We start from the raw sequence: 72,089 nt of genomic DNA on the forward strand, positions 1-72,089 counted from the left end.
ATTCCTGTTTTCATGTATGAGCTTCTACATATTATGGGTATCAAAACATAATAACCTGTGTTCTGTTGTGTAGATTATTCACATAGTATGTAATCCTAGACATAGTCACACGGAAAATGCTGTGAATGAGATGTATATTCCAGTAAGCATGCTCAGGACTGTAGCCTAGCGTTTTTATTCCACATGGGCCTGACAGAAAGTGAAATCAGAAGAGGTAATTATCTTTTCTGGAGCTAAATTGAGCAGAATGATTGGCTGATGGGTTTCTTTTAGTGGAACAAAATTCTCCAGAGGGAAAATACAATCAAATCAATTTTATTGGCACTGTTATAAATGATATGACTACTTAATAGGGATAAATGCCAAGAGACAGATTAAGTCAAATGTTTTTCAGACACTTTTAAACACTAGATACATAGTATTATTTAGTACATTCTCTGTTTAATTTGGAATGATCTGGCTTCCAGAGATATAAATGGCTATTACAGATCATTGATACATTAAATAATATAGTCATTATGCTACCTTTTGTTTTCAGTCTGGAAAAGAATGATTAAATGATATCCAGAAAGGAATAAAATTCATCCATTGAAAATCTTGTTCTCTTGAAAACTTTTTTTCAACTGGAGATTCAAGCACATGATTGCACTACCATTTTGGAAACAAAACAGAATTAAAGCTGATGAATTTTAATAATAATAATAATAATAATAATAATAATAATAATAATAATAATAATAATAATTGGAAGAATATCTGAAGAACAATGATGAAGATGCACTGAAATTAGTATATCAGGAAGGCTTACTGACTACTGGAGAGACCAAACTGGCCTACAAGAAAGACCAAATGAAGAACAGAATAGAGGCATGGGAAGACAAAGCACTACATGGCCAATACATGAAAAAAATAGCTGGGAAAGCAGATAATAATAAAACCTGGCAATGGATAAGAGCAGGAAAATTGAAGAAAGAGACCGAGGGACTAATTCTGGCTGCACAAGACCAAGCCTTAAGGACAAATGCATACAAAGTCAAAATTGAGAAGACAGCAACAGACAGTAAGTGCCGCCTATGCAAGAAGCTGAAGAAACAGTGGACCACTTGGTAAGCTGTTGCAAGAAGATTGCACAGACTGACTACAAGCAGCGGCATGACAAAGTAGCAACAATGGTGCATTGGAAGATCTGCAAAAAATATCATTTGCCTGTAAGCAAAAACTGGTGGGATCATAAAATAGAGAAAGTCATAGAAAATGATAAAATTAAACTGCTCTGGGACTTCAGAATTCAAACAGACAAGCACCTGCAACATAACACCCCAGACTTAACAATTGTCGATAAGAAAGACAAAAAAGTCTGGATAGTGGACGTGGCAGTGCCTGGAGATAGCAGAATAGAAGAGAAAGAACTGGAGAAGATAAAAAATACAAAGACCTACAAATAGAAATAGAAAGACTGTGGCAAAAGCAAGCAAGGGTAGTACCAATAGTAATAGGCTCCTTGGGTGCAATCCCAAAACAACTGGAGCACCACTTGAACACCATTGGCATTGACAAATTCGCTATTAGTCAATTGCAAAAGGCGGCCTTATTAGGAACTGCTTCCATCCTGCGACGATATCTGTAATACCATCAAACATCCACATCTGCCTATCCCAGGTCCTGGGTAAGGACTCGATAGGTAGGCAAAATGCCAAATCCAGTCTGAACATCTGGCTGACTGTGCGATGATCCATAATAATAATAATAATAATAATAATAATAATAATAATAGTAATAATAAAGTTGGAAGGGACCTTGGAGGTCATCAAGTCCAATCCCCTGCTCAGGCAGGTAACCCTATACCATTTCAGAGAAATGTCTGTCCAGTTTCTTCTTAAAAACTTCCAGTATTGGAGCCTTCACCGCTTCTGGAGGCAGGTTGTTCCACTGGTTAATTGTTCTAACTGTCAGGAAGTTTCTCCTTAGTTCTAGGTTGCTTCTCTCCTTGATTAGTTTCCATCCGTTGCTTCTTATCCTGCCTTCAGGCGCTTTCTTGGGTTGTGTCCAATAAACAGACTTTCCACTAGTTCTGAGCAAGCTGAGTTTCTAAACTAAGGTCCACTCAGTTTGTTGAAGTAATGGAACATGTGCATAAACGCGGGAACCAGGGGAAGAGATGCTGCTTAGGAAACAATCAGACAAGAGAGGCAGGAGCCCTCAGTGGCTTAAAGGGCAGAGAAAGAAACTTAGGAAGGACTCACCGTAATGGATCAAGCAATTAAAAGTGGCAGCAGAAGTTTGTACTTTCAGATTTGCAAGATTTTGTTATTGTAGCCTTACAATAAAGCAGAATTAGCTCATTTAATTGCAATTCTGATCTGGTTTACCTGGGAGGGCTGACACTCAGCAAGACTACAGTGGATGGGACATTCACACAAGGTGTGTAGGTCATGTCATGCATATTGCAAAGCTGGAATTGTGTAGGTAGTTGTGGATACTCACGGATTGTATTATTATTATGTTCCTAACACCTTTTAAATAGAAGTAACTTCTTGTTTATTGCCTAACATTAGTTAATGGTATATTGTATACGTCAACTGTCACTAGGAGTTGGATGACAATAAATGAACAAATAATTAAATCAGGTTGGTGCTCTCAGACAGCTAATGAGGCGCAGTGTCCTCAGCCAGGTACACTTCCCCTGATCTCTGTTGAAAAGAAGACATCCTATCTTTTCCATAAGGCCCCACATCAGAGAGGTGTTGCAGGTATTTGTAGAGAAGTCTTTTAAAACAGTCCTGCCATTTTGTCCGATACAGTGAAATGAGGTCATTGTGCTTCTCAACACCCAATGAGCTAATTCTTATCTCATTGGGCTGCAAGTATAATAACTGCTCTTGAACTGCAATCAGGTTAAACTGCCAATCAGGTTAAACTGCCAATCAGGTTAAACTGCCAGTCAGGTTGTTTAAATGCATTGTTTACAAACTGAGTAGTATTTTAGAACTGCCTAAATGAAATGGTACACATCTACCTATTTTCAGCCCATATCTTTTTCATGCTGTTCAGTCCAATTTTCATCCTGAAAAAAATACTTAAACATGGCACTATATGTTATACTATTTTTCTTAGCAAACATATTTTGTACACAAATTTCTCTAATGTATACATTTTTCCTATTCAATATTTTCCTAATATACATTTAGCTGCTACAGTGGCATCAAACTGTACTTTTCTAGCATATAAACTGCAAAGCAGTGTTGTGATAGGCAAAGGGGCTAGTGAAAATGCATCATCAATATCCAAAAGACACATGTCCAAAAGAGAATTTTGCAAGGTCTCTGTTAAATTATCCCCTCCCCATCGTGTGTGGAAATCTCTACTTTCCAGTATTCTATTTTAACATGACATGTTTCATGCATCATTAGCTGATATATATTGTCTTTATTTTAATCTGCTTCAGGTATGATTTGGAACAGAGAAAACTTTGAAATCAGATTATTGTTCATTTTCAGTCTAAAAGCTCACCATTCCCAGATTTTAAAATAGTCACTTTAGCTCAAAATGTTTGAAAAGGTCCTTTCAAAAATCTGCATTTCGTCCTTGGCATTTGAAATAAGAGAAGCATCACTGTGAAGGAATATCATAATATTCATATAATAGTTAGAGAAACACATACTGAGCAATTAAAATTTCAGAATAATGCCTTAAATCCCCACTTTTAAGTCAAATCACCTGACAGTAGTGGGTTTTTTTTAAAAATCAAACTTTCTAAGTTATCTTGGAGACCTCTAAGAATAAGCTATTTACTATATATACACAATCCTGATTGTACCCTGGAAATGGAATAAAACACATAATCTCTTTCACACCACACATATCTTCATTTGCGATAGGAAATGGTAGATATATATGTAGTAAATGAAATTGGAAAAATGGGGAATTTTGCTACTGGAAGAAATTCCAGTATATCAACCAAAAGCTGCACACACCACAATGTATTTATGATGTGCAAACAAATTCTACTTTCCATGACTTACTTCCACCCAAACATCCTGTCTTTGCAGTTGGCAATTGTCAGTCATGAATGTAATAATTCCTTCTGATGTGCCTGGACTCAGATTTAGCAAAGATTTCTTGTCTAATTGCATTTACAATTTTTCTTGAGAGGGAGAAGATTGTATAATTATCTGATTCTTAAACTTTAAAATCTGTCAGCTGCTGGTTGAAAGTTATGATTGAAATACAATACATTGTGCTTGCTTGGAATAATGCATTTGTGCTAAGCCTTTTAGCATTTGGCCTTTTGAGCATCTTAAAAAGTATTTTGACATTATTTGGATTCAACCTTTGTGACTACTCAAGTTGCTGCGGTGAGCTAGGACAGGGGTGGCGAACCTATGGCATGGGTGCCAGAGGTGGCACTCAGAGCCCTCTCTGTGGGCATGCACACTGTTGCCCCAGCCCCCTGTGGCCCCCTCCTCACCAGCAGCCCCCACAGAGGAGGCGCAGCCTGGGCGGAGCAGCACAGCCAAGGACATGGCAGCTGGGCAGTGGGGACAAGACTCCGCCCTCCTGCCCCATCGCGTACAGATGATGCTGTGGGGCACGGACAGAAGGTGTGGCTGCCATGACACTGCTGGGCCTCCATGACACTGCTGGGCCGCCTGGGCCGTGGAGGTGATGGGTGGCCCTGCGGGCAGGAGAGGTGGCCCTGCGGGGCAGGGGTGAGGCGGTTTTTGAGCACTCAGTCTCTAAAAGGTTCGCCATCACGGAGCTAGGATCATCTACTGACAAAAGTATTGAATGTGCTTGAATCTGTTTATCAATGGGGGAAGGAATTTCCTGAAGATCTCTTTGAAAAAGGAAAGGAAATTAATATAATAATTTTAGTTATAGTCTGAAACATAGCCTATTGGACAACTTGAAAGAAACATAAAATTCTTTTTAAAAGCAACAAATAAAAGACAGCATCAAATAATTTTAGCTTAAACTGTACAAGCCAGTAATTAACAGAATTTCTTGATGGCTCCCATAGGCAAGTTAGATAGAAATAAATAATGTGATCCTCCCTGTCCTTCCAGGGTAGATGCAGAAAAATAAGTGACCAGACCAATAAAAATATACAAAGTCTGAATTGGATTTCCTACTACTCACAATGATTCAGGTTTGGGATGTCTGTGCATTTGACAGAAGATTCAGTCAGATCTCATTCAATGGAAAGTGCAACATGTGGGCTCAAGCAAAAATTCCACCCCTCCAATTGCTTGTGTTTTAGGGCTCAATTTAACTCTACATCTCTGTCAATCTTATGCCTCTTGTAAAACATTCACTGGGTACTTTCTCCTTCATTCTGAGAGTTTTTTCGTTTGGCTGGAATTAGTAGTCCAGAGTTCTTCTGTAGAAATTAGGAGGTAATAGTAATAGTAGTAAAGTTGGAAGGGACCTTGGAGGTCATCTAGTCCAACCCCCTGCTCAGTCAGGAAACCCTACACCATTTCGGACAAATGGCTGTCCAGTCTCTTCTTAAAAACTTCCAGTGTTGGAGCATTTACTGCTTCTGGAGGCAGGCTGTTCCACTGATTAATTGTTCTCACTGTCAGGAAGTCTGACACTACACAAGTTCTGCTGAAAGTCAATAGCTGTAAAACCAGGTGCATAGATTGGTTATATTTTAAGAAAATTTAGGACTACGGGGTTAGTGGTCATATGATAAATTTTTTTTTTGCAACTCAGGAGTTTTAACCTCTATATGTTTATAGAAATCACAGCAATCTGGCACTACTCATCACTGGAGTGTCATACCTTTTTTTCTTTTTAGTTTTGTCAAAGTTCTTATTAATATTTGTGATCCCAGTTTGACTGGGAGCTAGTTTTGCTTCTCCCTAGTAATCAGTGACTTGGTCACCCATTGAAAAGATCAATGCAACATCTAAAAGTCTATATATAGATATATAAGGGCTTTCCATATACAATGAAATTTTAAATGACAGTGTCAATAAAGAAGGAATATATTTTGTTATAATCGTCCATGCACGATCTACTTCTATAAGTACGTTCCAAGAATCATTTTGAATCGAGGACAAACCATCTCAGGTAATTTGTCCTCCTTTCTTGTATCCCTTTTCTACCAAAGTGTTTAATATAAATAAAGTTTTCTTTAAAAGATAATAAATGAAAACATATTTAATAAAAATGTCAATAAAAATAACAGAAACCCCCTCCATTCCACCAAATTATTCAAGAATCATTATGAAAGGAGAGCAAGTGTATTTGTTTGGGGATTCTTGATAGATTACTTTTCTACCAGTGACATACATAAATTAACTATTTACTCTGTTTACAGATTGCTAAATGGCTTTGCAATATTACGATTCCCAATACATTATCTTTGATTAAGATCAAATGAAGAGAATGAAAAGAAGGGGGAAATGTCCAATCAATTAGTTGGAACGGGGAAAAGTAATGGTAAGTAGTACACAATAAAATAGTATCAAACAGTGACAAAACACAAAACAGACACAAGCAGTCACATTGTAAAGGAGAATATTTGTAACTCAGGGTTGAAAGGAGGGCTCTTTGGTGCTCTCTGAGCTTGGTTGTTTTCTTGCAGATGCTTGAGTCCAGGGGTAGGCAACCTTGGCTCTTTTATGACTCGTGGACTTCAACTCCCAGAATTTCTGAGCCAGCCTGGCTGGCTCAGGAATTCTGGGAGTTGAAGTCCATGATTCATAAAAGAGCCAAGGTTGCCTACCCCTGTGCTAGACTGATGATATTATTTAGTTTGGGTAACGAAATGTCTGCAAGAAAACAACCAAGCTCAGAGGATCCCTCACAAAAGATTTTAAATAATGTTTTGGGGAGGAATTGCCACTGTGTTTGATTACTCCTATATTGTAAAACTAGTTCCAGCTTCGTATGTATAAAGTTAGTTGTTTATGATAATTACTATTACCTCGAAAATATACAAATATCTCAGACTGCAACAAATTATCTACAAAAGCTTACTTTCTTATATCAGGCATTTGTATTTTTTTTAAAATTTTTATTAACAATAACATTATTGCTTAAATTAATAATGAACAATACGTTATTTGGAAAAGTGCCTTATAAGGTTGAGCAGTGCAATAAACTTTGTCAGGAGACATTATATAAATGTGTATTTAACAAAAATCTCTTTGAGTAAAATTGGTTCATTGCAAAGTCAGTCAGATGTTTAGTCTAGGTTTGGTGGATAAAAATGCCAAATCTGGTCTAAACATTGGGTTGACTGTGTGAAAAGCATAAAAAAAAATAGCAGGCAAAACAGATACAGGACCTGGCAATGGCTAAGAGCAGAGAAGTAGAAAGAAAGAGATAGAAGGACTAATTCTGGCTGCACAAGACCAAGCCTTAAGAGCAAATGCCTACAAAGTCAAAATTGAGAAGACAGCAAAAGAGAGCAAGTGCCTCTTCTGTAAAGAAGCTGAAGAAAACAATGGACCACCCTATTTGGCTATTGCAAGAAGATCACACAGACTGACTACAAACAACGGCATGACAAAAGTAGTAACAATGATGCATTGGAATATCTGCAAGAAATACCATTTCCTCACAAGCAAGAACTGGTGGGACCGCAAAATAGATAAAAAAGAAAACAAAGAAGCTAAAGTGCTCTGGGACTTTAGAATTCAACAGACAAGCACCGGCCACATAATACCTCAGTTCTAGCAGTTGTAAATAAGAAAGACAAAAATGTGGACAGTGGACATGGCAGTATCTGGAGACAGCTGAACAGAAAAGAACTGGAGAAATATAAAGACTTGCAAATAGAAATAGAATGACTGTGGCAAAAGAAAGTAAAGATAGGAGGTGCCTTGGGTGCCATCCATTCAAACACCATTTGAATATCATTGGCATTTGACAAAATAACCTTCAGTTGCAACTTGGAACATTTTACATCCTATAATGATACTTTTAACACCATTACACAATATCTGCCTATTACAGGCCCTTGGGAAGGACTCGGTGCTAGATAAAAATGCCAAATCTGGTCTAAACATCTGGATGTCTATTTCAATGACCGGTAATGATAACCCTCTTCACGAATACCTTCTTGTCAGGGCAGAAGGACTTGTGATGCTCCAATGAAGTTGAGAGCTATCCTTCTGGTAATGTACTCCACCAAAATGATCACCCATGCCAGATAGGTCTTAGTGGAAGAGTTAGACCAAGTGTCCATCATCCCATTTAACCAACATCCCATTTAACCTGCTGAGAAAACAGAAAAAGAATTCTATACCAGTTCAGTCATTACCTGGGTCAACAAGAACCATGTCAGATGTTAGAGTTCCTGAGCATCTGTTGAAAAAATGGGCAATGGGACTCAGGAGCTATGGCTGTACAACTGGGGCTTAACTAGGATTACTAGAAGAAGAACAACCCCAGAGAAGATAAAAGTATACTATATTTAAAAATTACACCATGCAAACATGGAAGATTCAAAAAACAATAGTAGAACAGTAGAAGAAACTCATTAAAAAAATTGGAGGCTATATAGAGAAAATAGCTTATATGAACTACAGAAATGATCACTTAGAACCAGAACCAGTACAGGCCAGCATTGAAACAACCTATGAACTGGGTTTCTACCAGTTTCAATGTGAAGAATTAAAAGATAAAATTATGGCATACACAGAATTACCAGTAGAGAGTCCGAGACTGTCCGTGCTGAAAATAGTGGCCCCAAAAGATATGGCACCTATAATAAAAGATGTGAATAAGGTGCGCACAAGGATTAAAATAACATCTATCAAGCAGATAGATTGCCTACAGCATAGTAGTAGTGGTTGCAGAAAAACTGGGTATCAAAATTAGGAAACTAAAACCAAAATCATATTCAATTCCAAAGTGGAAGATCAGACTGGAGGCCAAGATAAAGAAATTAAGATCAAATGCAAGTTATTTAAAGAACATGAAAGAACAAACATTGAAAAATGTAAAGATCATGACAAGTATAATAAAACAAGTATTGGCTTAGCACCAGAAACACTGAAGAAGCTTCAGAAATTGTAAAGCAACAAATAATAGCAATAGCTGGATAAAGTGAACACTATGAGCTACAAATCATCCAATAAGCTATTTCAATCAGACCAGAGGTGATTCTACCCAAGTATAAATGATAATAGAAATCTGGAAAATGGAAAACCAACCAACCAACCAAAAAAACAATCCACGTTTGGAAAGAACTATGTGAAATGACTTACAACTGGAACATTAAAAAAAGAAACTGAAGGCTTAATTTTGGTTGCTCAAGAGCAAACTACTCAAAGTAATGTAGTCAAGGCCAGAACTGAAAAAATGTCAAAATGCAGATTGTGAAAAGAAGCAAAAGAAATAATAGATCATTACTCAACTTGTGGAAGAAAATTACCCAAACTGATTATAAACATAATTCATTTTAAATCTCTGTAAAAATCATCATATGCCAGTAATAAAAAATTGGTGGGAACATATAGTTGAAAAAGTAATTGAAAATAAGCAGATGAAAATATTGTGTGATTTTCAAATACAAATCAATAAAGTCTTGGCTGATAATACACCAGATTTAACTATGGTCAAAAAAAAAAAAAAAAGAAAAAGAAAATGTGGATAATTGATAGTAAAACAGAAGGCAGAGAACTGGAGAAGATCAACAAGTATCAAGATCTGAAAATCTAAGTTGAAAGAGTAGGGTGTAAACTGGCCATGATGATCTCAGTGATTATTGACATACTGGGTGACATTCCAAAAAGCCTTGAATGGCACTTAGAAAATCTGCACATTGACAAAATTTCCATCTTTCAGTTACAAAAGACCACACTGCTTGGATCTGTGCATTATGACATCCGACCTAGGTTATTGTGAAGAACTAAATGCCTATGAAGGCCAACACCAGTTAAAGAAGTGGTAGCTGGAGTTTCACATTGTTGTGTATTAATAATAATAATAAATGAGTAGTATAATGACCTTATACTACTAAAACTAATCAGAAGTGCTTTGTCCCCTGTTAATTGATCAGACTGGACTTTATCTACCCCCCCCCTTTTTAAAAACTGGTTTTCCTGCAATTTCTTTTATGTACCACTAAAGAAACAACACACCTCTTCTGAAATCTTTGGTTGCTTTAAGGCTGAGGTAGAAGGGATCATATTCTGGAACATTTCGGCTTTGTGACAAATGCATTCATTCATTTTACAGTGATATTTTCTAAGTGTGGCTGGCACACAGGGATAGAAATATGTCTTCGCAGCCCAACTTCCTCTTTAACATTCATTTAGGGGGAAAAAGCACAGTTTCTTAATATTCTGAATTGGCTTCATGGCATTGTTGTGCAAATAGAGCTGATTGAGTACATGGCATTGTGATGTTAACATGTTGGTAAAGTAATCCCCCATGAGATATTTTAAAAGCTGTCAGAAAAGAAACAACTTTGCTTTAGTCCTTGAATTTACTAAAATAATCTTTCTCTCTGATTCACTGTGATTGGTTACTTGAGCTGATGACTGATCAGACTGGTTCCAGACCAATTATCAACCTTGAGTGTTATTGTGAAGGAGGCCATTGTTATAATGCTAACAGACTTTGAAAAATGTCCACCATAAAGTTATTGAGAAATCTCATGTTCTTAACAGGAGAGTAAGCCATGTGAATTCAGAGGAAACAATAAGCAGCTATTTAACTTTTCTCTTTGAGAACATTTGAATAATTTAATGTGACTCCTCCTCCTCCTTGTCATCATCACTACCACCACTATCACCACCATCACCACCACCACCACCACCACCACCATCATCATCTGTAACTGTTTATTCCTAGTTCAGCAATTTGTTGCAAATATGAGAACATTTGAGGACCATTTTCATTGGAAATGTGTCCTATGCATTACTTAGGAGATCTGTTGTATGAACTATACGCTTACAGACTAACTCTTACTGGGGCTCTTTTATGCACAAGAACTTTGCATGAACATATAAAGTCATACAGAGTTCTGATGTGTGACTTGTTCTAGTTATCGTTACAACCATATTTCCCATTTACAAACACTTTTGAATATTAAAAGTATTATTCCAATATTTCTTGCAATTGTCCTGTGACATAAAGAAGAGTTTGCCACAAAGAAGAGTTGCTACAAAGAAGGAGTCAAGCTATTCTCAAAAGCACCTGAAGGCAGGACAAGAAGCAATGGATGGAAACTAATCAAGGAGAGAAGCAACCTAGAACTAAGGAGAAACTTCCTGACAGAACAATTAATCAGTGGAACAACCTGCCTCCAGACGTTGTAAATGTTCCAACATTGGACATTTTTAAGAAGAGATTGAACAACCATTTGTCAGAATAGGGTATCCTGCCTGACCAGGGGGTTGGATTAGAAGACCTCCAAGGTCCCTTCCAACTTTGCTATTCTATTCTATTCTGTTCTGTTCTGTTCCGTTTGGTTCCGTTCCATTCCTTTCCTTTCCGTTCCATAACTTAATAGTCTTATATCCATATTACAAGTTTGCAGAGTGGCATGAAATTCATGGAGGAAAAACAAGAGAAAATAGCTTTCCATAAAGCTTATATATCCATAGTAGAAAGCTGATTAATTTGGAGATTTCTTCTTCATAGTTCATTAAATTTGATCAATAGAGTTGCTTTATTTGTGCTGCTATATGAAGACAAAAAATACCCCCAACATGATCAAAAATTAATTTATTTTATTTATTAGATTTGTATCTCAGTTTTCCTTCAGGAGTTCAAGAGTTCATCGGGAGAATAAATCTGAACTGATTTCTTTTTTCTAATCCTTACAAATGTAGCTATGTTTGGAAGGGGCAAAGCCAGAAATGCCAGGGATTTTAAGACCATTATTAACCCAAATTCCCCATAAGGCAAACCACAACAATTAATAATAAATTTAATAAATAAATAAAAACTACAGTGTTATAGTGGCTTTCAAGTGAAATAGGGAAAGCAAAAAGAAGGGAGAAATGAATGATTGACTTCTTTTCCTTTTTCTAGCATAAGCAGAAGTAGTCTATTTTGGATCTTACCCATAAATAAATAGATACCTTTAGGCCATAAATACTTCTATAGTCTTCTATAAGGCTATTCCATCTGGACCAGTGGCAGGATTCAAATATGTGAACAACCAGTTCTCTGTGTGGATGCCGCTTCCAGAAGTCCATTCTGGGCTTGGGCAATAAAAAATTAGCTACTAGTTCTGCTGAAGTGGTGCAAACTGGTTGAATCCCACCACTCATCTGAACAGAAAAAAACTCTAGATCACCATTAAATGGTGACAGCAAAGTGACACAGAAAGCTCCAAAGCCATGGACATGTCACCAAGATGTTTGCTGCCCAAATCCCATAGTTCCATCTTCTGAGCAGCTGCTGGGGAATTTGTAATTTACATTTGACTTCCTTGCTCTCTTATCCTAATAGTGAGCTCTCCAGAGCTACCCAGCAGAAATTTTTGAACCACAGGTTTTAAGATGACACTACTTACCACCTATTTCATTAATTTTTTTAAAGGCTTGGGTTGATCCTAGGATTTCTAGCTGTCAGGTTGACCTTTTCAGTTTTTTGGATTCTTCCTTAGCTTATACATCCTCCATAGACAATCTATGGCACATTATGACTATGATTTGAGTAATAAATGCTATGAATGATACAATTTTATTGTGGATTCCTAACCAATCCTATTTTGTGATTTTATTTTCTGAATATAACCTTGACTATGAACTATGAAGTTAGTTAGTATACAATCCAATTTATTTTAAGTTGTCTTTAATACTTTTCCTAAACTGATTATAAAAACTTTGAAAGTTTATATTAGAAATGTTGTTATTGCATCTTCATTTGTAAGCCTGCATTTCACAGATGGGATTTATATTATAAATATATTATGAAAGTATTATTGACTATATTGAACAGACTGGGGTATGTGTAAAGGCAATATACACTTATCAGAATATTTATTCATTTTATTTGACATATTTGTATTTTTTACTTTACTTTTTACTTTTATTTTATTTGTTTTGATATGGTTGTAAGACTAATCAGTCAATAAACTATCTATTTCTAGGTAATGATACCACATCAGAAGTCATCCCATCTCAAATCCTTCTTACAGAAACCATAATAATTTGTACTCTTTTTCTTTGTGAAGGTTATACAGCATTCAAACTAATGATAATTTATCAGAATGCATTCATTGTGAAAATGTAATATGCACATAGTTTTAAAATTATGATTAATAGATTTATTACTATCATTTGAAAGGATAATTCAGAATTAATTTATTAATCATAGCTATGTACAAACTGATCTTTGTTGGAAATATTGTTGATCTTTGTATAGTTGTTAGTTGCTAGAGCCAACTTTGGGTCTGCCACCAAAGATGGCAAACTGGTGGCTCAAGAACTTGATCTGGCCTCATCTATATCTATTAATCAAAATATATATCTACAGGTCTGCCTGTCTGTCTAAGATTCTGTTTCTAAAAAAAAACAAAAATATTACTTATAAGGATTTTCTAAGAATCATTTATTTTCCAATGATGACCTCATACCAGTGAAGTTTCTGTAAGAACTATTGACTCCATTTACTACACTCTTGGTGGGGAGAATTAGATTGTCCAGGATTCCAGATTAATAAGTAGAGAAATGGTAGCCCCCAAGAAGACAAATGTTGGTTATCCTTGCTTATGAAAACAAATATAAAGGTGGCTGGATAAGATGAAATAAAAAGGAAAGATCAATATATTTTCCTCTTCTTTTCCTCCTTTTTTTTTTCAACCCCCTCTCTTTTCTAAACAAGCTAAGAGTTTTTATAATTCATCACCTGGCTGACAGATGAGTTCTGCTGGAGAATATTAGAAAATGTCTCAAATCTCATATATATGCTAATGGTATGCTGAAAGTGGTTGGTGGTGTGCCGGAGTTTTTAATCTGTCTCGACCACTGTGGAAAGTGGAGGAGACAAGCCATTGCACTCGACAATTTATGATCAAACAACTGAATTGTAAAGAAAGAAGGACATGCAGAATGGGAGAGTAATTTTCTGATTTAACAGCGTTGTTACTACAAATAAAGAAATCTTGATTTTGACTGCACTCGACATTAAATGAGTTTCCTGCACCCTGCTCTGAATTTTTCATTTCCAGATTTGTACAAAGCACCCTGCTTAGATACAGGTGACAGATGAGGCACTGATTGCATATGGAAATCAAATGTGTATAATAAAGCCATCTTCTGTTTATTAAATAAACACATGTAGATGACTTCAATGGAGAATGCACTGATAATTCCTCATTGTGTTCCAGTTTCTGCAAGTCACAAAGAATCTTATTTAACAACTGCAAACACTTCAATGGACGCTTTTCTGTTATTACTTTATAACAAACCAGGAGGCTTAATATATGGCATTTATAAGCATTTTATTTCGATTCTTGATTCTATGCTTTATCTATACCATTACTGTAAATCAGTACCCACATCAATATGGTTTCAGGAGGATGGCTCATTGTATTCATATTTTCACTAAAATATTACATTTTCTTTATGGAAAGGGTAAAAATTAGCCATTGAGGGACTTCAGCATTGCTCTAGGATGGGGATGTAATGGAAATCTATCCAGAATATTTCATGATCTGTGCAATTATCAATTATACAACTTCCATATTATGTAACTGGGAACACAAAAGGAATCAACCAAGCAAAATGCCACCCCCAGGATTTGGGTCAGTTGTTCCCCCCCATTGTTTAAGCTGAAAGTCAGGGTGTTTTCCATATCAATTTATATCCAAAGCATTCCAACAGACCAACTGTGAAATTCCTACACACTATGGAAAACCCACACTCTATTTACATTTGGACTGACATGAAATAGGATAGTTTTATTGAATATGGATAACTAATCAAACAGTGAATGATCTGGACAAGCAAAAGTAGCTTGATTTCCATTTGACATCAGAATTTTATTTCTTCATGACTCTGTAAGTTACTTTTGCCCTTAAGTTATTGTCATGTTTTTAAAAGGCTTGAAAACAGTGTTACCAAAGATCTTCTCCATAAAAATTCTTATAGATCTACATTTTGATACAGAAATTATATGACATAATTCATAAAATGTTGTTTTATGCTTATTAGTACTTGTTTTGATCTACCAAGAAAAGAAAAGTTACTGTTGCATAGTTTGAAGGGAAGAATTAGGAGGTGAGCCTAAAATTTATCTTGCTAAACAAGAGATTTGTTAAGTGAGTTTTCCCCATTTTACGACCTTTCTTGCTACAGTTGTTAAGTGAATCACTGCAGTTGCTAAGTTGGTTGTTAAGTGAATCTGGCTTTCCCATTGACTTTGCTTATCAGATGGATCATGTGAGCTGGGACGCTGCAACCGTCATAAATATGAATCAGTTGCCAACTGTCTGAATTTTGATCACATGACCATGGGGATTCTGCAACGGTTGTGTGAAAAATGGTCATAAGTTACTTTTTTCAACAATGTTGTAAATTTGAACGGTCACTAAATAAATTGTTGTAAATGGAGGACTACCTATAATATCTTTTTATGCACTTAACTCGAGTGGTTGTTTATACATAGTATAAAGATCAATATTCTCCAGTGGAGTTCTGTTGCATTGACTCAGAAAATAAGCTGAGCTATTTTTATTACTCATCTTAAATCTGGAAAGAAGTCATCTTCTCTTCATCTTCCAAACTATGCAGGTACTTTCCCCTACTGGTTGAACCAGCATTTACTGCTGGGAGACAAACAGATGAAGCTTTTATCTCTCACCCTGTCCTCTCTTTAGCATCAGTGGAGCTTTTGAGTGACTGGGAAGTTGGGTTCCTTTTCTGATTCAGTTTTGAAGCCACCGTGGAAAAGACATCTCTACTTCCTTTTAAAAAAATTAATTGCATTAAGAATTTTAATTAAAATAGTAAAAAATTATGCAAACTAAACTTAGAGAAAGAGACTGGAAAGAAAGAATAAAAAGTGCAGAAAAAAAGAAAAAGAAGAAAAATACAATAAAAAGCAAATAAATATATAAAGACTTGACTCGTAATCTTCTTCACAAGCATAAACAAATGTAATAACTCTTTGGTCCATAAGACTGAACAGTTATTTTTTCATCATATATGCCATCCTTTATCTGTAAGCAAATCCATAAAACATCAACTTTTCAGTCTAGTGTCAGCAAAATGTCCATAAAAGGTTGGAACATTGAAAAAAAAAAGTCTTAGTTTAACCTTGATCAAATAAACCAAATTCATATTCCTTTTTATTTCTAACAATCTTAATCTTTATTCAATCAAATATTGTTGTAGGATTTAATTTGTCTTCAATTATTCTTTATTCCACCATGCACAGTTTTTGTCAAGATTTTAACAAGTGTCTTTTGTAGATCCAATAAGAAAACATTTTCTAGGTCATTCTGTTTCCAGGAATTTCTCTTTTTGCTTTTAAAGTTTCAGCCATTTTCTTTTGCATAGTAAAGTGTCCTTTTCCATATCATTTTCTTGGCCTGTTATTTGTAGTTGTCAGATAAAATTTGTGCCACTTCTGTCATACCTTCATTATCATCGTTTAGACACTTGTCTATCCATAGAAGGAGACATTGTTACTGACAGTCTTGATATTGTATTCACTAATTCCTGTCTCCATTGTTCAAAAATCTCCTTTAATATTTCTGATGTTATAATGTTTTGTGTTATTTTGTAAGTCCCAATACTAATTAACAAACTTGTATTTTTTTTTCTTTGCTTGAAAAGTTTAGTCCTCTCTAGTGTCCAATTTCCAAAATCCCATTCCTTATCTTTTATTATGACTTGCAATAGACGGGGTAGTCAGAATAAGTATGTTTCCCATGAGCAGTTATTTATTTATTTTTATAGTTAATTAAAAAAACCCTAATATTCCAAATATATTTGGACTCTTAAGCCATTTATAACTTTCTTAGATCAAAATCTTATTTAGCTTTTCGCCATTTTTAAATTCTTTAAGTTCTTAAACTGGTAATTAATTTTTCTTTTGTTCAGATTTGAAGATAAATTCACCTGATGATTTTTCTGAAGGCCTCTAATAGCTTTAAGATGGTTAATAGGCAATTTCTGAAAGTAATTAGAAAGCAAGGTATGCAAACTTAATGTCCTTTAAAATGTTTCATTACAGTTGCAAGCTAGATGGCTGATCCCGTTTTCTCCCAGTGCACAAACATATGGAGAACGGCTAGAAAGCAAAAAAGTTCTTAGAAGAGTTAATAGTTTTGTTTTGAATATTTTAGAACATTTATTATAGCTATTTTTTTCATCACCTAATTGTAACTATTCTATCAATGTAAGGTAACCACATGTTTGAACTGAAACATACAGACTTATCTGTGGTGAAAAAGATTAACTCAGGGTGTAGCATCAGCATTTATACAGTATTTACTGTATAAAATATCCCTGCACTTATCTTAAATAGAACAGCCTTTTTACTTTACTTAAATCCAGCTCTCATCTCTAGAGCTTAAATAAGGAAGCCTATATTAGCTAAAGAGCCTAAACTGTGCGTAGAGTAGTTAAGCTTCAAAAGATTCATAAATGGGTACAGTAACTGGGGAGCTGCATAAAGCAGTACTACAAGCATTCTTTCTCACTGCTCCTCATCTGGACCTTTCCTTCCATTCGCAATCCAGCTCTTAATTCAAGCATCAAGGAGTCTTTAGTTAAACACACACTTATGTCCTATTTGGCCTACTGTACTTCTGAATACTTTCTCAAAGAGCAAACGACGATGGTAATTTATACATGAGGTTGACTATAGCTAGTAGAAAAAATCTATTATCATTTAAATAAAAATATATTTATATTAAACTTCTAGCACCAATAGTTTAAGAACATAGGGATACTTTTAGGCTGAGAAATAATAATACGAATAATAATTTATTACACTTAAAAACACTGTATTGCCTAGGACATTGCTGTCCAATAATCCAGACAGAATATATTGTGTCATATATTCTGCCCCGAGCTTGGTCAATAAAGTTATCATGTAATTATTACGAACTGATGTTCAATTATTAATTGTAGGCTGTAGGCCTCGCTCTGACTCTAAGTACAATATTATAGTTACGTTTGTCAGCTGAGAGGAGGGGAGAGGAAAAAGAGAGATAGTGTCAGCATGAATAATTGAACATTAATAATTTTAGCTGTATTTAGCAATCATTTCTCACACTCATCACTTGGCCACTGTGCCTCTAGCTCACAAGTTGATTGAACTATCCTAGTCCTTGAGAAAACTCTGGGGAATAAGTCATATATGGGATGAGTTGGATAGGAGAGAAGAGAATGATGCAATACCGCTCACATCTATTTTCTCTGTTGATTAATCTACGCTGGAATTTGCCAAGATTTTGGTATGTTGCATAATATTTCTTTGCCCCTGAACAATGGAGACACTCACTTAATAGGTCAGATTATGGAGCAGTGCTTGACTTTCTAGTCAACATCAATGGGTCTAATTAGATTAATACTGTTTTTAATAGATTTTCCTTGTTCATGAAAGAAGAGAAGAGGTAATATAAGTGTCCCAGGATAATGTTGCAGGATCCAATCTGGATCGGTAACCGAGACCAGAGGTTATGCCTCTAAGGTTTTGGACTCGTGCTGGAGCCCATCTTCAGGGAAACTGCGACCTGCTACCTCTAGAGCTACTTGCTAGGGAGAAATTCCCTGAAGATGAGCTCCAGCACGAGTCTAAAAGCTCGGAAGACAAAACCTCGGGTCCCAGTGACCGACCCAGATTGGATCCTGTAAGAGTAGAGGTAGATCATTGATGATCTTTCACAATGAAGCAGATTTTAAAATCTTCTCTTCTAATCTGTAGGCAATATGAATAGTCACTTCCTATCGCAGCCCACCTACACCTGAAGGGCCTCACTCTAACGTGAATGGTGGGCACTGTTTGCTCATCAACTTGTTTATCAGGGAGTATTTAAAATCTTCTGGAGCCTAATAAATTCACCAAAAGTTAAACATCAGAATAAACAATGAGGACTGAGAAGCCTAATAGGCTCAATGAAAGTCACTGCATTGGGCCTAATTTTTGAGACAAAATCTGCTGGACCTAATAAAGAGCAAAAACTAGATGACTTCACACAGAGTATGCTGACTAAATTATTTACATACAATATGTGTGTGTGTGTGTGTGTGTGTGTGTGTGTGCATTTCTAAATATTTCTAAACCAACTATCTCCCTCTAAAGCAGTGGTTCTCAACCTTTTTAATGCTGCGACCCCCAACCGGTCGTAATTCAAGGACTACTCAACCGGTCGTAAGTCGAGGACTACTCAACTGGTGCAGCACCATTTGCAGAATGGGATTTTTGGCGGGTTCAGCAGGGCAGAGAGAGCCTGGACAATTCCTATTGGCTTTTGAAAGCCAATAGAATTAGACTCTATTCAAGAGAGTCTATTCTATTGGCTTTCAAAAGCCAATAGAATAAAAGGGAGTAGCACAGCTAAGGAAAAGGGGAAAAAATGGCGGACTGTGTTGTTTGGCGACCTCCGTGAAATGGTTGTTCGACCCCAAATGGGGTCCCGACCCACAGGTTGAGAACCACTGCTCTGGATTAACTTGGTTGCTTTTTAACAATCACAGGGACAAACTGGGGTGACCATGTGACAATGTCACTAGGAAAAAGGATGGCATGGCAAAGAAGAAATTTTAGGGATTTGTTCCTCTATCTATCTATCTATCTATCTATCTATCTATCTATCTATCTATCTATCTATCTATCATCTATCTATCTCAGTGGTTCTCAACCTTTTTAATGCCGCGACCCCCAACCGGTCATAAGTCGAGGACTACTCAACCGGTCGTAAGTCGAGGACTACTCAACTGGTGCAGCACCGTTTGCAGAATGGGACTTTTGGCGGGCTCAGCAGGGCAGAGACAGCCTGGACAATTCCTATTGGCTTTTGAAAGCCAATAGAATTAGACTCTATTCAAGAGAGTCTATTCTATTGGCTTTCAAAAGCCAATAGAATAAAAGGGCTAAGGAAAGGGGAAAAAAATGGCAGACTGCATTGTTTGGCGACCCCTGTGAAATGGGGTCCCGACCCACAGGTTGAGAACCACTGCTCTAAAGAGAATATCCTCTGCCTTAAAGTTGTCTTGTTGGGCTTTTGCTCAAGATCGTTAGAGGCCAACCTCTGTACTTTCTTTGCTACAGGCCTACCTGAGTCTTTTTATGGAACCTGTGAGGTTTGATAAGCTGTCACCTAATTGATGAAGTCTAATAGCATCTAGCAAGCTGTAACAGAAAGGTTACATCATCTGAAGCTTAACTAAGTAAAATCTCTTTGCTTAAGATATGGTTAGGAGAGAACAAATGTAAACAGAAATGATGCAGACAAGGCTTGCAGGAAAAATTCTAACTACTGGCTAAACTAAGCAGACGTGATATTGGTACTTTCAGTTGCTCTCTATCCCGATTCCTACAGGATCTTTGGTACTTAATAGAGATCTTTCAAATGCAGGTTTTCTGTTCCCCCCAAATCCTAAATGGGGAATACAATTTAACTCTTGCCTTGCAGCCTTATGATTATTCCATCTCTGTTGTTTCAACTCCAGAGTCAATCACCTTCCAGGTCTTGTCTCAGTTGATTGACATGGGATCCCGGTGCATATGACCTGTGATAACCTAGGCTATAGTTCACTCAAGAGTGAGCCTGTAGCTGAGTCTTACTGAAGATCAGCCTTTTGTTATCACTGCCAGCTACCGTATTTAGAGTTTAATTTTTGCTCCTACAGTTATGCTTTTATCAATTTTTAAAGGCAGTAACCTTAAAGGGCCTTTCTCTATTTTTTTCTTTTTGTCCTCTCCTTTCTTCAACTATTGCCATCTTGCCTCAGAAAATGATCCAATTCACTCCACTTGTAACTTTCACACTGACAGGAAATTATTACACATCATTACACTTCGTAAAACACAATTTACCCAGCCTTCTCAAATTATTCTCCAGAAAATGTGAGGGGGTAATAGAAACTGTCCATTCTATTTACATTTGTCAGTCACTCAGACTTTTTTCTCCACAGTGATACATTTATACTCCTACCTTTTCTGCAATTCAGAAAGTGTACCTTTTAGAAGTGCAAAGTAGCATTGTTGAAGAAAGAAAGAAAGAAAGAAAGAAAGAAAGAAAAAATGCCCATGAAAAATAATCCAAATTCTTAGATTTGATCAGAATAGCTTCATTATATTTCATTTTGCATTTTAACATCTTTTAAAATCTACAGTTGGATCTTTGTGTTGTTCTTCTTTGACATTCATTTCCATATTTATTCTGTTAACATACTTTTCATTGTCATACACAAACACCTACACACAATAACAACAGCATTCCAGTATTTAAGTTCGGAACTGGGTTCACTGATATAAGGACATTTCACCAAAGTATCTCTAACAATGTGTATGGCATTGTAGTTGTAGTGAGCAAACATCTCTACAAGCTAGTTGGACACAATTCATGTACGTGACTAGTGGACTATTCTTTGTTCTGCTGAAACCTTTTTTTTTCAGGAATCCTTGGTGCTCTCAGAGCTTGGTTGTTTTCTTGCAGATGTTTCATTAAGTAAGTTCATTAAGGTAATGAAAACAACCAAGGTCAAAGAACACCAAGGACCCCTCATTTCAATCCTGAGCTACAAATATTCTCCTCTATTGGTACCCTTTTCTCTGATGTAAAAAAGGTTGCTACGGTCTTTAAAAAAAACCACTTCTGTGTTGTGAAAAACATATAAACCTTCTGTGGTACTTCTTTTAAAGTTGCTGAGCCAGTGACTAAAAGCTCTTGAGTACACTGAGGCTAGAAATCTTAAAGCTTATGGGCACAGAGGTGCTGCAGTCTGATTCTGTGTTTTTCTCATTACTACAATGCCACTTCTTGTTGCGTTTACTAACAAAAACACTAGTGTCTTGACAATCTGCTGCTTTCCAGCAAATTTACATTTATGTCATGGTTTAATTTGATGCCTCATTTATGATTATGGTATATTCAGGGTAACATTATTTTAACCTGACTTTCAGTTTGCAGATAGATATATGGATGTTTATTTAGTAACAGCAAGTGTTGCCATCTGGAAGGAAAAGGAACGAAACAAATTTCTACTATATTCTGGCACTGGAGCAGAATAATCCATACTCTAAAACCGCAGTTCCATAATGTCAAGTGTTTGCTTCTGTCTACCTGATCTAAATCCTAGCAAAATCTGCTCTAATTCATAACATTTATTCTCTAAATGTTTGCTCTCTAATCTAATTATTCTAAAATAAATACAGTCTAAAGCAGAAAGCCACCAAATAAATGGTCGATGACACTTTATGGAGTAAATGAACATTTATGGGAATAAGTGGTCATTTATTCCAAAGTATAAGCATCTTTAAAAAAAAAAACAAGAGCAGGGGAGAAATAAAAAGAGCTATGTCTACCTTTTAACCATTAGCTTTGTGATATTGTTTGGCTTTCCTGTGCTCTTCTGTCAAATTCATTTTGCCTCAATGGGAGAGGGATGATGAATTGGTCACCTCTTGGAGGTGGAGAGAGGAGATGCTAAATCTAGGTCTGGGAATTGGCTAAGTACTTCAGCGGAGCTTCAAGCTCTTAATCGCTCTCAGCAAGTTGGCTTTCTTGATTTATAAATGGGGGCGGTGATTAATGATCTTTTAAGTGGACAAGGCAGGTCCAAAGCTTCACAAATCGGGCCACTCAAACATGACAACCACTTGTAAGAGAATAACAGCTTTTTCTTGAGTCATAGGGTCTGTCCTGTGTGTATGTGTATTCTTCGTTAATATGGGTGAGCATCATTATGGGATGACAGGTTTTATATCTTGGCTCTATCAAAGGTCAAATCCAGCAATTGCCCAGGCAAAGGTCTGTGCCTCATCTAGGAACATTTAGAGCCATGCTTTCAAACTTGACAACTTTAAATGCATGGACCTCAACATGCAGAATTCCCAGCCAGAGCACTAATTTAGAGGGAGGTTGTATCAGGAAAAAAATTATAGATAATCAAGTGGTTTACATGGCACAAGAAAACAATGGCACTAAATGTTCCCTGTTTCTTCTCAGTGGGAAAACTGCTCCATTTCAAGATGCAATGGTTCCAAAAAATACATTTTGGTTTTGTTAGGAATATCTGAACCCCCAGGAGGGATGGGGGAGAAAAAGCATCTTGGAAGGGACCCTCTCTAGTTTTCAGAAGGATAAAAGTAAGGGAGGAGAGAAATATCCCTCTGACTGGATGGTGCGGAAATGGAAGGATTTATATTCCTTGCAGACAGCTGGTCATTTGCTTTCTTTTAGAGAGTTGTTGGGGCCACTTGGAGGTTTGTATATGTCCTCAGAGTCACCTGAGTAGTGTGTGGAGCCTTTCTGGACCTGCTGAAAGGACTGTTTCAGGATTCCAAGAAGGCTCCACACCCATTTGCACTACTGAGCTGAAGAAGCTCTGGAGCTCCTGGAACTGCTGAAAGGACTGTTTCAAGATTCCAAGAAGGCTTCACACCCATTTGCACTACTCAGGTGAACCTGAGTAGGTGTGGAGCCTTCCTGGAACTGCTGAAAGGACTGTTTCAAGATTCCAAGAAGGCTTCACACCCATTTGCACTGCTGAGCTGAAGAAGCTCTGGAGCTCCTGGAACTGCTGAAAGGACTGTTTCAAGATTCCAAGAAGGCTTCACACCCATTTGCACTACTCAGGTGAACCTGAGGACACAGACAAACCAGCTGTCTTCAAGGAATATAAACCCTTCCATTCCCCACCATCTAGTCAGAGCTGAAGAAGCTTCTTGGATGAGAAGCAAAATGTCTTCAGAGAAAAACAAGAAAGTCCAGTTGCCTCTTAAAAAAGCACTGTTGGGACAACCCTGACCTGGATGACTGAGAATCTCCATAGACATTTAGCAAGGAGAGAGAAAATTTCAGACGTGCAAAATGTTGTTCCTGTAACCTTGTAATAAAACTGGTGTTACTACTCATGGCTTGTGCTCTTTATGGTTAGCACTTCTTGTCTGGACTACAGACAAGAGCAGATGTCCTATACAAGGACCATCCCTGCATTACCTCTTTCAAAAGGAACTTGTAATTCAGATCCGCTCAGTGTTCTGAGAGGACAGAAAGTCAAAGGTCCTACAGTTTGCAGAGAAAGAGCTTCACTTTTTGAAGTGTTTCTTTATATTTATCCCTTATAATTTTAGCCATCTTATTGCATGTTAGCCTAACTGTGAGGCTACATGAGAATGCTGGTCTTGATCTTCTTCTGAATTCTTTGTGGCTTGATATTGATAAGCATGAGCTTGGTTATAATATAGTCGTTATACCTTGCTTCAGGTTGCAGAATAAACTTCACGAATGGGCTTTCAAAGCAACGATACCTCCTTTAATGGGGGCCTTTCAAGAAAAAGCATTCTGTGAATTTAATAATTTATAGCGCCGATGTTATTTCTTTTTAAGATAAGAACTATGACCGATTACTAGCAATGTAAGGAATTGAGCAAGGACACTTGATTGAAAAAAAACTAACTTCTGCTAAGAGAGGGGAAAACCGCTCTCTCTGGAGGCAAATTCCAAGGGGGTTTCAATTTGAATTCAGTTCATTGGAGAAGAATGGTGTATGTGAATACTGAAGAATGGTGGACTTATTTTCTAGAACTCTGTTATACAAAATTAATCTTTTTGTTGTGCTGTTTGGTAATATCTTTTGCAGAAGTATTTCCCTCTCTCTTCTCCTTGCCCATGCTAACAGAAGATTTTGATAATATCTTTTCCAGGAACTTTGCTGGTAGAAAAGAAGTGCAGCAGAAGCAATGAATTACAGCATCTGTATACATTAGTGCTCTCTGGATGACATAAAATCTTTCTTTCATAAAATGCTGTAGCCCTGGGCTTAAAATAAACCTGATTTCAATTGGAATTTATTCTGAGAAGGACAAAAAGGAGGATTAAAAAAAAACATCATTTGGGCTGAAGACAAACTTAATGGACCAGTGAAGATGCTACCTGCAGAATGTAAGTATGCAGATCATCTCTGGTTAAATGAGGTTGATGGGATTTTGATAGATAACCAATCCCCCCCTCCTAAAATTATCTGTGCTTCCCTTAAAATTGCAACACTTGTTCCTGGATTTAGATTTGTTTGATTGTTTGGGTATAGACATACACATGGGTCAAATGCATTTAACTTTTATGAATGAAATGCTCAGAATACCAGAAAATCTTCATCTAATAAATGCAGCTCTTTCAAGCTGTATCAGTTGCAATGGGCCAAAGATATTACAAATACACAGTGCCCCCTAGCAGACATAGCATGGATATCCAACTTTTCTGGCCCAAAGCCCATACTCGACTCTTCATAATTTGCCAGTACCCATATTTCCCAGAATGACCATGTGCAGGACAGAAGAGTGAACCAGGGTAAAGCTCAATTTAATTTAATTTAAATAGACATTCCGCCCTCATTCATAATTATATTAAAATATATAATAAATTATAGTTTGAGAGCAACTACTGGATGCAGTCTATGTGCACATTTTGGAAAGTGAGGAAGAGGTATTGTGTCCTCCTGGGGCCTTTATAGTGTTTGTTCAACTTCCTTATATAAAGCCCTCATTGTGAATGAATAAGTAAAACTTTAACATCATCCCTCTTCTCTTTCTTCTTCTGTTCCATTTTTTCAAAGGCTGTTGCTTTAGAACAGGGGTAGGCAACCTTGGCTCTTTTATGACTCGTGGACTTCAACTCCCAGAATTCCTGAGCATGGAATTCTGAGCTCAGGAATTCTGGGAGTTGAAGTCCACGAGTCATAAAAGAGCCAAGGTTGCCTACCCCTGCTTTAGAACTTTATCTAGAAAAGAAGGACAAAACTTACAATTTTCACAGTTTCCTTGTGGTAGCTATAAGAGACAGGTCATAATAACAAAAAGAAAACAAAAGAAACCCAAAAACATTTTTTATCTTATTCTATATGTATTTCTTATTAAACAAATTTTACACGAATACAAACAATCCAAATTCTTAAAAAAAAAAAAAAGTAAGGAAAATAAACAAAAGTGACAAGTATGTGTTTAGCTCCGTGTTTAGCTCTGTAGAAGAAACAGAATAATAATAGTCCATTGACAGTGCAGTGCAGGGAGAAAAGTTGATTTAAACTGTATGCAAGATCCACAGGTGTACCTCTTAACAAACAATTAGAATAACTTATGTGCAGATATTCTTGGAAGTGCCAGGATATTTATTCTACTGATGAGACATGCAAGCTCAGGTTTTAATTCATAGGAGGCTAAAAATATAGCCACAGCTTAAATATCTATTTTCTCATTGAGTTTAATGAAGCTTACTCCTTGGTAAACATGCATTGGATTGGAGTTAAGTGGCACAACATGTTTAATGAAATGGAAGTGTTTTGAGAGGGGGTTGGGTATGGTGGTTATGTTGGTGGGTATAGGATGATAGTCTAATGTAAGGCAATGCCTTCTGTAATATAGCTTCAATTACACAAAAAATATTTTATATCTAGTTCATAGTTGCCTCTTCTTGTGAATTGAAAGAATTCACCGGAATCATGTTTACAAAGTATAAAACAAACTTTTAAAATGTACTATGCAAAAATTAGGAAAAACAATGTAAAATACGTTAGACCTTCACAGCTGTTCTCTCTCAATCAGATGCTTTCTTATTCACACACAAGTGCACATTATTCAGAAGTCCCGTTAGAATTCTGAAATCTGAAAAAGTACAAATAGCATTAAGCAGATGTAATTTCCTTTGACTAATTATCGGATAAGATCATCAAGAACCATCTCACACTTTGGGTTACTGATCAGAGAAAGACTTTATTAAATCTGAAGAAGTAAAATAAAAAATTTCAAGTGTCTTTATCAATACTCAACAAGGCTGTGACAAATTAGCTTACTACTGAAAAACAAGTGGTAGTGATGAGACACTTCTGAAACTACAACTAAAAAGGAAATCTCAGTGATTTCCGGTCTTTGGGTTTAGTACTGGTACGTTTTCCCACTTGCATGTGATGGTACAATAGCTTTCAAGTACTCTCTCACAATTTCTGATTTAGATCGGTCAGTCCAAGAATTGTTAGTAGACTTTCTCTGTATGGAACTAGATATCTAATCTATATTTCTAGCCTGTTTGGCCCTTAGTTTTCCTAAACTATCTTCATTATAGTTAAAATAAACATTTTTTTCCAAAGCATGGCACAAATTGTCTATTGTTTAGGATTTTGAGCTGAATGTCAGTTCTTTTATCTAAGGACAAAGTTAGGAAGTGGCATTAAGTGCTCTGTGTAAGATGATTTATTTTTAAGTTTAAGATAACCCATACTATCAGTCCTTGTGCACATTATTTTGATATCACTTTATTTAGTTCTCTCAGAAATATATTGAGCTGTACATGCCAAACTACTCAACTGTGTCTCATTTTCTGTTTCACAGTACTCAGTTCTTTGGAGAGAATAACTTATACTCGTTGCTTTTCATTTTATTCTGCTTTTTTAACTCAGATCTGCAGCAGGCACAAAATGATTTCTAAAAACTAGTACAATGGTACAACAAAAGTTTATTTTGCTATGAGTTGTTTCATTTCCAACCAGTTGCAATATTGATTTCTCTCTGTAGTTTAATTATTGAAGTCAGTTTCAGTCTTCCCTGCAATGGGTAGAAGGAAAAATGATGTTTTCATTTAAAGGAAGTCTATTGACAATGGTGCACTGTCTTCCCTTGGGTTGCAAAATCAATGAAATTGGAAAATCGGTGTCGTAAAAGTAATGTGCATGAAATTATTAATGTTTTCATAGGCATAAGTAAACTGTGCTTGTTTACAGCAGTTCAGGATTTGTTACAAATCATTTCAACCTGATTACTTGCTGATGCTGATACTGTAAGTTGCTAAAACAGAAATAAACATGAGTGTCTGAATTGTTTATAATGGTAGCTGTAATGGAAAAAGGAGAAAACCTTGCTAAGACTACCTATCTGGCTTGCTAAGGACTCTGGGAACATTCTCTTCCCTTTCTTCCTTCACTAGACAATTGCTAAAAAAGACAAAAAGTCGTAAACTTGAGTCTTGGGGAGATATTCTTCTAGGTTATGGCAGATCCTCAGGGCTTTGGTCACCACTTTCTTTATTCACTGGAATTTCACCATGTGAAAGAACTTATAAGCAGCAGGAGTACTTGTGAGCATAGAAAGCATACGGATGTGTTACATCTCCCCTGATGTATCAGTGACTATGGATCTGGCTGGTTGCACTATTTAAATTAACCTCCTTTATGCTGAATCAGATCACTGGTTCATGTAACATGACACTGCATTGACTTTCCAGAATTATAGATAGGAGAGGCCAGGGATTGGCTCTACATTTTTCCTACATTTTCTCTGTTATTGCTGCAATGGCCATCTGCTGGACTGTAATACTGTTGATATGGTCAAGAAGGGAAATATCTAATGACCAGTAGAACATGCACATCTTATGGCATGTAAGAACACTCCTCAGGGTTTACTTAGTGTGGGACTAGAACAACTTGCCATGGCTAACTCATTACAGGAAAACTAATTGCACGGCAATTCAACACTGTATCAATGATTTCATTCAGTTACTTTTATCACTAGTGACCAAGTTTTCATCAAAATTACTGCAACTCTTGTATTTCTGTATTGAATTTCTTTATTTTATTATTATTGGCCAAGGTTCTGTCAATATTAATTTAACTTTTGTATTTGTTGAATTTTCCCGTGGCTAATTGTCCCACAGCAAGTTGGCTGTGGTGAATTGTCCCATTCTGCTCAGTGCCATATACAGTATTTGTAATGGTATCGGTATCAGTATTGGTATTGGTGTCAGTATCCATATCTCTATCCATATCTGTATCTGTATTTGGATCTGGATCTTATCATTCTTCCAAAGAATTCTAGTTTGTGCACCTAGCAATTTACATTTATCCTTATAGCAACCACATCAAGTAATTTAGTCCAAACGACTGTGCTAAGATCACCCACTCATGATTATCATGAATTTCTGGCCTAAATTTTCTGTTTATTAGTTTTTTGGACAAGACCTGTAATCCGAGTTGGAGCTAAACTTAGATTATCTACCCAATGGCCATGTTTGCAGTAACATACTGTTTCCTCTTGAATCCATGCATGTTGATTTGTAGTCTAATCATACAATGAACACATTGATATTTGTTTCTGTATGTCTGTTTTCCTAGTTAAATCAGGCATACAGAGATATGAAATAAATAATTTGGGTAACCTTTTGGGAAGAAAAGTGGGCCACAAGAAATATTTAACCTCTCTTCTATCTTCATCAGTTTAACACACAATCAGGTTTCTGCAGGAGAAATACATTTCATGCCAAATAAATATCCTGCTTTTTCGTAAGAGAGGAACGCTTCCTTTATAATTCCATGTTGCTGTCAGGTGAATTTTTAGAGCTCTTTAAAACACCATCAGACAATTTGTCCATCATCCTCTTAACCGTTTGATCTGTTGAGATGGTTGCAGTGCTTACTAAAATCATTTAAAAGTGTCTTTGAGTCTGGAATCCCTTTGTTCTCTGAATTAAAAATAGCAGGAATAATCCTACTTGATTTGCAAGATTCTTGTTGAGTAGCTTATAATTGTTGAACCAACAGTGACTCAGAGCACTCTCTAAAGGGATTGGTGCCATTTGTCATATTCTAGCCAACATATACGTAACAAATCCAATAAAGGTGGACAGTCTGTCTTGTCATTTGAAATTCAGATGAATGGCTGACTTTCTTAGATGTGCAAATGTGATTTCCCCAATTTAAAAAAGTGGGATGGGGATTAGTTGAAATGCTTTTTTTAAAAAAAATATTTCAAATAGATAGGCAGTAGCAGGGGAAAAAACAAAGAGCCAGCCTAAGTTTTATGGCGAATGGAAGTAAGATAGGTTTTGTTTAACATGGGAACAGCATATTGGGAGTGAGATGGAGTGGAGTGGGATGGCTGGAAGCCATTTAAGGCAATGGATCGTGAATTTTTCAGAAGCAGCTTCATTGTATGAAATATTATTTAAACCTTCAATAATGTATATGCACGTACAACCTTGACAGTTCCAGAACCATGTGATTCCTCTACTCTGTAAGCTACATTGGCTTCAAATAAGCTTCCAGGTATGATTCAAAGAGCTGTGATGATGCAGTGGTTAGAATGCAGTATTGCAGGCTAATTCAGTTTACTGCCAGGAGTTCGATCCTCGCTGGCTCAAGAATGACTCAGCCTTCTATGCTTCCGAGGTCAGTAAAATGAGGACCCAGATTGTTGAGGGCAATATGCTGACTCTGTAAATTGCTTAGAGAGTGCTGTAAATCATTGTGAAGTGGTATATAAGTCCAAGTGCTATTGCTATTGCTATTTCTAGTTACCCCTTTTAAAGCCCTACATGATATTGGGCCAGGTTACTTGCAAGACTGCCTTGTCCCAAAGAGGTTTACCCATTCCATACATTGCCATAGGGAGGGAATGCTTCAGGTTTCCTCATTTAAACATTGCCATTCTATGGGACCTAGGAGGAATGTCTTTCTGGTGGCCACTTCTTTTGCCTAGCATGATCTTGCCCCAATATACATCAGACCCTCCCTAACTCTGCTTGCTAGGTTCAGTTGAGTGGTGGCCCCCTTTGGGTTTTATTTAACCCATTTGGTCCAGCATTTTACATATTGCCTTTTTAAATGACATATGGTTATATTTTTTGTCAGTGTTTACATTTGTGAGCTGTATGTTGCCCAGAGTTACATTGGTTCAGTTGGGCGGTTTTATAAATGAGTGAAATAATTAAATGAAAGATATTGGCATCACTACAAGCCAGATGTCATGTTAATGGAACTTTCCAACCTGATGGTCGACATATAGCAATAGGAATGCATGATGGCAATGTATAGACATAGAGGATGTCTTTTATGGGGGAAGTCAAGGTTTGTCCCCACCCCTGAGATTTCTGAACAGCATTCTGTTTCCTATTAGTACCCCCATTTTAAACAAGCTTTCTCTGCAGGGTATCTGTTGATTTTGTTGGAATTAGCTTTCTAAGTAGCAGGTGTAAAAATGTGGCCTTATTTTAATTTCTAGTCTATAATTTGTGTATGCAAAAAGTGTCTTTCTTTCAAGTAACCTAGTGGTCTTCTAACAGGTGAGTTGGGATGGGATTTAGTTTGCACTCCTTTGCACCCAAACGTCTAAAGGATATTTGTCTGTGTTTTCTTTTTCTCTTTAATATGAATACTGAAAAGTGTTCCGCAAAGAAAAGTCAGTGTTTTCTGTGGATAGGAGTTACCAATAAGTGAGGTGGCTCTTGGAGACTGTTAGTTTTGCTTTCTATTGTGCTGAAACGTTTTTGATTCCACAGACAGTTTAGGATATTTCAAACAAAAATGTAGCAGCCTTCTGTGAGATAATATTCCAGGAAGCATATTTTCCAAAATGTAATGCCTATCATGTGGATTTTTGAAGGGCGTTTTTAATATTCTAATATATCTACTGTATATTTTTTTAAAAAAATAGCTTCATCAGGTAATTTTTTCATAGCTGTTTTGGAAATCTTAATTGTTTAGCTTAGCTTTTCTTCTACTGTTCATGTTCATTTCAGTGCATAGAGTTTCTTCGTATGAATTCCATACAGAAAGTCAAAAGATAACAATATATTTTAATTGATGAGAATATTATAAAAAAATATAACCCTGGTTGATGGATTCCAGTTAGGAATCAATCACTGTCTCTTAATTCGCTAATGAATCCAATGATAGAAGAAATGAAACATCACTAAAATCACCCACATAGGACATCCCAATTGATGAGAAGCCTTTTGATTTATTATACAACAGATAAGATCGGCATGATACAGCATCCTGATGGTTTATGAGCCTATGAAAATCCTTGTAATGAAGGTTATTCTCAAACTCATAAAATTTCATATTCTGGTGTGTACTCTATCATCAGCCGGTAATGTGAGACTCAGATTTATAAATGTATTAATTATAAACAGAATTTGCTGGGCTATCCAAGATGAAACATGCCATACCTGAAAGCTAAGGAAACCCAGCCCCAACAACCACAATTCAGTTCTTATGCAGTAATAGTTATTTTATGTTCAGTTATTTTACGAATGGTGTAATTTGAGAATAGGAAAAAAGTGCATCAAAATCAAGTTGCATATCACTTGGTAATTTCTGTAAATCAGCAAAAATAATAAACAGGTGTCTTAACATCCAAATTTGAAAGTCCAATTTGCGATAATTCAGGTGTAGATATGGATTTGTATACCTATGGTGCCCACTTAATGGCCACTCTTTCAGTGACTAAACTTACAACACAGGTATACTCTATGCTCAATGTAAAAAGAAGAACTTTAATCCAGACTTTCATTCTTTTCTGTTTTCTGATTTTCCAAAGTGGGAAGGATATTTCTGAAACATTATAGCTTTCCTAGTTTTAGAAGCAAGAACTAAAGGCAGTCATACTGTATATCATTTCCCATCCTTTCAGAGCTAGCTTGTTTTGGGAGGAGAGATAAATCCATAGTACAGTCAGTAGTGCATACCCCTTTTGGTTTCTTTAGGCTGGTATAGCATTGCCTTCTCCCCTCTGATCTTCTTCAGGCTGATCCTTCATTCAAAGTTAGAGATTCATCTAAATAGCAGGTAACCAGAAATAGTGGTTGGAAGGGAGAGGCTGGGAAACAAAGCACCATCTCTTTCTCTTTCTGCTGGTCCATGGAACAACCTTTCTTGAGCTTGTAATTATGGCAGAGGCTCTTTTGGAAGATGGGTTTTGTGTTCTTCTAATATGGTTTCCTGGAACAGTGCTAAACCCCATGTCCAAAAGGAGATGATACTCAGGTTGTCTTTCAACAGACCCAAATGAAACATTTTTCACCCAACATTTGCAAGTTTTGATAGGAGGCTAAATCTACCATTCTAACCTTTTTATGGAAACTCATGTTCTCTCTAGGTCAGCCTAGACTCACTTTAAGGATTTGGATGATTAGGTTTGTTGGGAGGCAAGGAAAACAAAGACCAGGAATCCTGTAAATAAGTATACAGGGCACATTAAGCATTGAACTCATAGTAGGATAGAGATTGCCAGTGGGGTCAGAAAGTTTTATGCTGGCATAGTTTTCTGTTGGTCAAAGGCTCACGTACTTTAACTCAGCCATGAAGAAAAACCCTCAGATTGTAAGAAGTATTTTCAATGCCAGTCCATAATTAATATTAGCCAGTCAGAGAATCACAAGAAACAAAACAAAAACAATTAAATTAATACTTTTTCATACTTTCAAAATTATCTACAAAAATCTAAGAAGAAAAACAGTAGGTTAAAATTTCTTTTAACCCTAAGGAAGATTTTCACAAAGCAGTCTAGGCATGTTGGATTGTGCAATTTCTACTTGTTCTTTTCAATGGATCTTGAAATAATAATACCTTTCTCTGAATTGTCCCTTAAAAATATATATATACACACAAACACACACACACACACATATATGCCAGGGTTAAATAAATGTTAGAATTTCAGACATAAGACTGGAGGAATAGATGTCAGGATTAATTATGCCCTTTAGAGCTTCTCTATATGTTGCCCATCTTCAGAGAATAAATTTCACAGGAAGAGAAAAAACACCTTCTCTGAGCAAAGGAGAATGGATGTATTGGAACCCTTACAGAAATGATGAGCTACATGAAAATCCCATCTGATGTTTAGATTGATTAGTTATTCAATATTTCTCTGTGCCAGTGTGCATGAACCTCAGGCTTCTTCCCCCTTTTCCATCGGAGAATAGGAAGAGGTTTCATATTGTAACAGACAAGGCATTGTCAATTAAGTATCACCTTCAATTTCCTTGTTTATGATTCTGTGGCTACTAAGCATCAATAATTTCTGTCCTCCAGGTGTCACAAGGAAGATTGATTGTGCATGTCATCCTTGATATGAAGACATTTAAATGAAACCACAGCCTTCTCCCTGCATCAGCCTGGCTTTCTGCAAAGCAAAAGTGCCACTTGAAGAGGCCATTTCTTTAAATGTTTTCCTCTTCTATGAAGAGGTAATCTTTTTGTTTTGGGACTGGAGGAGGAGAAGGAAGGGTTGGTGGGCAGGAGGTGGTGGTGGGCACTTGGGATGCTAAGAGAAAGCATCTTGAGCATTGGTCTGCTATTGGTGTTTCAACCTCAGACATCACTATTTAGGTTGCAGTTCTGAATCCCCTTGTAGAACTATTGTAAAGAATACTCTATAGGTAACCTTCACTTAATGACGGTAACTAGGACCAGTAACTATGTTGCTAAGTGACATGACTGTGCAATTTATACCGGCAATTGCAGCAGTTCCAGTTGCTATTGTTAAGTGAATCTCATGCGATTGTTACAGTAAGTATGATGTCGTGTGATTGCCATTTGCAATCCTCCTTCTGGATTTCCCATTGCCCTTGCTTGCTGAAAGCTGGAAGAGAAGGTTGCAAGTGGTGATCATATGACCACATTTGTGGCAGTGCATTTCATGGATGATATTTATTATTCACCAATAATGTTCCATCTACTGGGAGGCACATAGTGATTGATGGTCCTAGATGAGTCAATGTGGCTACAAATGTCTATTTGGTGGTACAGTGGTAAAATAAGTAGAGGCATTGCAGCACAGGACACATCAGCACAGGGCACATCAATCATGATCAATATTCTTGTTGGAAAATGAAGAAGTTTTGGGTATTACACATGTGGGGCATCACTATCTTCACTTTGTCCTAGCATTACCCCTAATTCAAGATCTCTTTTCTACTGATGTTGAAAGAAAGCAAAAATGAAATATTTAAACCTAAACAGCAGCTGTAATAGCTGCAAACTTTCAAAGCATTCAAGTATATGCCTAGGTCAGTCAAATAAATGATTAAAAAAGAAAGAAAAAAAAGAAAAAAAGAAAAAAAGAAAAAAAGATGAAGGAAGAGCTTCCCAAGAAGTAGAGATCTCTAGCAGCAATTATATTCCATCAGTTTTTGATGAAATCAGGCAGCTCTTCAAATAATTTTGTGCCACACTGTTTAGAATCTGAAAGACAAAATCAATAGTACTTTATTAACTGAGATGTAAAAGAAATAGGGGTTCATTTTATCTCCCATCAGCATCACTGCATTCTGTGGATTCTATCTAGAATTGGTTGAATGTCTCTGTCCTAATATGTTCATTTTTCCATCAAAATATTTCCATCTTCTTATAAGGGGACGTTAGTAACTGATGTCTTGACCTGTAACTCAGCAACTTGTAGAGAACTATAGGTACCCCTCCTCTTGGGAGATTAATACTCAAAAATTTCTGTGCATCTGATTTTGGCCTCCTACTCTTTATTGGCAATGCACATACGGTGCCATCTTTTAATTCTGAGCAGATGAAGCACTTCCGGGTGATGGCACTTCAGTATCATGAATATGACAAACTTGTGTAGCAAACCTAATAACAATGAGGGATGCTCCAGCATCTTCCTAGATGCATCTGGATAGATGACATTGGCACTGGAATGCTGCCCTAGATGCCAAAATTATGTCTGGTTCTCATGTGTTATCAACCCTGGCTAGTAATAGCTCTTGCTAGAGCCATGCTTCATCTTGTTCCTCTTTTTTTTTTTTTTTGAAAAGTCATCTCAGAGAGTGACTTTGTCATTATGCATTGTACTAATATATTCTATCACTTAATTACATTCTGTAAAATATTAACTTTTGTCCCTTGGCCTTGCTTCTAATCAATTTAATCGGGAGTTCAAATTCTTTTATTATGAAGGAGGAAAGGAATAGTTTTCTACAATATTTATCATTTTTATAAACTTAGCTTATATCTCTCCTTCAGTCCCCCCCCCCTTTGCTTCCATCTCCACCCCTGGCCTGAAGCTTTCACTGTAAGGAAATTGATCCAGTTCAATTCAACCTGCACTTTCTTTTTGGAGGAGAGATATTCTCCTCTACCTTACTCCACCCCGTCCCAGTCAATATTCTCTATTTCTCTTCCTTGCACCTCCTGAACCATCTCCCTTTTTGCGTCTCACCCACCTCCAGCAGCATAAAGGTCATCTTGGTTTTATTCAGCAAATGAATGCCTCTCGGTACAATGTAATCCCAAATCTCGAATTCTGACCCGGTTGTTCCATAAGCGCCAGGGCCTCCCTTTTTTTTCAGACCTGGATTCCTCTGACTCCTAACTCCTTTGACACGCTTCACTAGAGCTAATAGCTTCCTATTACCAGTTACAATTTAGCATCTGAGCCAGGAGCTGGAAGAAGAAGGGCGGGAGGGGGGGGGAGGAGAGTGTAAATTATACGGCATTGCAGTGAACAAAGGTTTTATTTCTCCTGAGCACAACTCTTTGATAGGAAAACGGGGGAGACAAATGTGTTGCTAATTTAATTAAGTAGTATGAGATTGCAGGGTCTGCAGATGCCATTTAGGGCTGGATTAATCAAGAGCAGGTGATGAAAATGAATAGTCACACATAATGTTAGCATTTTTAACAATCCGACACAGTCTAATGGAATCAAGTGCCAGTTAACAACAGGGCTCAGTTTTGCTTGCTAATCCAAATTTATCTCCACTTTCGCTCTTCACATCCATGCAAATCAATAACTCAGTACTGTTACTGCTATAGGAATACCTCTATCTGGGACAGACGGAGCTATTTTTAGAATTTGCGCCTCCGGGTTCCGTGCACTCCCCCTCTATCTTAGGCAGTTTAAAAAAAACACAAAGTCATTAATAGGAAATAAATTCCATAAACAGCAAATCTCAGTAGGTCAAGAAGGAAAGGAGGCCCTTTGGTTGAAGACAAATGTTCAGCTGAAAAGAACCTTATTTACATTTGCTTTCAATAACATTTAGGGCCTTTTTACAGCACAAGGATAAAGCAAAGCTTTAATATCTGGCTAGATATGTGTATTTTGAGTGAATCAGAATTCTTCCATATTAGCCATTTGTTTCATATTATCTCCATTCTTGAACCTATCATTCCTGAGACAAGGCTAATCATAAACCATTGCCTTCCATTTTTTTTTACTTGCTGCACCCTGTTCTTTCATTCTGATTTAGCATAACTTCCAAACTTCTGCAGTGAAGCACAGTTCTTTGGGGAGCAATGTAGATTGTTCTTCCACTGCTGAGTCCAGAATGGGACAACTCGCCACAGTCAACTCACCATGGCCAACGTGCCAGGGTCAACTTGCCACAGCCAATTTGCCACAGGACCAACTCGGTGTGGGACAATTCAACAATTCAATATAATTATTTAACATAGTTAAAATTATTTTAATTTTTGTCATTCACATTTCATTTTGACTCTCCTTTGGCACTGTTTCTTTAATGATTCTAATGTTTCTTCAACATTAGTATAACTCTTGTTCTGTGGCAAGTTTTCCCTTGGTGAATTGGCCATGGTGAGTTGGCCATGGCAAGTTGGCTGTGGCGAGTTGTCATAGACCCTGCAGAGTCATCCAATTGGTGGAAAATCCTACTTTTGCTTGTTCTGAATCTGACCTCTCTAGCCTAATCTCTATCAGTTTCAAAAGGGATGTTTGTCAGTTCCACCACTATTGTCTTTTGGACAGAATTATTTTGCACTCCAGTCTACAAATGATCATGAAGAAAATTATCACTTCTTCAAGTAATGGTAAATGCCAATGGATGCTATAGGAAAGACTACTGGTGATGGCTGGAGAAGTCTTCCATTCCTTCTGTTTTTTTCTCTATGCATAGATGTAGCTAATACACAGTTGCCACTGAAGAGCGCTAAGACTTAGTAAGGAACTCAAAAAGCTTGCTGGCAATTGTTATTTTCCTCAAAGCATCCATGGTTCTGTAATGCATATGGAGGGAAAGATTGGACTATTTAATTGGTTGGTTATCTTTCAAGCAAAAAGGTGCACATAATTTTCACTTATTGATTTCCCATTTAGCATCAGGTTTGTATTGCCACACAAAGGCAACCATTAAATTTGGCATTGTGACTACTACTATGGCAAAATAAGTTCCAGTGGATATGTGATTATTTCAAAAGCTGGTGGTGCCAATGAGCTGATCAGGATATTTCTGCATATAAAATTAGGAATTAGGGCATAGAACACTAATACAACTTTGTGCCTGGGAAATTCTGGCAATTAAAGTCCAGACATCTTAAAGTTGTCAAGTTTGAGAAACCTTGTCTTAGACTATAGGCACAACTGCTATAAACTAACATTATGAAGGCCAAAGATTATACATATAAATAATTTTGTCTCTTAAATCAGGAATTCAGCTACATTTTCTAAGGTCATGTGAAAGACAGTAATATAGATAAAAGTTTAATAATTCAGAATTCCCAAGACCAATGCAAACACAATGCAAAGAAGTGATATAGTGTTCTGATGAAGTTCAGTTTCAACAAACCTAATTTTGGATCTTTATCGCAACACTCATTACAATTAGTGAACTTTAGTTGGAAGTGAAATATAACAAATTATTGAGCATTCAATAAGGTTATCAGTGAAGGTTGCAAGGAGGGATAATTAAAAACAGTATACATTTAGATTGGCAAAACAAAATAACATAACATACACTGAAATAAATCTGCTAATAAATTGTAACTCCTCTATATTGTATATCCAGACAGAAACTTTCTTTTCTTTTTTTCTTTTCTTTCTTTTTTTCTTTCATAAACCTTTCATGCCTCATTTAAAAACATATCTTAATAGAAGAATTTTGAATACACTCTGGAGAAGAGGTGATTTCAATAAAATATTTTAATGAAAAGCCTGCAGAAAACTCATAATTCACCAAGTCTCTTTGCTGTAATCATGTACATTCATTTATTTATGCAATATGAAAAAAACCCTTTAGTGATTAAGTTTGACGCTGTACACAAAAATGAATTGACAATGTTGCAGGATTTCTACCAGTGAATGGTGTACTTTTTTTGTCTTTTCTTTTAAGGAAATCATATTCACATGATCGCCCTGCACGACATCACAAATCTCCCATCTCTGTTTGCTGGCCTTATATGCATGAATAATTTTCCCAGTGCTTGTTTGTAGCACAACCAGAGAAAGAGAGAATTACTTCTTCACAATCTCTTGTTGTCCTCAATCAGCATTCAGTTGGCTTGAGCTGGCTTACAACAGTGTAAAGACATTGGTGGCATGTGTTATAATATATCGAGCATTGTCCTCTTGAAGAACGCACGAAAGAAAGAACATTGTTCAACCAGGGAGCAATTCATTAGGTTTTTCCCAGAAACTCTTGGGTCAAGTTTTTATAGGCCTATTTGATTTTCAAATTCTTTTTCCTCCCCTTTTTCCTCACAGTGTGCCATAGTCTCCAAACTTGTCTACATTTACTTCTCATGTTTTGTGCATGGTAGATGTCCTTTAAAAAGAGTATCTCAAATAAGTCTTTATTCTTGTTTTGTTGGCTCTTCTTCTGTGTTTTCATGAACTCTGGCCCCGACCATGGCAACTGCGAGAAAAATGTTAACATTGATTGACACAATTGAAAAAGCCTCCATCCCTATCCGCATTTCAAACACTTGGAGAACAATGAGGTTTGGTGTGATTGAATTAATGAGATAGTGCAGACTGTCAAAAGAGCACACATACTTTACATAAACCTGATTATCTTTACATGGCAGAAAGAGAGAGAGAGAGAGAGAGAGAGAGAGAGAGAGAGAGAGAGAGAGAGAGAAAGAAGAGAGAGAGAGAGAGAGAGAGAGAAAGAAGAGAGAGAGAGAGAGAGAGAGAGAGAGAGAGAGAGAGAGAGAGAGAGAGAGAGAGAGAGAGAGAGAGAAGGTTTGGCTTTCCATCCTACCTCCAAAGGAGCCATCAAAGTGGATGCCTTAGCTTGGAGGCTGATGTGCCGACTCTGTTGTCCTTTCTCTCCCAACTGAGCCTGCTTAGCATACATCAGCCATGGTCTTTAACAAGTCTATTCAGGAAACTGTGCCTCAAACAACACTCTTTTCACTTGTCAGCATCTCTCTTGCTGATTCCCTTCTCCTCCTGGGAGCCATTGTTTAACTTGAACTAAGCATATATTCCAACAATTAGACCTGATTTGGCTCCTCCTGCCCTAACTTAACCCCCAAAGACTGAGATCACTCATGACTATAATACACATTTAAGGAGGTGAACCTCAGCCAGTCCTGCTTTTAAAGGAACTGAAGAAGGTCCAGAGTGGGAAGAGACTTGTGAAAAAATACCTATTCCCATTGCTTTCAAAATGGTGATGCTACCTCAGGCTTGTGCAACAAGGCCTGAGGTAGCATCACCATTCAGCAGGCCTATCAAGCTGAAACTAGTGCACCAAGGGCCAAGAGCACTCTTAACCACCTAGCAGACCATGAAAAAGGCTGATGAGCTATGCCTCACAAGATCAAATCTAGATTTTTGACAGCCTGCTATATGCTTTAAATTGTTCTGAAACCAAGTATAATCCTACACTCCTATCCACGAGGCTTTCATGCCTCTTCTTTTCTTCTGGGCTATAATTTTATTATTTAAGAACCAGTTAAAGAAAAGAATACGCTGAATTTTAAAATAACTTAGCCTTCTACATAATTTTAAACATCCTTTATTAAAAATGTGGGTGCCCTTCACATTCATGTTCTTTTCTCTCTCTCTTTTTTAATAAGCAGCACTATTAATTCCAATCATATAGTAAATACTGGAATTTCCTTAGAAGACTTAGGTCAAATTACACATTACTTGAATTCCCAATTCTTAATGAATTGAGCAAAAACATGTAAAAAATTTCCTTCAGAAGGCTTTTTTATTGGAAGTGGTATGAAACTTCACTGGATTAAATAGGGATCTGTATTACATTCAACCATAAACAATACTGTTTTGTGCATTTAATGAACAGTACAAGAATAACATATATAGAGGACATTCTTGTTTTTAGTTGTTATGCACAAAAATTTCCTGTAATTTTTTTTTTTTTGGTTGTTGTTCATGGAGTTTCCTCTTTGTCTTCGTATTTTGGCAAAATCTATAATCAAAATAGAAAGAGAAGAAATGTAAAACAATATGTTGGTTTAGTGTCTTAGCCATACCAAACCTTAGTTTACAAGGTTTATACTGGTTTATATTGTTTATATTATCTCTCTCTCTTACTTTTCTCTTTTTCCATTTTATCCAAAGAAGAATCCGGACTTAGAGAGAGAATGAGTTATTCTAATTATAATGATAATTTTATCTCACAGAAAGCTGCCTGTTACTTCTCTACTTAAGTATTTTTTTAATGAAATTATATTATTTAGGCAACCATTTTAACATCTTCTGAGGAAAGAGAGAAAAAGTATGTTAACCAACTTACAACATTGCCAACAACAACAACAACAACAAAAATACCTTTATCCAAATGGTTCCTCCTAGAGGGTGAATGTTTATATGTTTGATGGCTATTCCTCAACATCTCGGTACTTTATTTTTTTATTGCTGAATATTGTTTTTAATCCTATTATTATCTGGAGCTCAGTAAGCAACTTAGAGTCAGTCATGACTGAAGCAGCATATAAACCTACCTAAATAAATACATAATCCATCCAATCAGGAGTCAGGCACAGAACAATGACCCCCCCCCCAAAAGGGAAGATGGACTTTTATTTCTTTTCTTTTCTTTTAAAGTTCTTTATTCTTATAAGATTTTTTTTCAAATCAGTGTTATATTTTGGCAATAGTGACTTTTCTGAAGATGGGTATGGTTATTACAAGTTGTTTGCCCTTGAAGTCCTAAGTAAAGGTCTGTTGCAGATCTTTTCTGAGACTAGCATAAAATGGGGGAAGGCAGCAGCTGTATATTAAGACAAATTTACTTATCATTATGCTTATAACTAGAGTGGCAATATTCACCACCATCTCATCTTTCTTTCCTGGTTCTCTAGATTTTTTAATCCTTTTTAATGCCGTGAGAGAGAATCAGCCAAGGATCTAGCTATACAGTCCTCTTTCAGTATTTGGTTTGTTCTTGTGTAGCCAGAATTTGTGGCTCTGTCTCTTTCTCCAATTTTCCTGCTCTTAGCCACTGCTAAGTCTTGTTTTCTGGTTTGCCTGTTATTTTTAAAAATATCCTGGCCATGTAATACTTTGCATTTCCATATTCCTTTTGGTATCTCTAGTACTTAATAACTTTCATGGTGGAATAGTAGTAGTAGTAGTAGTAGTAGTAGTAGTAGTAGTAGTAGTAGTAGTAGTAGTAGTAGTAGTTCTTCTTCTTCTTCTTCTTCTTCTTCTTCTTCTTCTTCTTCTTCTTCTTCTTCTTCTTCTTCTTCTTCTTCTTCTTCTTCTTCTTCTTCTTCTTCTTCTTCTTCTTCTTCTTCTTCTTCTTCTTCTTCCAATCTGTGGTTGAGTCATGAAATCGTTTTTTTTTCTAATGAAAGAACTCAAGGATAGTTAGGAGTAAGGGTTGGTAATCATACTTTCATACACCCCAACATTCTTGTTTAGTCTTTTTGCTAACTGTTGCTGACTGCCTATGGCCTTTAAAATGTATTTGGACATGACTTCCTATCAAACTTGAGAACACAACATCAGCAGCAGAAGCAGCCAGATCAGAATGCTAGTGTTTAAATTACTTTATTAATACTTTATTAATTCTTGGTGTGTTCTCAACTGATCCTTTCAAAAAGGATCTTTGATTTCCCATTAATACAGATATACAAAATAAAATTAGTGGACATTATGCAGGCATATGTAAGGGCATTTAAAGGACAATTGAGTAGCTGTCAGTATAAGGTTCATTTGCAGAAATCTACAAACTGCAAATAAGCATCAATTGCTAATAATGCTAGATTTTTTCATAACTTTTAGTTTCTTTGGGAAATATTTAGTCTCTAGTTATTCTAGATATAATTATTTAATTATATAATCATTTTAATTAAAATATATTGAGTATGTTGATATTAGGTCTAACTTCAGAGGTGCTGTTTGAGGAAGTCAATACTGCTAATATTATAACTTTTTCTTTCAGACTTAATAGCATTACCTGTTCAGGTTCAGTCCCCTTGGTCATTTTACTTTTTATGCAGTACAGTCTTTGTACAATCCTGCTTAAGTAACTGGAATTCATTAAATCATTAATCGTAGCCTAAACAGCACAAAGTCAGGGAAAGTTTTGAGGCCAGTTCCTGTCCCAGCCCAAAATATTCAACTGGATGAGAAATACTTACAAAGTGAATATCTGCTGAGATTGTAGGCTGGTGGATTGGTGCAGGTTGATGGAAATACAGTATGCAACAAGAACCAACTTAGCAAAGTCTGAATACAATTAACCAATGGAACAACCTACCTCCAGAAGTGGTGAATGCTCCAACACTGGAAGTTTTTAAGAAAAGACTGGACAACCATCGGTCCAAAATGGTGTAGGGTTTCCTGCCTGAGCAGGGGGTTGGACTCGATGACTTCCAAGGTCCCTTCCAACTTTATTATTATTATTATTATCTGTTTGGTGGTCATTCAGTTGCATATATAGCTCAGAGAAAGGTCCCATTTTGTTATATCCTGCCTTTCTCATCTTGCCAACATGTTAACATCCTTTCAGTATATCCATTCCCCAGTAGCTACACACATTGCCATACCATGAAGAATGATTTTTTTTGTGGAATTTGTGGAACTGCATTTTCTTATTTGTGATTTGTGCAGTCAGGAAAAATGCAGAGGTGTCATTCTATTTGATAATTAAAGAGGCTGAAATTGAATACCTCTGATCTCAGCTGCATGCGAAGAGGGCTCTAAACCACATAGGGTTCGCAAAAGCTCATGACATTTTATTCCTTGCCTAGATCTGAGACAAGTGCATTTTATTCAGCACTAATCAGACAATCATCCTCCATTCCAAGCAATAAAATGGCCCTAATATAAGACTACAGGTCCCTAAACTACACAACAGAGACTGCAGGCCACAACTTTTAAACAGAAGTAGCCTCAAGTTCCTTGCATCTGATTGTTAGGGTAAGTTCAGGTGAATTGCTCATTCCTAAAATGATTGTTAATGATGTGATGAATTATACATTCTGTTAATTAATGTCTCCTTTTGTATTCATTTAATTTTTTAAAAGGAGATGTTAATTTATTCTAGAATTAAAAAGGAGATGTCATAGCCATAGCACAGAAAATAACCAATCCACCCCCTTTGTAGATTATTTTTACAAAAACTCATTTTTCCAGGAATGGTCCAGTGGCAAGAATCCACCCAAACAGAGGATATCTCTGCTTTATCCTGTTGGGAAAAACATGAAAAAGTTACTCCCAAAAATATCCACACAGAATTACTAGTCATAGATTGATTTCTTAGAATCATATACAAAATAATTAATTATTGTCTGTGTGTCTATTTTCTTAAACAGCTAGTGTATACATATGACTAGAATTCTGAAATATGAAAAAAATAAAGCAGGGAAGGGGTTAAACAGCTGCATTGACTGTATTTTCTCAATCAGCTTTGTGAAGCCTCAGGTCAACTTTGCTCATAAAAACTCTGCACAAATATTTCTTTTTCCATCAAAAAAGAATTCTAATCTGCTCAGACTTGTGCCACTCAGATTATTACACATTATTAAAAATTAATTTAGAAAAAAAGTCTAGTCTTTGCAATTTCATGAGGAGATGACTTGACAAAAACACTTGCCCTATACTGATATCCGTAATATCCAAAATATATTTTTAATACCTTCCCTTTTAATTTGTTTTTGTTGCCTCCTATCAAAAGCATTGCTCACCTCAACTAGGGCACAGTTATCATGTATACCTTAATTTACAGCATTTAAATCAACAACAGATGAATAACAACGATGAGAACAATGAAGAAGACAGTGTTACAGGCTAAATAAGAGTGATCTATCAGGTAACATTTATCTATCTGGTTCAGCTATCTAAAAAAAGCCTGTTGAGAATTCCATTGCTTTGAGAGGTACATGAATTGTGGGTTAGTGTGAAGGCTCCTGTGTAGTAACCTGCTGTCTCTGGCACAGTCTTCCCCTGTAGAAGCCATAGGGAATGGCCTTGAAGGACAGGGAGAAGAGCCAATACAAAGACAATGATCAGATAAGTGCAGGTTATGCCCATTCCAGGAAACTAATTTGAATAAACTTCTTAGAAAGATCTCTCCCTAAATCACAGAAAAATAAAGAATAAAGAAGAGATAGGGGAGGGAGGAAGCATATCCAGACTTACAAGATTCTGTTCCAATAAAAGTAGTTTTAGACTTACATGGTATTGATTTCTTAGTCTGGTTTACCATATAGATCTGACATCCTTGGGAAGTATGTGTGCTCCCAGTCCTTCTTGCATTTTGAAAACAAGTAGTATCTATACAATTCAAATTTACCTACGATCTTTATGAGTGTAGGTGCCCAAAAGGAAATGTTTATTGTGATAGATGCTTTTATTGGTCTTGAATTTTGCTTTTGTTAGTTTTTTTGTCTTTTGTTTGGATAGTTCAAGTATATTGTTAAACAATAAATAAACAAAAAATCCCCTTTTATCAGGCAAACTTAGCATAAAGTCAAGAAAAAGCCTCCTACAAGGCCACTCTCTACTGACTGAATATGCTCAATCAGTAGAACAGAGGGCATGTTACATGTCCCTTCTTCAATGAAATGCCACTTTCATGGACTTTATGGTTGATTCTTTCTACCAATGTCTGATACCTCCTATTCTGTGGAACTGCTAGTCCCTGGTCCTCTGGATTGTTCCACCCTATTGGATTTCCAATGGACCATAAAATCATGAGAGTCATGTTGATGTTTAGGCTTTCCTTTCCTTGAATGGGTCATCTATGTTATTGTTATTGTCCAGTTGACAAGATTCTAACCCTAATCCTAACCTTAACTCTAGCTCTAATGCCTACTATGATCTGGTCCTGCCTACTACAACTCTGGGCTCCTTTCTTGTAACCTGAAGTGCATTCCCCAACAAACTTAATTATATATTCTTAAGATATTAAGATAATTAGTTAGCAAATCTGATAGCCTGCCTCTTATGTCTGACTGCTATAGTCTTTATCAGCATGGATCCCTCTGCTATTTATGCTGCAGAGAAAGTTTGAAAAATGTTGTCAAAACTATAACTTGTGGACCACATTGGAAAAGTCTGATAAATACATGCATCCCACAGATACAAAACCAATCTAAAAGCAACAAAGAAATATCATAAAAACATGGAAAAGTATGCATTTGAAACATGAATAGTTTATATAGACAAGTAGGTGGGACAAAACTCTGATATTAAATAAATGTAAAACTCGATTCCCAGACTGATAAACTTTCATGAGATATTGTATAATTATATAATGTTGCAACTATCATGTTGTCATTGAAAGGTATGCTTCCTTGTTAGTTCATTGCTGACTGAAAGAAAATCAGAAAGTCTCTGCCCCAAAGTATGGAAAGATATATTGGTTCTAAACTGAAAATAATTTAGGTTATGATATTTGTGTAGCCCTACCCTATTTCTCTGATGAGTATTCTGGGAGATCTGGGCTGCAGAATCCCAGGTGACAAACAGAGATCAGCAAAGAGCCACAGTTAACTGTTTCATTCTTTCCTGTCCTTTATCAGTTGTCAGAGTTATTGCAGCCCAGATATTTGTATAATATTATTGGAGGAGTTAAGCAAGTTGGCCTGGAACGTACATTTCAGGAGCCAAGATGGCAAACCTAAGCCTATGTATCTCTTGTCAAATGTAAGCCTTAATAAACTAAGCAGAACTTAGTTTCGTGATTTCTGTATAATTTTGCAATGGAAAATGACATGCATTTAGTTTCATTTTTGGCTGCACATAAACAATGATCACATATAGAAAAATTAGCATAGGAAAGGTTAATCAGCAATGTGGTAGAAAGAATTATGCAGTTATATATATATATATATATATATTTCTGTGCTTTTCTCCCAGTTGTTTCTCACAAGATTTGTGTTAATGCCCTGGGTAATACTGCACTGTGACTTATCCTACCTTTGCGCATCACTGACATCTGGTAAAAATGAGGTAGCACACAACAGGATGACATCACATCAGACATTCTACTGAACTGACATTATGAAGGAGACTCTGAGTATGTAAGATGACGACTGCTCCCCATTGTTTGTAATTCCTAGTCCTGCTGCGAATGATGGTGGTTTCGAAGTTAATTCTCAGCATGGAAAAACCAAAAAGCAAGGAAACAATTTGAAAGCTAGTTTGTTTTAAAAAAAATCAGTACAAAGCCCACCAATCAGCACTGGCTGCAATAAATAAAACCATTCCTGACTTTTGCTGTTATATAGAGTAATTATAATTCACACAACCAGATCTTTTGTACCAGTGAAAGCTTCGTTTGTGGTTTGCATGAACAGATACATTAACTCTTCTAAATTCTTTTCATTAGAACATGATTACTCATTGTGGACTGATCAATATATCATCTATACAACATCTTGAGAGTGGATGTCTGGTCTCATTGTGGGCTTGCTGATAATGACTTCTTTATACAAAGCAGCTTGTACGAACAAGGAGATAAAGAAAAGAGAGGAAAATTGTAGCATATGCTCAAGGAAGTATTGTAAAAGAAATAAACAAAAAGTAATAGTAGACTTACAGAGTAGAAAAAGACAATTACAGGAAAAGAAGAGAGAACAAGGAGGAAAACATTATAAAAAAAGGTTTCTGGCCATTTCCAGGACCTATGTCATCGTCAGCAAGCCATGCTTAAAGAAATCTTTTGAAAGAGGTCATCTCCCAATGGGGTTCATAACCCTTTTGATTTTAGCATTAAAAATTATGCCTATGGTCTTCAAAGGACACAAAATGACCTCCACAGCTGCTCCTCTCTCCCTCCCTGCCCCCCACTGAAAGCACATACTCATTTCTATTCTTGATTTATCCCACTTCCATTACCTTTTCTTCTTTATGAAGCTATGGGAAAACCACTTTATCCCATGATTCATCTAGTTCAGCCCTTGGAAGCAAACTAGAGGCATCTTGTAAAAGTCTTTTCAAAACCTACATTACTTAATAATGCTAAGAACTAAATTTCAGACATTTGCACAGAAAATATGCATTCTCTAAATTATACGAAGAACATATCATGATCCTTGCTGGATCAATTTTAATGGAGCATTCTGCTTTTGTTGTCTTCTTTCAAAGTTTAAAATGCCCCAAACACTTCCAAACAAGGACTAAAACAGTTCCTTCTTTTAGTCTGTAGGTTAGCCCAAGCAATGTTAATTATATCAGTTGGCTTGAAAAGAAGAACTAAACAAAATCCTTCATTATACAAAGTATCACTGTCTGTGTAAAGATTTCAAAATATTTTTGATTACAAGACATTATTTTCCATTACTTATATTACTGAACACATCTTCCCATTATCTCAGCTTAAATCTTTTGGAATTTTCATAATCCTTTGTTTCCATCCTCATCCATTCAAAATAATAAGACTATAAAAGTCTACACACTCCCTGAGAGCATAAAGATTGGACTTCCGGTTCCGGTTGGCAACGTTAGTGGCCGTGCAAACAGAGTCGTCTCTTCACCGGCCGATTCTTCTTCGCCGGTAGACCCTGAAAAGGGTTGAAAGTCACCCTAGAGGGGTGACCACTGATGAGGAGGCTTCTCGTCGACTGTGGGAGGGTGGCAGCTCCTCCTGCAGCTCGAGTTACTCCTTAGGGCTGACGAAGCAAAGATCGCCCAGTAAGATGGCCGATCACACAGCTGCACCAGCCGAAAGTCTAAGAGTAACGAACCACCGTGGATGATCTGGGTGAGACCTTTCCCTTCCTCTCTTTATCCTATTTTTTCCTTTTTTTCCTGTAAAAAGCCTTTTTGGAATTATTTCACTGCTTTGAGAGAGCGGTGTTCGTTAATGTGGGAAGAGAAGCTTTGAACAAAATGAAAGAATAATTAATTTTATTGACTATTTTTACTTCTATTTATTTTGGGGTCCCCCAAAAATTCTTATTATTGAACTTCATTATTTGACCTAGTTCATATGTGGAGAATATTATTTTTTAATTTTTTTCTAATGTTTTGGGTGTCTGGGAAAAGATTGTATAATCTACTGAGGCCATCTTGTGGTGAAATTTAAAACTACAACTGCCTTCTTTTGTTTGATGCTGAGGTTGGTTTTGACCTTCAAATCATCACAAAAGGGAAAAGATAAAGAAGTTGAAACAGCTGCAATTGTGGGGGTGGACATTGGCTAACTGCTATCAAATATAGCCCCCACTAAAAGATAAAAGGATTGCTTCTAGCCATTATGGAAATGGAGAAACTCTATTTACAACTTAACTGTAAACTTATACTGGAAAAAATTCATGAAGCCACTGAGCAAGTATGCACTAAAATAAAAGAGATTACCACAGAAATAAAAAGCAGAAACTCTATTTTAAATTTACAAATTGAACCCCAGATTTCACCTGATCATCTTACAGACCAAAAAACAACAGAAGAGGAATCAAGCAACACCAAAGAGGATTTTAAGTCATTTTACATACAACCTATTGAGATTTTTGATGAACAAAAAGTAACTATAACTAAACTATATATAACTTCAAAAGGAATTGATGTACAAAATCAACTACTAACTACAAAATTGGACATAACTGAGTGTCTTACTCAGCAGAATCAAACATTGAGACTTGAATTTCTAAAGCAACAAGGGATTAATTACAAAGGAGTCAGCTTCTCTAAACAGAAAATGGGATGGTTTTTTTTTTGATCCAAATGATACTATGAGGAATAAAGAGAGACTTATTTCTTGATATAGAAGCTCTGTTATGGAAAACTGCTTGGCACAAAAAGAAAGCCAGAATAAAACTTAAAAATGAGTTTTAAAATTGTATGTAATGGATTAAAAAGGCTGTTTAGACACGGTCTGATCTAAGGTTTAAGACCTATAACTGAGAAGAAAAACTTTTGTTTAGTAGAATAAATATGTGAAATAGAATAAGATTGTATTTTCTGAATTAATATGTTTATTCTATGTATGATAATTATTCTGTAATATTATGTTATGAAAAGAGGGAAATTGAGGATACCCAAAGCATAAATATTAGGCCTATGTATGGTTAAATTGAAATATGGTACCTGGAATTTTGTAAAGTTTAAATACAGGATTGGGATTTATATAGTTAAATGGTTATCGATAATTTTATTGATTGATTGAATTTTATTAGAAATGTATTAATCTGAATATGGTATATGATTTGTAGGAATTAGAGAGGGATTCTTTAATGAGTTATATATAAATGTTTTGTTTTTATTGGATAATTGATTACCTGATCACCACATTGCTTCCTAAGCACTTTGTTGTAAAAATTGAAAAACGTAATAAAACTTGTTTTATAAAAAGATTGGTTGTGTAAGGAACAGAGTAGGAAATATAATCAAGCCAATCTCTCCTACTGTACTTTACAGTAAAATTGTAAATGTAAAATTACATGTGATAAATATCCAAAATATTAAAAGTGAACTCATTTCCAAATGTAGACTGTTACAAATACAAAATTGCATCTTCCATGAGCAAGGGGAACTAACTTCCAGGTAGTCTGATGAGAAATGAGCTTCATTTGATCACAGAATTTCCACACTCAACTTTATCCAGTTTTCACTGGGGAAGAAGATTCCAGTTCTCTTTGTAGGGCTGATTCATTAAAGAACTTCCCATAGGGGCCTCTAGCACAGAGACTTCTTTTCTTGTCTAAAAGAAATGTCACTGTAGAATAGTGGAGTCATTGCTGAATGAGTGACCCAAAGAGAGTTATCTCTTCTGGAGCTGCTTAAAGTAGGTAAGTCTATTGTTCTAATCAATGAACATGATGAGATAGTTTGCATTTTAACAGAAGAAGAATAACTTCTTTTTACTGTTTTTTTAAACCAACTGTTGCTTGACATGATGGGGTGTGTTAGGGAGGTGAATAGAGTTTGCCTTGGGAGCAAATAATAAAGTGGTGATAAGGGTAAGAGGAAATTAGAGTTGGTCCTTCTTAGGAAAGGAGGGCAGTTTGGTTTTCAGGTTACAGTCTAACCAATGAATTGTAGGAGATGACCTGGTTGAGCCCAAGGGAAGGGTCAATTATGTCATTCAACATCTTCATCAATGATTTGGACGAGGGGATAGATGGGGAACTCATCAAATTTGCAGATGACACCAAGCTGGCAGGAATAGCCAGCACTTCAGAAGACAGGAGGACCTGGAGAGACTTGAACACTGGGCACTATTTCAATGGTGAAAAAAGTAAGGTTCTACATTTAGGCAAGAAAAACCAAATGTACAGGTATAGTATAGGGGGTACCTTGTTCAATAGTAGTAGCTGTGAGAGGGATCTCGGAATCCTAGTGGACAATCACTTAAATATGAGCCAGCAGTGTGCTGCAGCTGCCAAAAAAAGCCAACACAGTGCTGGACTGCATTAACAGAGGGATAGAATCAAGATCACGTGAAATATTAATACCACTTTACAATGCCTTGGTAAGGCCACACTTGGAATACTGCATCCAGTTTTGGTCACCACGATGTGAAAAAGATGCTGAGACTCTAGAAAGAGTACAGAGAAGAGCAACAAAGATGATTAAGGGACTGGAGGCCAAAACATATAAGGAATTAGGTATGCCTAGTTTAACGAAGAGAAGAATGAGGGGAGACATGATAGCAGTGTTCCAATATCTCAGGGACTGCCACAAAGAAGAGGGAGTCAAGCTATTCTCCAAGGTGCCTGAAGGCAAGACAAGAAGCAATGGATGGAAACTGATCAAGGAGAGAAGCAACCTAGAACTAAGGAGAAACTTCCTGACAGTTAGAACAATTAACCAATGGAACAACCTGCCTCCAGAAGCAGTGAATGCTCCATCACTGGAAGTTTTTAAGAAGAGACTGGACAGCCATTTGTCTGAAATGGTATAGGGTTTCCCGTCTGAGCAGGGAGTTGGACTCGATGACCTCCGAGGTCCCTTCCAACTTTATTATTATTATCGATCATCGCACAGTCAGCCAGATGTTCAGACTGGATTTGGCATTTTGTCTACCTATCGAGTCCTTACCCAGGACCTGGGATAGGCAGATGTGGATGCTTGATGGTATTACAGATATCGTCGCAGGATGGAAGCAGTTCCTAATAAGGCCGCCTTTTGCAATTGACTAATAGCGAATTTGTCAATGCCAATTGTGTTCAAGTGGTGCTCCAGTTGTCTTGGGATTGCACCCAAGGAGCCTATGACTATTGGTACTACCCTTGCTTGCTTTTGCCACAGTCTTTCTATTTCTATTTATAGGTCTTTGTATTTTGTTATCTTCTCCAGTTCTTTCTCTTCTATTCTGCTATCTCCAGGCACTGCCACGTCCACTATCCAGACTTTTTTGTCTTTCTTATCGACAATTGTTAAGTCTGGGGTGTTATGTTGCAGGTGATTGTCTGTTTGAATTCTGAAGTACCAGAGCAGTTTAATTTTATCATTTTCTATGACTTTCTCTATTTTATGATCCCACCAGTTTTTGCTTACAGGCAAATGATATTTTTTGCAGATCTTCCAATGCACCATTGTAGCTACTTTGTCATGCCGCTGCTTGTAATCAGTTTGTGCAATCTTCTTGCAACAGCTTACCAAGTGGTCCACTGTTTCTTCAGCTTCTTTGCATAGGCGGCACTTACTGTCTGTTGCTGTCTTCTCAATTTTGACTTTGTATGCATTTGTCCTTAAGGCTTGGTCTTGTGCAGCCAGAATTAGTCCCTCGGTCTCTTTCTTCAGTTTTCCTGCTCTTAGCCATTGCCAGGTTTTATTATTATCTGCTTTCCCAGCTAATTTTTTCATGTATTGGCCATGTAGTGCTTTGTCTTCCCATGCCTCTATTCTGTTCTTCATTTGGTCTTTCTTGTAGGCCAGTTTGGTCTCTCCAGTAGTCAGTAAGCCTTCCTGATATACTAATTTCAGTGCATCTTCATCATTGTTCTTCAGATATTATTCCAAAGCCATTTTTTCTTCTTCAACCATCTGATGTACTTGTAGCATTCCACGCCCACCTATTTGCCTTGGTAGATAAAGTCTATCAATATCACTGCGTGGATGAAGGGCTTGATTCATTGTCATTATTTTTCTGGTCTGCCTATCCATTGCTTTTAGTTCTGCTTGAGTCCAGTCCACTATTCCAGCTGTGTACCTAATGACTGGGATTGCCCAGGTGTTGATTGCCTTTATGGTATTTCCTCCATTGAGTTTGGACTTTAAGATCTTCTTCACTCTCTTGATGTATTCACCTCTATTCTTTTTCTTGACTTCAGTGTGCTTGATGTTGTCAGCTTGAAGGGTACCCAAGTATTTGTAGTAATCTTCCTCATCCAGACTCTTAATGTTATTTTCGTGGGGCATCTTGATTCCTTCAGTTTTCACTACTTTTCCTTGTTTGATAGTAAGTGTGGCACATTGTCCAAGCCAAACTCCATTACAATATCTTGGCTATATATACGGACAGTGTTGAGCAGCGATTCTATTTCAGATGATGTTTTTCCATACAGCTTCAGATCATCCATATAAAGGAGGTGGGATAGTCTGGCAGATGTTTTTGATGTTTGATAGCCATATCCTGAGTTATTCAGTATTGTTGACAGAGGAAACAGTGCAATAACAAATAGTAATTGTGATAATGAATCTCCTTGAAATATTCCTCTCTTGATATTAACGTCTCCCAGCCTCTCACCATTGATCTGCAACTGTGTCTTCCATTGTGCCATCGCTCTTTGCACAAATTTTCTGATGTTTCTACTGACTCCTGTTATTTCTAGGCACTTGATTATCCAATCATGTGACAGAGAGTCAAATGCCTTTTTGTAGTCAATCCATGCCACATTCAGGTTGGTCTTCCTTCTCTTGCAGTTTTCCAAGATCATTTTGTCTATTAGGAGTTGATCTTTGTTCCTCTGCTATTGGGGCAGTTTCCTTTCCGCTCTGGTGGAAAGAGATTGTTTAATATTATTATTATGATCATCGCCGTCAGCCAGATGTTCAGACTGGATTTTTCCCATTTGCCGATCTACATAAATTACATTCCCAATACTCCCTTCCCTTTTTCTTCCGGGGCATTTTGTATAACCTATCGAGTCTTACCCAGGACCCTGGGATAGGCAGATGTGGATGTTGAGGGTATTACAGGTACGTTGCAGGATGGAAAAGCAGTTTCATAATAAGGCTGCCTTTTGCAATTGGACTAATAGCGAATTGTCAATTAGTCAATGCAAAAGGAAGCCTTCATTAGGAACGTTACCATCCTATTATTTATTATTATTAGTATTATAGTATTATTGATTATTATTATTATTATTATTATTCTCTTCAAGTCCCTTCATGCCCACAAGAGATCTAAGCTCAGCCCAATTTGAATTCTGTTGACTCTTATCTATCACCAATTTGCTTTAATCATTAGTGGTTCAGATTCTTGCAGAGAGTGCTAGCATGCAATAAATCTGTATTCATTTGAACCACCTTGATTCCTGATTTCCTGTGCTTGACAGAAGTTTTTAAAAAAGCAGTGGTTCATCTCGAAGCCTAAAGGATGTGCTTTTTAATGCCAGGTCAGATGCACATAAAACATTTATTATCTTGAATTTATCCTTGTGGAAAATGTTGACTTGGCATATATTGCAAACACCTTGTTTAGGGGGAGAATGCATTCTGCCGTTCCATGCTCTGTCCACCAGGATTCCTGTGATGCATAGCCTAATAATGAAGAGAGGGACTTGGTAGGGCTGTAGTCTATAGAAATCCATCTCATTAATTGGAAACTCCATTCAACGGCCTGACAATTTTGAGGGTCTGCTGCTGATTTTGGAGGGCTAGGACAGTATAGGGATACATCTTATAGGTTGGAAAAACTGTTGAATCCCTAACGCTCCCTTTCTTCCATGATTAGTATCCCTAAATGTATCTAATATTAATAATTGATTAGATAAGGAAGAATGCACTGAAATTAAATCCAGATAAGACAGAAAGACTGTTAACATGAAACAACAGGATTTTGGGACTGAAGCGAAACTTGTTCTGGATTTGGTTCCCCTACCCCAGAAAGAGCCAATTTGCAGTTCGGGAATCTGCTTGACCCCAGTTCTCACAGTCTTTGTGGCAGCTATAACTAGGAGATTATTTATAGAGTTACAGACAAGGCATTAATTGCAGAACTTCCTAGGTTGCTCAGCTTAACAACAGCCTTGGTTTCCATTCCTTTCAGCTACTACAGTGTGCTTTATGTGGACTACACTGAAAAATAACTGGAAATTCCAAATTACTAACACTAAAAATGTTACCTAGTTTGGGTAATGAAAAGTCTGTAAGAAAACAGCCAAGCTCAGGATGCACCAAGGATCCCTCAAATTCCAAATTGTATAAAAAAGAGGCTAACTGGGGCAAAGTGCATGTATCTTATGATGCCTGTATAGAAGGATCAGCAAAGAATAATGGTTGCCCCCTGGGCATAACTGAAGGTGCCTGTGTTCATCTTTAAAACCGTTAGGACCTGATTATCTGCATAACTACCTCTCCCACTATTAACAGGTCCATTTATTTATATTGGCAGGTAAATATCTTCTGAAGATGTCGATTTGCCAGAAGCTTGACAGTTGGGTATTTAGGAAAAGGCTTAAGAAAGTATGCTTAACTCCCAATCTCCCAGTATTTGGGAAAATGGAAAAAGAAATGTCGTATGTCTCTTTCAGCAAACATATATATATATATATATATATATATATATATATATATATATATATATATATATATATATATATATATATATTTGTTATCTGAGGTCTTTGGTTGTTCGGGTTTTCTCCCACGTAAAATTGGAAGTGTCTTGGCGACGTTTCGACGAAGTCCCATTCGTCATCTTCAGGCTGGTGCTTTCAGGTTTGTGCCTCGAGCAGCAATGTGTGGTCTTAGCTGTTTCTTCCTTTTACTGCCAGTGGGCGTATGAAACTGATTGGGTGGGAGCTTGGCGTGTTTGATTGGTGGAGTGTGTCTGATTGGTTAGGGGCGTGGCTGCTGCTCTGATGGCTGGGGGGTTGGCTGTGCTCTCGATTTGGCTGGGGGCTTGGCTGTGCTCTGATTGGCTGGGGGAGTGTTCTGTTTGGTTGTGCTCAGGTTAGTCTGAGTTGCAGAGGGGTTTAAGATTTGGGCTGCCTTGCTATTTTCTGGCTTCGCGTTCGTGGTCGTGTCTCCTCTTCATGGAGGTGTCAGTTTGCTTCATGTATGGATTGGAGGGGTTTAAAGTGGCTAATGATGCAGCTGTGGTATGGCTTCTGGTTTGTGGTCGTGCCTCGTCATCGGTGTGGCTTTGGGTTTGTTTTTTGCGTGGATGTGTGGTGGTGACATCCTGTGTGGTTTTTGTGAGTGTGGGTCTGGTATCATTTTTTGTGTTAGGGAGTCGTTTGTCAATAAGGGCGGGTTTCCACATGGCTGGTAGGCGGGAGGTATCATCTCGCTTGTTCATGCTGTGTGGGCGTTTTTCTATCTCGATGGCTTCTCTGATTATTCTGGTATTAAAATGTTCACTTTGGGCAATGGTTCTGGTATTTTTAAAGTCAATTTCATGTCCTGTGGCTTTAAGGTGTTGGACCAGGGAAGATGTTGGTTCCTCTTTTTTGATTGAGTCTTATGTTTTCAATGCGTGACTTATCTTCTGTTGGTTTGTCACGATGTATGTGTGGGAAAAGTGTGCATGGGATTTCTATTATCTTGATTTAATATTCAATTTTATCTTTGGGGTTTCTTAAGGAGGTGGATATTTTGCTTGTGTGCAGTAAATGCGTTTTGATGTTGTGTGTGTGATGGAGGATCTAATGGTCTGTCTGTGGTGCCTTTTATGTATGGGAGGAGGGCTTTGCCATTTTCTTGTTCTTTGTCTTGGATTTTAGTGGGGGTTTCTTTTTGGATTAGGTTTGTAATCTTATTTCTATGGAATCCATTGGATGGTAGTACATTGGTGAGAGTGTGTAGTTCGGGTTTTAGGTGTTGTTCGTCAGCTAAGCGTTTTGTTCTGGAGATGAGTGTCTTGGCTACAGAGTTGATCTGTGCGGGGTGGTGGTGTGAGAGAGCATGCAGATAGCGGTTTGTGTGTGTTTTCTTCTGGTAGATGGTGTGTCCTAGGGAGCCATGTTGGATTCTTGTAGACTAAGACATCCAGAAGGAAAGTTGGTGTTAGTCTCTGGTTCAATGGTGAAACTGTATTTTTGGGATGTAGGCTTGTTGAGGGTGTGGAGGAAGTTGTCTCTCCCCCCCCCCCCTGTTTCTTCCCATGTGGCCAGATTTGAAGGTGTGTCCTACGTATCTGAGCCAGAGTTGGTTTGTGATCGATTTCTAGAGCTTGGGTTTCAAAGTGTTCCATGTAGATGTTGCAATGAAGGTGGAGGGGGATTCCCATGGGTGCTCCTTCTGTTGTTTGTATTTTGTTTGTCCATTATAGATGGAAGTAGGTGTTGGATAGGCAGTGGTTGGTCAGATCTAAGATGTGTTTGGGGGGGTTATATTTGTTTTGAATAGCTGTTAAGGCTTCTTTGATAGGCACTTGGGTGAAGAGGGATATGACATCGAAGCTCACTAGGAGGTCGCTGGGCTGTAAGTTTTGTTTCTTTATGATCTCTATAAACTGGAATGAGTTTTTTACGTGTGAGGTAATGGATTCTGCATAGGGCTGTAGTTGTTTGGCGAGAAATTTGGCTAGGTTTTGTAGAGGTGAGCCTATGGAGCTGCCTATAGGTCTGAGTGGGGTTCCTTCCTTGTGTATCTTGGGGAGACCATAGAGTTTGGGGCATCTGGATGATTTCTCTCTGGGAATGATTCTTTGCTGGATCTCTTCGCTAATGGGGGAGGCTTTTATTTTGGATCTGGTGGTTTTTTTCCAGGTAGGTGGTGGGATCTGTATTTAGGGGTTTGTATGTGGAGTCTTGGAGTAGGTTGGTTAATTTGGTTTGGTAGTCAGATGTGTTCATAACCACCGTGGCGTTGCCCTTGTCTGCTGGTAGGATTATTATGCTGGTGTCTTCTTTAAGGTTACGTAGTGCTGTCTGTTCCTCTTTGGGTACGTTGCTTTTGGGTGGCTTGCTGGTGCAGAGGATGTTGGTGATTTCGAGTCTGATTCTGTTGGCGTCGTCGGGGTTGATTTTAGTCAGGCTGGTTTCAACTCCACATATAATGGTTTCAGTGGGGATGGGTTTGGGAGCGACTGCAAAGTTGAATCCTTTGGAAAGGACATTGGTTTCGGCTTTGGTGAGGATCCTATCTGAGATGTTATGCACTGTCTGCTTCATGTGTGGCTGTGAGGGAGGAGGGGGTTGTTTCTGGCGTTCTTGTAGTCTTCGGAGTTTGTTGGTGTGTGTATCTGTCTTGAGGGTGGTCTGTGTTTCGGCTCTCCAGACGGCAAGTTGTTTGGATTTGTCCCAAAGTGCGGGATGGATCTTGTTGCTGAGTTTGAGGTGGAGTGTGAGGAGATCTTTGTTAATTCGGTCTAGGAGGAATCTTTTTGTGTGAAGTTCATTTCTGATTAGGGCCAATTCTGTTCTTTTCAGGATCCGTTTGGTGGCTGCAGAGTTGGAGTGGAATTTCAGTTGAAAACATGTGGGGATTAGATTTTGATCTCGGCAGTTGCGTAGGAATGCGAGGTCACATAAAATGGAAGCTCTTTGGACTTCAAGTTTTTCATAGGTCCTTGTCAGATGGTAGATTTCCTCCCCATAGAGGTTCGATATTTGTTTTCTGAGGTTTTCGCGGGTATTTGTATGTAGGTCTTTGTTGTTCGGGTTTTCTCCCACGTAAAATTGGAAGTGTCTTGGCGACGTTTCGACGAAGTCCCATTCGTCATCTTCAGGCTGGTGCTTTCAGCTTCGTGCCTCGAGCAGCAGTGTGTGGTCTTGGCTGTTTCTTCCTTTTAACTGCCAGTGGAGGTATGAACTGATTGGGTGGGAGCTTGGCTGTGTTCTGATGGGGTGGAGGTGTGTTCTGATTGGTTAGGGGCTTGGCTGTGCTCTGATTGGCTGGGGGAGTGTTGGATGTGGCTCTGATGGATGGGGTTGGCCTGTGCTCTGATTGGACTGGGGGAGTGTTCTGTTTGGTTGGCCATCAGGTTAGTATGAGTGCAAGAGGGATTCAAGAATTTGGCTGCCCTGCCATTCCTTGGCTTCGCGTTCGTGTGTGCTTCCTCTCATGGAGGGTGTCAGTTTGCTTCAGTATGGATTGGGGGGGTTTAAAGTCGTCTAATGATGCAGCGTGGTCGATGGCTTCTGGTTTGTGGTCGTGCTCATAGTCAGAGGCTTTGGGTTTCGTTTTTTGCGTGGATAGTTTGGTGGTGGACCTCCTGTGTGGTTTTTGTGAGTGTGGGTCTGGTATCATTTTTTGTGTTAGGGAGTCGTTTGTGCAGAGAGGGACAAATCCCAACAACTTGCCGTCTGGAGAGCCGAAACACAGACCACCCTCAAGACAGATACACACACCAACAAACTCCGAAGACTACAAGAACGCCAGAAACAAACCCCTCCTCCCTCACAGCCACACATGAAGCAGACAGTGCATAACATCTCAGATAGGATCCTCACCAAAGCCAAAACCAATGTCCTTTCCAAAGGATTCAACTTTGCAGTCGCTCCCAAACACATCCCCACTGAAACCATTATATGTGGAGTTGAAACCAGCCTGACTAAAATCAACCCCGACGACGCCAACAGAATCAGACTCGAAATCACCAATATCCTCTGCACCAGCAAGCCACCCAAAAGCAACTTACCCAAAGAGGAACAGACAGCACTACGTAACCTTAAAGAAGACACCAGCATAATAATCCTACCAGCAGACAAGGGCAACGCCACGGTGGTTATGAACACATCTGACTACCAAACAAAATTAACCAACCTACTCCAAGAATCCACATACAAACCCCTAAATACAGATCCCACCACCTACCTGGAAAAAACCACCAGAACCAAGATAAAAGCCTCCCCCATTAGCGAAGAGATCCAGCAAAGAATCATTCCCAGAGAGAAATCATCCAGATGGCCTAAACTCTATGGTCTCCCCAAGATTACAACAAGGACGGAAACCCCACCAGACATATAGTCAGGCTCCATAGGTCAACTCTACAAAACCTAGCAAATTTCTCGCCAAACAACTACAGCCCTATGCAAGAATCCATCACTCCACTACGTAAAAAAAACTCATTCCAGTTTATAGAGATCATAAAGAACAAACTTACAGCCCAGCGACCTACTAGGAGCTTCGGATGTCCATCCCTCTTCACCCAAGTGCCTATCAAAGAAGACCTTGACAGCTCTCCAAAACAAATATAACCCCCCAAAACACATCTTAGATCCTGACCAACCCACTGACTATCCAAACACATAACTTCTCTATAATGGACAAAAATACAAACAAACAGAAGGAGCACCCATGGGATCACCCCTCTCACATGTCATTGCCAACCTCTACATGGAACACTTTGAAACCCAAGCTCTAGAAAAATCGGATCACAAAACCAAACTCTGGCTCAGATACGTAGACGACACCTTCATAATCTGGCCACATGGGAAAGAAAAACTGGACAACTTCCTCACACACCTCAACAGCCGACACCCCAAAATACAGTTCACCATGGAAACAGAAACTAACAACCAACTTCCTTCCTGGATGTCTTAGTCTACAAGAAATCCAATGGCTCCCTAGGACACACCATCTACCAGAAGAAAACACACACAAACCGCTATCTGCACGCTCTCTCACACCACCACCCAGCACAGATCAACTCTGTAGCCACGACACTCATCTCCAGAACAAAACGCTTAGCTGACGAACAACACCTAAAACCCGAACTACACACTCTCACCAATGTACTAACATCCAATGGATTCCATAGAAATAAGATTACAAACCTAATCCAAAAAGAAACCCCCACTAAATCCAAGACAAAGAACAAGAAAACGGCAAAGCCCTCCTCCCATACATAAAAGGCACCACAGACAGAATCAGTAAGATCCTCCATAAACACAACATCAAAAAAGCATTCTGCACAAACAGAAAAATATCCACCATCCTTAGAAACCCCAAAGATAAAATTGAATTAGAAAATCAAGGAGTATACGAAATCCCATGCACCACTTGTCCCACCATATACATCGGACAAACCAACAGAAGAATAAGTGCACGCATTGAAGAACATAAGAACTCAGTCAAAAAAGAGGAACCAACATCTTCCCTGTCCAACACCTTAAAGCTACAGGCATGAAATTGACTTTAAAATACCAGAACCATGCCAAAAGTGGAGAACATTTTAAGAACAGAATAATCAGAGAAAGCCAGCGAGATAGATAAAACGCCCACACAGCATGAAACAGCGAGATGATACCTCCCGCCTACCCAGCCATTGGGGAAACCGCCCTCATTGTACAACACGACTCCCTAACACAAAACATGATACCAGACCCACACTCACAAAAACCACACAGGATGTCACCACCAAACATCCATGCAAAAAACAAACCCAAAGCCACACTGACTATGAGGCACGACCACAAACCAGAAGCCAGACCACAGCTGCATCATTAGCCACTTTAAACCCCCCAATCCATACATGAAGCAAACTGACACCCTCCATGAAGAGGAAGCACGACCACGAACGCGAAGCCAAGGAATGGCAGGGCAGCTCAAAATCTTGAATCCCTCTGCAATTCAGACTAACCTGAGCACAACCAAACAGAACACTCCCCCAGCCAATCAGAGCACAGCCCACCCCCCAGCCAATCAGTAGCACAGCAACCCCCAGCCAATCAGAGCACAGCCAAGCCCCTAACCATTCAGAACACACCTCCACCAATCAGAACACAGCCAAGCTCCCACCCAATCAGTTCATACCCCCACTGGCAGTTAAAAGGAAGAAACAGCTAAGACCACACATTGCTGCTCGAAGCACGAAGCTGAAAACACCAGCCTGAAGATGACGAATGGGACTTCGTCGAAACGTCGCAAGACACTTCCAATTTTACGCGGGAGAAAACCTGAACAACCAAAGACCTACATATACTATATGAGAGTTATATATATATATATATATATATATATATATATATATTCATAATACCATTAAAACAAAAATGGACAAACATGACATTCCAGAATGAATTTTCCTATCCGTTTGTTTCTCATAGTACAAAAGCTTAATACATCGTTCTTAACCTCTATATAAGCCTCATCCTTCTATACAATACAATTATATATACAATTATATGTACAGTTATATATATCTTTTAATTCTACCATTAACTTGAAGTCCGAGCACTTCTCCTTAATTCATACCAATGGTAAAATTTGACCCAGATTTCGAAGTATTCATGTTCTGTCTTGTCTTTCATAATCATTGTAAGCCTGTCCATCTCAGCACATGATAAAATTTTTTGCAGGATCTCTTCTTCCGTTGGAGTTCCCTTATTCCTCCAATTTTGAGCAAAAACCAGTCTGGAAGCCGTTAAAATGTGTAGCATTAAATAAAGTACGCCTTTGTTATGCTTTTGCATAGTTAAACCTAATAGAAAGAGTTCTGGTTTTGATTCTACCACTTGCTCTAATATTTCTTCCAACCATACTTTAATCCTGTTCCAAAAATCACGAGCTCGCGTTCTTTCAGCAAACTTTTCATTGTTAATTATTTCAGTTGCTGATTTTGATTTGGATTGTATTCATGTTTTTGATCTGATGCCTTGATTTTTTTTGTCATAAGCAACTTTGAGTATCTTAATGACTGATTAAACAGAAATTTGGTTACAAAAATAAATGTAACTGTTGACTATGAATGTGTATTTAACTTATTCTATGCCTCAATCAACTGGAATCTCAGAGGTTTACTTATACATATATATCTATGGAGATTCTCAGTCATTCAGGTTATAATTATCCCAAAGGTGCTTTTTCATGAGGCAACTGGACTTTCTTGTTATTCTTTGAAGATGTTTTGCTTCTCACCCAAGAAGCTTCTTCAGCTCTGAAAAAGTTCAGAAGAGCGAAAGAAGCTTGTTCGATGAGAAGCAAAACGTCTTCAAAGAAAAATAAAAAAGTCCAATTGCCTCGTGAAAAAGCACCTTTGTGATTATATATATATATAATACAATTCAGTAAAACATCTATAATGGAAAACAGTGTAAATAAATTTTAAATTAAATAGAAAAATGCATAAAACAATCACTTTCCCTTAGCAGTAATCTCACTCACCATAGGACCTCTGGGATAGTTTGATTTTTTTGGGAAGGTCAAAAGTAGTAAGTATGAAAGACTCAGTTCCACAGCCTGGGGAGGGTTTCTCAACTTGGCAAATTTAAGATGTCTAGACTTCAACTCTCAGAATTCTTCAGGCATGCTGGATTGGAAATTTTGGGAGTTAAAGTCCACACATCTTACATTTGCCAAGGTTGGAAACACTGGTCTAGACACAGACACTGAAAAATAGTGATTTTATGGCTCACTCCTCCTCACTTTGCAACAATAAAGTTCCCTAAGTAATTTCTCCTGAAACCCACAGATTGGGTGACTTGATTTTGGCTGGAGAAGAAGGTCTTGGAAGTTTCTTCATCTGCACTTTACATTAGTAGTTGTTTTAAGCCCTGAAGCCCTCTTCAGGATTTAAAATAACTACTAATGCAAAGTGCTTGTGTTGATGAGCACCTGCTAGCAACTGAGCCATTGCTTTCTGGACCAGTGGTTCTCAACCTGTGGGCCGGGACCCCATTTGGGGTCAAACGACCATTTCACGGGGTCGCCAAACAATGCAGTCCGCCATTCCCCCCCCCCTTTTCCTTAGCTGTGCTACTCCCTTTTATTCTATTGGCTTTTGAAAGCCAATAGAATAGACTCTCTTGAATAGAGTCTAATTCTATTAGCTTTCAAAAGCCAATAGGAATTATCCAGGCTGTCTCTGCCCTGCTGAGCCCGCCAAAAGTCCCATTCTGCAAACGGTGCTGCACCAGTTGAGTAGTCCTCAACTTACGACCGGTTGAGTAGTCCTCGACTTACGACCGGTTGGGGGTCGCGGCATTAAAAAGGTTGAGAACCACTGTCCTGGACTAACTGAACCTTCCAACTGGTCTGTAGAGTCAATCACGTGTTGACCATTAGCAGCAGTCCCAAGGGTGTAGTAATGAAGATAAGAATTACTATTGGAACATGCTCTCATTCCTGGTAGGACAGCAACTGACCCTCCATCTACTCAGATATCAATAGTCAGAAGTTCAGAACTTTCAAATTGCAAATCTTCTTCTTTAGGGATAATGCCATCTCACTGAAAGACAATACCAGAAACATAAGAGTACTATTATGTACAAAGAGCAATTTGAGCTTGCTGGGACTCAACTGAGTCTGTTTAAGTCCATTCAGTCCTTAACAGCCTCCAGATCAGTGGTGGGATTCAGCTGGTTTGCACCACTTCGGCAGAACTGGTAGCTAACTTTTTGTTGCCCAGGCCCTCAACAGACTTCCAGAACAGAGAGTCGGTTGTTCACATATTTGAATCCCACCACTGCTCCAGATACTAGTTTAAGGCATGAAACAGACAGAGTGAGATGATGCCATACTGTGAACTGATGGCTGGCCTCTCCCAGTGGTTTCTACATGGGCTAAAATTCAGGATGAAACCAAAGATCCTGAAAAGAAGATTGCTGGAGGGTAGACAAGTAACCGAGGTGGTTCAAATCACCACATTTTCTTGCAAGTTTCTTGTGCATCTCTTTTCATAATGGATTTTTCTAATTTGTATGTCTTTAATTTTGCAAAGTAAGCATTGTAAGCAAAAGATACTGGGGAAACTCAAATTTGAAAGATATCATTATTAGTATATGGTGGAACACAGTTTTATTTTATTTCACCATGCCTTTGTTGGGCAAGCTATCTTTCAAAATAAAATAAAACATGGCTAGGAACCATGCATATTATAAATTATAGAAAAACTAATGCAAAGATATTGCTTAATGAATAAATTAGGTGTTCAATCATAAGATCAGAAACACACTGAGAAATATATTTGTATGTATGTACACAAAGACACAGACTCAGAAAGACAGAGCTAAATAAAGAGATAATAATTCAGAATAAGGAGAAATAATAGAGCTGGAGGCAATCCAGAAAAAAGGAGATTGGAGAGCACATACATTAAATGCTTTATATTTACTATATTCGAATGGCAAATATAGCCATTTACTGTATTTGGATGGCAGTTCATAACACATTCTGTCAGGGCCTTACTGGGCTGTGAATGATTTGTTTTTAAAATAACACTGGTTGGGAGGTCTGGAAAATCTGCAAAATTTGGGACTCTGAACTGCAGAAAGTTACTGTCGATTAGTTGATTACTTTTATGTTGATTAGGTTATGATGGAAAATAAAATGACTGGGTGATAGAACTGCCAATCAATGACTGGTAGCCAGGAGGAAGTATCCTATGTTACCAAGAGAGCTCAGAATTTTAGTCCTAGAAAAACTTCCGTATGTCAAACAGAGATTTATTAAAATATGTTTGGCACTCTTGGATTGCCTTCTTTTGTCTATCTACCGCAGGCAGTTTGATTTTTTCCAAACCTTTACCCAATTTCAGTCAGGAAAAAAAAGGTGGAAGGTTTCTTCAAAGGAGGAATATATGCTTCAATTATTTCTCAAGTTGGGAACACTGAAAAAGCACTCCAAGGGCAATGGCTATGGGAAGACTTCCTTCATGATGCCATTTCCTTTAATGGAGTCATGGGAAACCAGAGAGGCTAAAGATTGCTTACTAGAGAGTAGATGGGTAGATGAGACAATGTAAGTTCAAGATCACTCCAGTTTACTCAAATTCTCTTTTTTATTGAAAGAAAGATAAAGTAAATTCTCTCATATCAAACTGAGTGAGAACTCAGGAAAGGAAGTTCAGGGGAATTTCTCAATCCAACACTTGCTAATCTATAATTCAAGGTTTGTTTTTGGGTTGGGTCAGTGTACAAGCATTGAGCTATACATTTCCAGGAATATTCCTGATGAACTGGAAGTTAAGGCCCCCTAGATTGAGGAAAACTGCAGTTCAGAAACAGCCTTTAAAATACCTTCCTCTTCCAAGTTCTGTGCATTAGTAGCAGCAGAGGTACCCTTAGGATTCAGCTCTTTTGTTAAAATGGCAAAAGTAGTGTTGTACACCTAATGCAATTTCCACCTCTTCTTCATGTGAAAAGGGGTGGAGCTTGCGTTGCATCAGGGCAATGCTACTTTCATCTTTTATTTCCCCCTTGCCCTGTGGATATCGCTGAGAAGCTCTGCTGGCATCTTCCAATTGTTTATCAAGGAGGCAGGAGTGGGCTCTTGAGTTCCTTCCTTCTTCCAAGCCATCAAGCACTGTCATTCTTATTTTTTAAAACAGGTCCGTGTGCTTGGAAGCCAGCTTCCAGCAGCTGGATTGGAAGGGAAACTTCAAATGTATCTCCAGCATGTGTAAACAAACCAGCATCCAGTTAAATTTACACTAACAGAGACTGAGGGCGGTAGTTGGATGGTGTTGCAAAGATTTAAAATTTTAAAATTTAAGATATTTTTTAATTTATTTTTTTAAAATTTATCCCTAGATTTCTAATTTCTTTTATTCAGCAAATATCTGTTAAATGCATATATTTTGGTTTCCTATCAGCAAGCTGCTGTACAAACTGCTTTATTTATACATTTTAATAACCTGGTGCATTCAAGCCCTGGGAGTACTCCTTCTATAGTGTTTTGCCCTTCTCACTTTGTCATGGTACAAGTGGACTGAAGATGCAGCATTTATTTTGATGATCAAAATGTATTGGTCTCACACATGCAGAAATTGCGATTGTCATCTGAATACTCAGCCAAAGCATCCACAGTTTTTTTTTCATTATTTATATTAATATTAATACTGAACCCAATATACTTGTCATATTTTGACAACTGATATTGGTGTGTCACAGTACAGGTAGTCCTTGAGTTATGATGGGACTCAGTTCCAAATTTCCAGTGGAGCTTTCCCCCCTCTCCAATAGTCACAGGCCTGTATTTTGGTCCTTAGCAACTGGTCTGCATTTATGGCTGTTTGCAGTGTCCTGTAATATATGATGGTTTTGCTCCAAATTGACATTTATTTTGTTTTTTTGGCAAAAATGTCCCATGGTGAACAATGGGTACACTTAATGACTGCAACGTTTTCTTAATGATCACAGCGTTCTTTTAACAACCAGAACATTTGCTTAACAACCATTTCAACAAAGGTCACAAAACCCAGTTGTGTTGACCCACTTTACCCTATCATGACTTATGACCACAACTGACAGGTTCTATTACAGTTGTAAATTGAGGACTAACTGTATTATTATTATTATTATTATTATTATTATTATTATTATTATTATTATTGTTGTTGTTGTTGTTGTTGTTGTTGTTGTTGTTGTTGTTGTTATGGATCATCGCACAGTCAGCCAGATGTTCAGACTGGATTTGGCATTTTGTCTACCTATCGAGTCTAGGCAGCATTCAAAAAAGCAGAGACATCACCCTGCCAACAAAAGTGCGTATAGTCCAGGCCATGGTTTTCCCAGTTGCAATGTATGGCTGTGAAAGTTGGACCAAAAGAAAGGCTGAGCGCAAAAGAATTGAGGCCTTTGAACTATGGTGCTGGAGAAGACTCCTGCGAGTCCCTTGGACTGCAAGGCGTTCAAAACCGGTCAGTCCTAGAAGAGATCAACCCCGACTGCTCTTAGAAGGCCAGATCCTGAAGTTGAAACTCAAGTACTTTGGCCACCTAATGAGAAGGACGGATTCACTGGAGAAGGCCTAATGCTGGGAAAGATGAGGGCATAGAAGAAGGGGACGACAGAGAATGAGATGTCTGGATGGAGTCACTGAAGCAGTAGGTGTGAATTTAAATGGACTCCAGAAGATGGTAGAGGACAGGAAGACCTGGAGGAATGTTGTCCATTGGGTCGCGATGGGTCGGACACGACTTCGCAATTAACAACAACATCGAGTCCTTACCCAGGACCTGGGATAGGCAGATGTGGATGTTTGATGTTATTACAGATATCGTAGCAGGATGGAAGCAGTTCCTAGTAAGGCCGCCTTTTGCAACTGACTAATAGTGAATTTGTCAATGCCAATGGTGTTCAAGTGGTGCTCCAATTGTTTTGGGATTGCACCCAAGGAGCCTATCACTATTAGTACTACCCTTGCTTGCTTTTGCCACAGTCTTTCTATTTCTATTTGTAGGTCTTTGTATTTTGTTATCTTCTCCAGTTCTTTCTTGTCTATTCTGCTGTCTCCAGGCACTGCCACATCTACTATCCAGACTTTTCTGTCTTTCTTATCGACAATTGTTAAGTCTGGGGTGTTATGTTGCAGGTGCTTGTCTGTTTGAATTCTGAAGTCCCAGAGCAGTTTAATTTTATCATTTTCTATGACTTTCTCTATTTTATGATCCCACCAGTTTTTGCTTACAGGCAAATGATAGTTTTTGCAGATCTTCCAATGCACCATTGTTGCTACTTTGTCATGCCGCTGCTTGTAGTCAGTCTGTGCAATCTTCTTGCAGCAGCTTATCAGGTGGTCCACTGTTTCTTCAGCATCTTTGCATAGGCGGCACTTACTGTCTGTTGCTGTCTTCTCAATTTTGACTTTGTATGCATTTGTCCTTAAGGCTTGGTCTTGTGCAGCCAGAATAGTCCCTCGGTCTCTTTCTTCAATTTTCCTGCTCTTAGCCATTGCCAGGTTTTATTATTATCTGCTTTCCCAGCTATTTTTTTCATGTATTGGCCATGTAGTGCTTGTCTTCCCATGCCTCTATTCTGTTCTTCATTTGGTCTTTCTTGTAGGCCAGTTTGGTCTCTCCAGTAGTTAGTAAGCCTTCCTGATATACTAATTTCAGTGCATCTTCATCATTGTTGTTCAGATATTCTTCCAAAGCCATTTTTTCTTCTTCAACCATCTGATGTACTTGTAGCATTCCACGCCCACCTATTTGCCTTGGTAGATAAAGTCTATCAATGTCACTGCGTGGATGAAGGGCATAATTCATTGTCATTATTTTTCTGGTCTGCCTATCCATTGCTTTTAGTTCTGCTTGAGTCCAGTCCACTATTCCAACTGTGTACCTAATGACTGGGATTGCCCAGGTGTTGATTGCCTTTATGGTATTTCCTCCATTGAGTTTGGATTTTAAGATCTTCTTCACTCTCTTGATGTATTCACCTCTAATCTTTTTCTTGACTTCAGTGTGCGTGATGTTGTCAGCTTGAAGGATACCCAAGTATTTGTAGTACTCTTCCTCATCCAGACTCTTAATGTTATTTTCGTGGGGCATCTTGATTCCTTCAGTTTTCATTATTTTTCCTTGTTTGATAGTAAGTGTGGCACATTTGTCCAAGCCAAACTCCATTACAATATCTTGGCTATATATACGGACAGTGTTGAGCATCGATTCTATTTCAGATGATGTTTTTCCATACAGCTTCAGATCATCCATATAAAGGAGGTGGGATAGTCTGGCAGATGTTTTTGATGTTTGATAGCCATGTCCTGAGTTATTCAGTATTGTTGACAGAGGAAACAGTGCAATAACAAATAGTAATGGTGATAATGAATCTCCTTGAAATATTCTTCTCTTGATATTAACCTCTCCCAGCCTCTCACCATTGATCTGCAACTGTGTCTTCCATTGTGACATCGATCTTTGCACAAATTTTCTGATGTTTCTACTGACTCCTGTTATTTCTAGGCACTTGATTATCCAGTCATGTGGCAGAGAGTCAAATGCCTTTTTGTAGTCAATCCATGCCACATTCAGGTTGGTTTTCCTTTTCTTGCAGTTTTCCAAGATCATTTTGTCTATTAGGAGTTGATCTTTTGTTCCTCTGCTGTTGGGGCGGTTTCCTTTCTGCTCAGATGGAAAGAGATTGTTTTCAACTAGATGCTGTTGTACTGCATCAGCTACCACACCAGTTAGTAATTTGAAAGTTGTTGGTAAGCAGGTAATTGGCCTGTAGTTGCCTGGTGTTGGCCTTTTTGTTGGATTTTTCATTATTAGGTAGGTTTTCCCAGTTGGTAGCCACTTCTTCTTCTTCTTCTTCTTCTTCTTCTTCTTCTTCTTCTTCTTCTTCTTCTTCTTCTTCTTCTTCTTCTTCTTCTTCTTCTTCTTCTTCTTCTTCTTCTTCTTCTTCTTCTTCTTCTTATTCTTCTTCTTCTTCTTCTTCTTCTTCTTATTCTTCTTCTTCTTCTTCTTCTTCTTCTTCTTCTTCTTCTTCTTCTTCTTCTTCTTCTTCCTCTTCCTCTTCCTCTTCCTTTCCTCTTCCTCTCTCCTCTGTCTTCTTTCTTCTTCTTCTTCTTCTTCTCTTCTTCTTCTCTTTTTATTATTATTATTATTATTATTATTATTATTATTAGTTAGGATCATCGCACAGTCAACCAGATGTTCAGACTGGATTTGGCATTTTGTCTACCTATTGAGTCCTTACCCAGGACCTGGGATAGGCAGATGTGGATGTTTGATGGTATTACAGGTATCGTCGCAGGATGGAAGCAGTTCCTAGTAAGGCCGCCTTTTGCAATTGACTAATAGCAAATTTGTCATTGCCAATGGTGTTCAAGTGGTGCTCCAGTTGTTTTGGGATTGCACCCAAGGAGCCTATTACTATTGGTACTACCCTTGCTTGCTTTTGCCACAGTCTTTCTATTTCTATTTGTAGGTCTTTGTATTTTGTTATCTTCTCCAGTTCTTTCTCGTCTATTCTGCTGTCTCCAGGCACTGCCACGTCCACTATCCAGACTTTTTTGTCTTTCTTATCGACAACTGTTAAGTCTGGGGTGTTATGTTGCAGGTGCAACATAATTATTTATAATTATGTTAATAATAATAATAGTAATTATTATTATTATTATTATTATTATTATTAGGTTTGGAAACTCCTCTTGACCCAAAGAGATGAATAGGGTGCTCTTCTAAAAAATACTAGCAACAGATCTCTGGATAGGTGCTTTCAGTCTCCTGGCCGCTTCCTTATGCTTTCTCCACATGCCACTTCTTCTTTCCTTGCTATGAATTCCACTCAGAATAAATTAACCAGGCAGTAGTACACAGGGACTCATCATTTCACCTTACACCTTCTCCCTTCGCTCTTCACATCTCTTCACAATTTTTTTTATAAGACCAAACAAGGACCTGCACAGCAAATTATTAGGGCCTGCCCTTCGAATTTTCTCAAACTGCTGCTAGGCACCACTCTATTTTGAAGGTCAAGAAGTGGTTGAAGGCAACAACATTCAGCGATATTGGTTGCAAAGTAGGAGATTATTAACTCTGGACTTTCATCCCTCACTGAGGGATGAAAGTGGAACTTAAAAGTACTTATTTTGGGCCAGATTAATTTATTAATTTATTGTTCTCAATGTTATGATTTGTATTATAAAGTATTTTGCTACAGTCAGTTGTCTTGTACAAATTAAATGAACAAAGAAAACGCAGGTTAAAAAAGTCTAAAGCACATTTCTTTTAAAGAAATAATGGGAGCAGAATAATAATAAAAAAAACCAACCAGATATTTCTTGGAAATAGTGTTGCTAAATAGTTATAGTACATTCTTAGTCACCGCTCTCAGATGGAAATGATAAGAATGCAAAAACGCACAGACAGGCAATTCAAGCAAAAGTTTACGACTAAGGAAAACTAGAAAGGAAAATGATTAGCTGACAAAGGCTTTAGAAAATCACAACATGTGAAACCGAGACTAATTAGCCCTAGAATGAACATCTGGTTTGAGAAGAATAATGCTGTGTTATAGTATGTTCAGCGGAATATTCCGGAAGATGATCCAAAATATAAGAGTAAAGCAGAAATAATTTTGCCTAGGTGAGAGGATTATGGCACATTAGATGCTATGTATTTTTTGTTTTTTACTTCAGAATGACACATAGCCTTCCCCCTATCTTCTCACCTAAATCAACCTTTAATCTAACACACAGATATTTGTGAAACATTTATTTGTATACATTTACCTGGTATTTTATTATAGAACATGGATCTTTGA

General features: G+C 37.7%; 1 long non-coding RNA gene across 1 annotated transcript; it reads left to right on the top strand.

The window, feature by feature from the left end:
• The first annotated feature begins 6,327 nt into the window (after window positions 1-6,327).
• On the top strand, window positions 6,328-34,090 carry LOC120301749. The gene is made up of 3 exons (XR_005554996.1): window positions 6,328-6,450; window positions 24,808-25,045; window positions 33,960-34,090. It is a non-coding gene; the product is annotated as an uncharacterized LOC120301749 (long non-coding RNA).
• Window positions 34,091-72,089: the final 37,999 nt, after the last annotated feature.

The sequence above is a fragment of the Crotalus tigris genome, unplaced genomic scaffold, assembly GCF_016545835.1.
Source record: "Crotalus tigris isolate CLP2741 ecotype Arizona unplaced genomic scaffold, ASM1654583v1 scf7180000024391.5723578, whole genome shotgun sequence".
Lineage (NCBI taxonomy): Eukaryota > Metazoa > Chordata > Lepidosauria > Squamata > Viperidae > Crotalus > Crotalus tigris.